This window comes from Medicago truncatula, chromosome 2 (assembly GCF_003473485.1).
Source record: "Medicago truncatula cultivar Jemalong A17 chromosome 2, MtrunA17r5.0-ANR, whole genome shotgun sequence".
NCBI classification, from domain to species: domain Eukaryota; kingdom Viridiplantae; phylum Streptophyta; class Magnoliopsida; order Fabales; family Fabaceae; genus Medicago; species Medicago truncatula.
Window position 1 is genome coordinate 6,161,960 of NC_053043.1, and position 60,948 is coordinate 6,222,907.

The 60,948-nt window shown below is 32.2% G+C and overlaps 3 protein-coding genes across 5 annotated transcripts; all 3 read right to left on the bottom strand.

Moving 5' to 3' along the window:
- Positions 1–9,801: 9,801 nt before the first annotated feature.
- On the bottom strand, positions 9,802–29,899 carry LOC11441852 (ABC transporter C family member 2). Of its 2 annotated transcripts, none has more exons than XM_003593842.4 (28): positions 29,685–29,899; positions 28,469–28,894; positions 28,101–28,279; positions 26,373–26,412; positions 25,220–25,376; positions 24,794–24,908; positions 24,624–24,704; positions 24,321–24,345; positions 23,635–23,691; positions 23,392–23,457; positions 22,993–23,067; positions 22,617–22,724; positions 21,920–22,054; positions 21,047–21,153; positions 20,793–20,886; positions 17,969–18,136; positions 17,573–17,713; positions 17,027–17,227; positions 16,486–16,584; positions 16,212–16,364; positions 15,659–16,038; positions 14,628–14,808; positions 14,174–14,497; positions 13,317–14,073; positions 12,811–12,932; positions 11,190–11,435; positions 10,342–10,759; positions 9,802–10,197 (listed from the first exon to the last, which is right to left on the bottom strand). In XM_003593842.4, exons 2-28 carry the CDS (start codon positions 28,799–28,801, stop codon positions 10,100–10,102), a joined length of 4,860 nt encoding a protein of 1,619 aa, XP_003593890.2. In that variant the 5' UTR covers positions 28,802–28,894; positions 29,685–29,899; the 3' UTR covers positions 9,802–10,099. The 2 variants fall into 2 exon arrangements, with proteins under 2 accessions (XP_003593890.2, XP_024631588.1); XM_024775820.2 differs by lacking the exon at positions 29,685–29,899 and adding an exon at positions 29,462–29,484.
- Positions 29,900–43,479: 13,580 nt separating this feature from the next.
- On the bottom strand, positions 43,480–45,307 carry LOC11438865 (putative F-box/LRR-repeat protein 23). Its single transcript, XM_024776870.2, has 2 exons — positions 45,146–45,307; positions 43,480–44,258 (listed from the first exon to the last, which is right to left on the bottom strand). The coding sequence occupies exons 1-2, from the start codon at positions 45,305–45,307 to the stop codon at positions 43,776–43,778; spliced, it is 645 nt and encodes a 214-aa protein (XP_024632638.1). The 3' UTR covers positions 43,480–43,775.
- Positions 45,308–54,842: 9,535 nt separating this feature from the next.
- LOC11439322 (F-box protein At5g46170) lies at positions 54,843–57,609 on the bottom strand. Of its 2 annotated transcripts, XR_003009374.2 has the most exons (3): positions 56,191–57,609; positions 55,781–55,913; positions 54,843–55,399 (listed from the first exon to the last, which is right to left on the bottom strand). XR_003009374.2 is itself a non-coding variant. In XM_003593846.4 (2 exons), exon 1 carries the CDS (start codon positions 57,379–57,381, stop codon positions 56,212–56,214), a length of 1,170 nt encoding a protein of 389 aa, XP_003593894.1. In that variant the 5' UTR covers positions 57,382–57,608; the 3' UTR covers positions 54,843–55,399; positions 56,191–56,211. The 2 variants fall into 2 exon arrangements, 1 of the variants encoding a protein (XP_003593894.1); XM_003593846.4 differs by lacking the exon at positions 55,781–55,913 and having other exon boundaries at positions 56,191–57,608.
- Between the last annotated feature and the right edge of the window lie 3,339 nt (positions 57,610–60,948).

Sequence of the window (60,948 nt, forward strand, 5' to 3'; positions counted from 1 at the left end):
GTTAACATCCTCATAGAATCATTTGTTTTATATATTTAGATATATGTGTATATTGTTTGATATAATCAGAGATTTATCAGATGCTGTTAGAAAAATAAGTTAAAAGTTTGTTAGTTTAGTTATTTGTTGAGCTTTACTGAGCTTCTCAATTGGTATTAGAGTTTATTTTAGTTAAAATTAGGTAACATTTATCTACACATATCAAATTCAATAACGCTGAGGGTGAAGAGTGTATTGGAAAAAACCTAAATTCAACGTAGGAAAAAGACTAATTTTTAATTAATACTTACCAACTTGCACATTTAACAAACTCTAACAAAATGAGTGTTAAAACACTCTCTTTATAACACTTTCTCTACATGAGTTTCATTAAATAAAAGAACGAGGGTTAAATAGAATGCATGTTTCTAATCTTTCTCGATCTAACTTTATCTAATAAATCTCTAATTATATATAACAAATATTAATTAAAATTGCTTTGATATTGGTTAATAGTTTACAAATTATTTATGATTAGTTAGAGTCTATTATATTAGTTATTCTTCAATCTATCAATTACAAGCTCAATATCTCTCTCATTTTAATTTTCTTTTTTTGGAGTCAAACATGCTTCCTATCTAACAATATCTACAAAGTAAATAAGTTTTGTAACTTTTATTTCCTATGTTCTTATTTTTCGTTGATTTTGATTTCAACTTGAATTATAAACTTTGATAAATCTTATCATGACATATTTAACTTGAAAGTAAAAGTTCCAAACTAAAATATTCAAAATACAATCATTTAATTAATCTCTTAATGACTTGAGCTATCTATCTTTCAGGTTTCCTCGTTTCACTAATATATAAAAAAGACCTCAAACATTTAAAATTGAGAGAATATTATGATTATAAAGCAAATGATTATGATTATATAGTGGACTTCACCCTTAAAAAATGATTATATAGTGGAAGAATCAAAGAACTATTTTGTAAGGAAACATCATTTATACGTGAGAGATCGAAAGCAGCCACCAATATTCCCGCTGTTTTGATGGCCCGACAATTGGACAAAATGTGTCACACAGATAGCAACTTATCATATCTGTAAAATTAGTAACAAATTCATATTAATTTATCCCACGACCCACGGCATATATATCATCAACTCATATTAATTCAAACCATTTAAATTGTTTTGTTGTTCAAGAATAAATCAAAGATAACGTCCTTTGTTCCTATAAACAGGGATACATTCTATGATTAGGCATCTCTCTTTCCTTTCTCTATTGTGAGCTATCACAAAAACCCTAATTTCTTCTCCTTCATCCATCAAAGAGGGGTGATTTAAGGTCAATTTTTGACCCAAAATCACCCCTCTAATTCGTTTTTCTATTTCCCTTTTATTGAAATAAGTGATTTTCACATCTATTTCGTTTTATTTTGTGATTTCGTCGTCTTCGTGCGATGTTGGTTGTTCATCTTCTTTGTGCGACGTTGTTTGTTTTTCTTGTTTCTCTCAGATATTTGATCGCTTCAGATTGTCAGATCAGCTTCGATCCAGTGCATATCCAATCAATGACTTTAGTGTCATCCACGTTGCAGATCCGGAAACATGGTTATTCCAGAGATTTAAATATAGTCATTGTGTATGCATTTGTACTTTGCCGTTTTATGCTATTAGCATGGATGTTGTGAATCTGTTCACAAATTCATCCTTTTTGTTTTGAGCGAATTTGCATTATATTGATGTACTCTTTCAATTTGAATGAATGAGTATCTTTTATTTTGTCAAAAAAAAAAAAGAATAAATCAAAGATATGAGTACCGTACCAAAATAGTTTTTCTTTTTTTATAAATACCGTACCAGAAAAGAAAAACTGATAATGATATGTATTCAATCAAAAGAATGAAAGATAGGTGTTGGCTACGGTAGGCAACCTTAATGGGTCTCCGAGACTACAATTTTTACTTTTTCTTTTTTTTTTTTAATTTCAAAATCGATGCCAGCCATTAGATTTAGAAAAAAGGTTTTGAATGGCATAGATTTGTTTGCAGCATGACCCACCCACTAGGATGGTATATTTAAAACATTAATCTTGAACTTTTAAAAAGCAATTGAATTTGTAATGAATTTTTTTGTCATGAAGGATTAAGAAGCTTATAAATCCTACAATGTTACCACCACCATCCTCGTGTGTTCCCTGCAAGCTGCATACATTCCCAGCAAGCATACACTTTCAACATGTATATTTTTGTGTTCCCTGCAAGATGCATACACTTTCAACATGATATTTTTTATTTAGAATCTGCACTTTTGATATGGAGAAGATGAATAATCTATACAAACAAGATATCATGTAGCAAGGAACATGTGTTGTTTAAAAGAGGGTTTTTAATCTCAATCATTTAATTCTTATCTAAGGGTCAATAAGCACCCATATTATTTTAAAATAAAAAAAATCATATTAGTTGTAAAAAAAAAAAAAAAAAAAGAGATCTCCTACTCTAGGAGATCTAAAAAGGTCTCCCACCCTAAACGGCACCATAAGTTAGCATAGCAAAATGATTCAAATAAAAGAAAGGGTGATAAATTTATATATTTGAAAATATTTACATGTAACGGTCACCATCTCATTTACTTTTCCTCTTAAAAAAAATCTCATTTACTTTTGTCATAGATTACTTTATAACCCTACGAAAAGTAACAGTATTTCACAACTTAGAGCATATCCAACAAAGATTTTATCATTGGGTTTCAAACACTATGCAAATGTTCTATGATTTTTGTTTCATTAGAGCACATCTACGTGGTAATCCAAGCTACATAAAAATTGTAGAGTACCTTATTTAAGATACCATTTCATAAGAATATATATATGATTGTTTATCCTTACACTCATTTATATGAGGAAAGTAAAGATGGAAAAATTAGGAATTTGTGATGTATTTCCATTAATTTATGATTTGGGTTAAATATGTTTTTAGCTCTCCAAAACTAAATGATTAATCTTATGTGCTTAATGAACTTCATAAAAGGACAAATCGTTTGAAAGAATCGAATTCGATTTATAGATAGAACAATTCTTAAATCTTGATCAGGCTATACTTATCTCACATACAAACTTCAAATTATTAGAATCTTTTTCCTCTATGAATCAGATGGTAACATAAAAAAAGCTCTTAAAAGTTGAAACATAGAATAAACATATTTGGTTGGATGGAAAGCTTTTAAGAAAATGGGAATAAGTGGAAAAATATTGTTTTCTGTTCATTACAAATAGGAAAGAAGACAGGTACAAAGCTTTATTTAGTAAAAATTCGATATATAAGTCTAATTTATACAATTTGATTCAGTCTAATTTATACAATTTGAATAGGCCTGAGAGCTTTTTCGATGAAAATTTTAGTGCCTTATCACATTTAGTCAATCTTTATATATCTAAATGTTAAAGAGTGTTTCGTTAAAAAAAAAAAAAAAAAAAGTTAAACAGTGTTGCAAGCAATTGATTAACCCTAATTCCACCCTTTTTTGAGGTTTTGAAAAATATTTATGAAAAAAAATTCTCTCCAAAGATTTGAACCCATGTCATGTTGGCTACTTCTAAGCATTTTAACAACCAAACCACTTGCTCTTTTTAAGATATCATTTGACTTCCCCCTACATGATATCCAATATTAAATCCCTTTTTCAAAAAACCAATTAATTCCTTTTTCTTTTCTTTTTCCAAACGGTTTCAAACCCTTTTTTTTATCTTTCTCTATCGCATCTAACCCAAAAGTCTGCGGTTTTCAACTGTAACGCCCTATTTTTATTAAAGCGATAAAACACGCGAATAATATAAATATTCAAGAAATAGACGCTACGTCATCAACAAAATCCAAACAACAAGCATATATAAAATTCTCAACAGTTGCAGCGGATATAGATCATACATCTCCAAAGTCTACATGTCGTAAGATCAAAATACAACATCATAAAAATTCTCCAAATCCCGACAAATGGGCAAATCTCCGCAACATAAATAAATCCAGAATAAACAATCTAGAATAATCATAAAGACAGACATCCTAGATCAGAGCCTACCCTAGACTCTAAGGAAACGATAACGGAGATAGCTCCCGCTATCCAAGCAACTCACCAAAAGCAAACTAATCATGCACTTCGTCTACCCATCCATATAGACAGATAGGCGGTCAAAACCAATGGGGTAAGCTTTACATCAATCATAATCAACATAAACAAACACAGGCATTCAAGGATTCATGCATAACACATATACATAACCATCCCTCCTATAATACTAGCATCACATGATTATTATCCCCCATCACATACATTTCAAGCTATCAAATTACTGACGTAGCATAGCAACATATTCAATCACTAATCAAATCATCGACATAAGCTCATCATCCATCAACAACAATCAAGAAAGGATTACTCACATTTATTCTTCATTTAGCATACTTAACTCAATAAATACAATTCATCATTTCTAGGTTATAAGTAAGCAATCATCATTATCAAAGGAATCACTGAATCATATATACATACATATACAAATCTCACCTCATCATTATTGTCAAAAATAATTATCATCAAATTGATTCACCAAGTGTATAAGCACAAGTAAGTAAGATATGCAATTAGAGCATAAATTATTTATTTACAACCACCAACAAAATCCACCAATCTACATATACACAATCCACATAGATCACAACATTCAAAAATTTCACCAATACACAAATTCACCAAGTCACATATCCAATTGTGACACAATTCATCAACCACTCAAATGCATGCAATATTCTGGACTCTTCTAAATGCATGCAGTACCATCACCAACAACGTCTAGGCCGTCACCCCAAGTTGCAAACAACACATCTTATGTAAGAGTACACCTCCTCTTACAATTCAACTGTGTAAAAGTACAAACCCTTTTACATTTCTCATATGACTCAATATGACTATGATGCATGGACATACAAGCACAGACTCAATAATGCAAAATCATGCACTCACCAACAACAATGTAAAAGTACACCTCCATTTACATTGATCAACTTCAACAACAATTGCATTATCAAGTATTTACACCCACACAATCAATCAAGTCATAATTCAATTAAGAGCATCACCACACCATCACCTAGCATATATGCATTCGTCGACAATATCACAATCAATCAGCATATATGTATTCACCAACAATATCCTCATCAATATGTATTCACCAACAATATCCTCATCAATTAACATATATGCAATATTCAACAATAACTATATCATATAGTTCAACAACTCCATATACTTTCTCACAATCCAAGTAAAGGAGAAAATACTTCGCATTATGATAAACATCATATTCAACACCTAACAATTACTCACATATCTTCATTTAATCATATAAAGCTATTCACGAAAGATTATAAGGTAATTGGCTTTAAAGAATCATTTTCGACAAAGTTCGTATCAACTGGCAAAACGACCAACATTGATAATTTTCAAAACAAGGTAACTTATTCAAGTTTGGAAACTCACAAATCAATCTTGATCAATCATGTAGTCATGAACTTAAGCCAGTTACGAACTATCAAACATTAGTTCAAAGATTAGCCTAAATTTGTAAGAGAAAACCCCAAGCTCACACATTCCGTAATCCCACCCGAAAATCAAGTTTGACATGATTAAGACCTTGTACCAACTTCACAAGCCTTACCTAAGTCCACTTGGACTGTAGACCAAGCTTGTAATCCTTTTTTGTTCATGAAATTTCATTTCCGACAAAATCCGAAATTATCAAAAGTTCTAGTTTCAATCCAATTAGAAAATCCCAAGTTTGAATAAGTAAATCATGTTCCAGTAGGTTTAGGAGTACAAATAGAGATTAAACAAGTTGAAAGAAGTGTTTTACAAAGCTCGGATTGGCCCCCTAAAACCCGGAACGAAAATCAAAAGTTGCTGAAACTGGGCTAGTTCGCTTAAGCGACCATCCGTTCGCTTAAGCGACCAAGTTCCAGAAGCTTACAATAGCTGTTCGCTTACCGTTCGCTTAAGCAAACAGTCATCAAAAACACATAAAACATGAAAACAAATGTCATTTAAACATAATTCACCAAATCAACCCATTTTCACAAAACCAACAACAACAACTTATTCCACATCACAAACTCATGATTTATGAATACCCAAGCTATGAATCATCAACAACAATATCTCTTAACAACAACAACATCAATTAAACATGATTCTCATCACAAATCAACAACAACATAACACAATTCAACAATTAGAGCACAATTCACAATATATCATTTTCACATACTATGAACATGCAATTTCATGTACTCAAACATATCATCATAACAAGAGCACGAATTTCAACAACTAAGAGCAAAATAATCACTTATTCAAATAAGCACTTAAGCATACAATTAGGGAAAAATTACAACTAAGTGATTATGATTGAAATCTAACCCCCTTACCTCAATAAGCAATAATCCTAGCAAAAATTTCAATTTAGCTCGTAGAATCTCTATCACCTCTTGGTTCCTCAAGCTTTCTCCCTTCTAACCCTTTTCCTCTTCTCTTAAACTTTCTCTCTTTACCTCTCTCAAAATTCTTATGAAATGAAAACCTATTTTCTCTAAAGACAAGAGTTTATACAAGCTCCTCTCAAATGGACTTAACCCTAATGCCTTAGTGGGCTTAACTCACTCAATCACTAATTCTAAAATGTTTTTACTCACTTAACGGTAAAATAATAACAACGATCACTTACCGGCTCACCACTAATTATCACACTAGTAACTTAGTAAAATAATGGTTCTCACTTGAAACACTACAAAATAATCCTCACCATGAATTACTAAATTACCCTCCCAACACGAAAACCATAAAAATGCACTCAATGACAATTAATCACGCACAAACACATATAAACACATATTAAAACAATTTAAAATAATTCTAGCGAAAATCGGGCTGTTACATCAACCATTTCTTCCCCTTTTTCCTACGACATAGTCTTGAAAAATGAAAATGTAGGTGACCTTATAGGCTTATATGGTTGAATCACTTGATATGTTTCTCATACTAACTTTATACAGTAACTTTTTTCCTTTGATGTGTATTTTGAACTATTTAATTAGCGCTCATTGTTTAAATTTTGTATGACGAGTTCCAACTTCGTTGCATTTTGCGGAATTGAACTAGGTATCTATAGCAACTCCTTAGAGTTTTTACAACTCAACCACTAACATTTTTATTGAAATATTGTTGCTTCAAAATTAGACATGCAATTCTAAAGGTCTTATTTTAAGCCACCAACACTCATTTTTATTGTGTTTATTTCCACGTTTGATTACTTTCACATAATTTAGTTTATGAGTTTGATTCCATATTTATTTTTGTTGATGCAAAGAGAATGTTTTTAACTTTCTTTTTTGAGATTTTGCATGTCAATACTCTCAATCATCACTTAGTTTGATTATTTCCATGACTTTGAATGTAACTCTAAAATTAATAATATAGTCATTTTCATACTTATATATGAAAATCTACGAAATCCGTACATCGTATGGGTTAGAGTCTAATTACATTACATAGTACTACTACTCTTTATATCCTATTATTTGCTGTGGTAGCAAAATAAAATGGAATAACAATTACTAGAATGCTATTGTGGTGGAAATGGAATCTATCTCTATTCCTTCCTACAACTTCAATCATGCCCATTTCAATCAACTAGTCAAACACAGGAATGACACTTCATTTTTTATACCATATTATTAACCACATATATCATTAATTGAATAAATCTAAAAAAATCAATTTTGCTTATATTTAAAAATGGATGGAGAATGTAATTTGGGTAAATTATCTACAATCAATTTTGTCGATTACTAATCTATAACGATGAATTTGATTAGTCATATTTAGTTAAAGCATTCTCTCCCAATCATACATTAAAGGATAAGAAAACTAATAGAGATGAGAAATGTAAGTTCAAACTTATACAATTTAGGTAGAGAAAGAAAAAGAAGAAAAATTCAGGTGATTTTTTTTCCTTCTTAAAGAAAAGTAAAGGCAACTAAAAAGGAAAGAAGACATAAGGATTAAAATAAATTTCATATGTTATGCATATAGGGATCGATTGAGCTAAGCTCGCGAAGACTTTCATATATATATATATATATAGCCTAAGAGCTTAATACACCCACTTTTCATATCCTTCTATTAATAAAGAATTAACCTATTAAGTCAAATTTAAAAAAAAAAATAAAATCAGAGAAACGGTTTTAATGAAATAAATTGCCAAGTCAACTTAAAATTCTTAAAAGGAGTTTCATAGTACAAGAAATTTGAAAATAAAAACGAGTAAATGATGTGTGACATAAGTGCTACTACCTTTCATATAAAATTATTGATTGTCTGAGTCTGCAATTCACCCTACAAGATTATAAATGAACGTCACTTAATGCATTCATGGGTCCAACCTTTTTTAACTACGCTTTGATCTTCACAACAAGGAAAGTGACTAGACGAGACAAAAAGCAAATGGTCTGTACCCAAAAAAAGAGCTTGAAAAGTGAGCCACTAATAATAAGTGCGACATGACGTTGTTGTTGAAGAAGAAAATAAATATAAAGTTAAGCACAAGATCCCACAATAACAGAACTACACCGTCACTCACTCACAACCGTTATAAAAGACATAGCGATCACCTTTAGGCTTAAGCAACGGAACCGAAGCTGGCAAAGACACCGTCCGGTCACAATGATCGGATTTGAATTCTCTACCTTTCAATGATTTTAGGTTAAAAAAGAAAAGAATATAAAAAATGAAGAAATATGACACTAAAAGACGATCAAGATAGATAGAAATGTAGATGATTTTCTTTTCTAAAAACAAAAAATCCTTCATATCCGTGTCTCTCATACATACTATGCAACCTAAAAAGAGAGAGACATGTTCACTCTAAAAAGGAGATACTTTAATTATCTGTTTGTTGCGCAAGATAAGAGAGGAGATAAGAAAAATGTATGATAGAGTAAAAAGAGTAATTTAATATTTATTTTTAAAACTTAAATATAATTTTCCTATAAGAGTAATTTTGTCATTCACTTTGTTTAGCTAAGGGGAAAAAAAGGAATTGAAGGCTTAGTATTTGAATCCTACTAAGGGAGAAAATACAAACATAATTGACATACTAATATTTACAATTAGTATATATGATAGATTTGTTTAGCTTATATATCATACCTTTGTTTTTGTAGTGTCCGTATTTTTTAAATTATATAAAATTAATGTTAATTTTTTTCTTTCAATATTTTGAAATAGAGGGAAAAGGGGAACAAAATCCCTCTCAATTTTAATTTACCTTAAATTTTGAGGAGTTTGAAGATGAGAAAAAAAATGTTTGATAAAATTTTCAATATACTCGCTAAAATATCATTATATAAAATAGAAGAAAAAATTGTAAACAAAAAAAAAAAATAGTAATCCCCCCTATTAAAATCTTTCTAAGCTACCACAACATGGAAAACAGAACGTTCGAATTTTAGTTGGAAAAGATACTCACATTTGGCGTCTCACATACATCAAATAGAATTACCTCTCTCTCATTGAGGGAACCTATGAAAAGAAACCAAAATAAAATCTCTCCACTCTCAAGAAAATGTTCTCTCTTCTCCCATCCTTTTAATCAAACAAAATATCTAATCAGATTCCTCTACTCCCCTACATTGGTTTGAATTAAATAGACACGATAAAAATGCAGTCATGCGAAAAATTAAATTCATAAACGGTTGATCGTTTGTCTAAGCGTTAGTGATTTAAAAAAAGGCTAAGAATAGCACAATAAAATATACAGAAGTAGCATAGTACAGTCAAGATTATCTAGAACCTATTGTTTGAGAAATTTATTTTGGCATCAAAATTTGAAATGCTAATAAAAAAAAATATGATTTTCTTCCAAGAAATACACAATAGGATTTATTGTATTTTCTAAGGTAATCATAGCTCAGTTGTAAGCTACATCGCCAAAATATAGTTAGCAAAGCCTTGAGTATGAGTCACAGGAAACCGTGTCATCTAAATCACGCAGCTTTCCTTACATATCAATTTGATCAAAGTTAATCGATGTGTCCTCAAAACCAAAATCTGATTGATGGAGCCTGTTCCTGGCCAATCTGCTCATCATAGCAAGACCTGATACAAGGGCAGAAGCGATACAGTTACATAATAAAATGTAAAACTAAAAATCATCCTTCTAATAGCTAGACTGTCATCAGCAGAATTTGTAAATTATCTCGGTGCATGTGAGGCTGTGTAAAAGATGGAACACAATTATACCTTCAATCATCTTGTAAAGGGATGACCACCATCCCTCCGAGGATATCTGGCGTTGGTTTAAAGATTCCTCAATTTCTTTATCATGCTTCCTTTCCAAAACACCTTGCAAAGTAATCAGAGCATCCTTTGTCTTCTTGAGAATACTATTCTCATCTTCTACTTCCAATCGTTGTAGGTCGTTCTGTGACGAAGTGAGACTGACAGCAAGAGCATACTGGGCCGCAGCAGCCCACCGAGAAGAAGCTAGCCATTTTCTCTGACCATCCAGATGTTGGTTCTCTTCTCTTTCTGTCTTGTCCCCACCATGTACTAAGCTGCGTAAGTATTGGGCATTTGCAGCACCTGTACTTTGCACCATCTTAGAGAACGCACTACCCTCATTTGACAGTAGCTCCTCGGGGGTATTATATTCAAGAACCTTTCAAATATAAAATAACACATCAGTGCAGAGCATCGAATCAAACGTCAGTTTATGGGTTTAGATTCAAATTTTGGGCCTTTCTGCATTTGTAACAATTACTTGTTCAAATTTTCAATTTTTCTTACTAAAACTTCCGATGATATTTTTATTGAAGAAGCCAAACTAGCCCACCGATATTGGCAGCGGGGAGAATCGAACCTGAGACCTTGAGAGGAGCACACTCCAAGGTCCCAAGCCAACCCAATGATATTGGTTTAAGACCAGAGACAGCATCATCAATTAATTTCTTATGCATCATTTTATCCTTCCAGCTATTGAATCATAAGAATCCATCATGCCAACCAAATATTGCCAAACTTTCAAAACAAAGAAAAGCAATGCATCAAAAAAGCTATTTAAAATCGTCAATTGACACTTGAGTGCATACCTTGCCTCCATCAAGCAAAAGAACCCGATCACAATCAATAATGGTGTTGAGGCGATGAGCAATAATGAGCATTGTACAGGATTTAAATTCCTCTCTGATTGTTTTCTGTATGAGTGCATCTGTTCTAACATCAACTGCTGCAGTTGCCTCGTCAAGTACTAAAATCTTTGATCTCCGCAACAAAGCCCTGGCAAGACTCAACAGTTGCCTCTGTCCAACACTGAAGTTCTCGCCTGCCTCGGATACCTTGACACAGCATACTTTCATTAATGAAAAGAAGACGGGCATGTAAATATCTCTGGCACAAAATCTCACAATATGCTCAATCAAATGCAACCACAAAGTAGGGGTGAAATCAGGTCAGGCTGCCTGACACAGCCTAGCCTGCATTAGAACCGCGTTAGGCCTACTTTTTTAAATAGACAAGGCCATGGTCATTTGGAAAAGTCTACTTAGCCAAAAAAAAAAAAAACAGTCAAGCTATAAAGCATCTAAACAGTTTCTTAGCCTAACAGGCTGGCCTATTCAAATAATATTAAAATATTTTTGTTGTTACCATCGGAATATAATTTATTTCAAATGTGTCAAAATCAAAGACTTTTTAAACTTTCTAAAGATTAAAGGATACTGGCTTACATGAAAGATTTGAGTCAATAAATATATTTAGTGATAAAATTATGACCTATTTAAAGGCCCTACAGAAAAATATGCTTTCAAAAGGCTTTCGTGTTACCAAACTTAAAAAGGATTAGGTTAGACATTAAACAAACATGTATCTCATAAACAAGACAGTTTCAATTCTAGAAAGCTCTACCTAATATAGTATACTTTGACCTATATCAAGTAGTAATGATTTATTTGAGTTATTCTATTTGCTACAAAAACTTTCACAAGAACTTTTTAAGAAAGAGGGCAAAACCAATCTTATAGAGGGAAGTGGTAAAATAGATAATCATTGATAGGATAAAAAGCTAATACTCCATCCAACCCACAATAAGTGACACATTTGCTCAGTTCAGGTAGAATAAGAAAAGACTATAAATTTTATCAAATAGAAAAGACTACAAATGAACGAAAGAGAATAGTAATATTACCAGATTAACTTTATCAATTATTGGTGTATTCACCATTACCATAAATGAAAAGTAGAAGATATTAACTTACAAGTGATACAAGCAGTATTAATTAGAGGGTGTATTCATGTGTACCCAAAAAGTACCAGAACTGGATACATAGGCAGTTACACCTACCATTTAGAAGTATCCATGAATTATAGTTTCATCCTAAATTGGACCACATATCGGGAGCATATAGCTTCCAAATTCAGCTTTAATCATCTAGTTTGTATGAATGTTTGATTACGCTACCAAACTATGAAAGCCGTTATTAAAGATATCACTAATCACTGTAATAATAATCACAGAACTGGAATGTAGACATGTGGAAAGCAAAAGGAGTGTGGATTTAACGATAATCAAATTCAATTACATACATGAAGCATCCGAGAAAGACTTACTTGCACATTAAAGCATGTCTTAAATGAAAAGTAAAGAATGCCAGCATTTCAGTGGATGTTCATGAACACAATCATGTATCTAACTAAGCAAGATTTAGCAATTACCTCAGCATCCAGCCCCAAAGAGTTCCTCCGTATCACATCCTTCAAATGTGCTCTCTCCAGAGCTTCCCAGAGGTCAGCATCATTGTGTTCAGTAAATGGATCAAGATTAAATCTCACAGTTCCTATAAAAATTAAGCCAACCTCGACGTTATAATAGTGACATTTGATTTTCATATTTTAATTTTATTTAGCTACAAGAAACCAACTCAGAAGTTAAAAGCCTCTCAATTTTCAACAATTCATAATTTAAGAACTATACAAAATTGACCAAATAAATCCCAATAGAAAACAAGGATGAGCCTAGCCTAACCACCTGAGCATTTATGAATATTTGGCATCGGTGTTTTCAACCATGAGGCCAAGTAGCTCACCAAAGAAGAATTGCAATTTCCAATTAAACAGAATTTTAACTTTTAATGAAAATGTGTTAATCCCTAGCCCTTGTCACTTTCTAATTAGACTGTCTTACTAAAAGGCGATAACAAGAGAGATGATATCTTAAATACCAGAAAAGAGAACAGGAGATTGTGGTATAATGCCAAGAACTTTCCGCAAATCAGCCAGCCCAAACTTTGCAATATCACGATCATCAATTAATATTCTTCCTTTTTCCAATTCCACAATTCGAAACAGGGCATTTAACATGCTGGATTTTCCCGCGCCAGTCCTCCCAACGATGCCAACCTTATCACTCGGAAAAATCGTGAAAGATAGACCATGAAGAACAGGAGGAAGTTCAGGCCTGTAGCGAAGAACAACTTCGTCAAATTTGATGGAGCCTGAGGAAGGCCACCCAGGAGGAGGGCGATTATCATCAATCACAGAAGGAGCCTCCGAAGGCAAATCGATGTAGGTTCCAACCCGCTCAACAGAATTTAAACTATTCTCAGCCAAACTTGCAAGTCTGAGCACACCGGTGAGCAAACTGGTAATATTCAAAGCGTAGCTGAGAAGTAATCCCATGGTGGATGCAAATTCTTGCTGGTTCTCTGCCCTACCATTCTGCATCACAGCAAAGGTTGCAGTGAACCATATCATGAGGCCTCCTAGGGTTTCCAATCGGATTGCAAGCCACCGGTTTGCGCTTATGTTCACCAGCGTGTACCGAATATTGTTGTCCATGGATCTCCCGTTTATATCCGCCATTCGGTCGTAGGCTTTGTAAGCACGAATCGTTGATAGACCATTTAGTGCTTCCCCAAATTGTGCATAAACAGGAGATCTGCTAATTGAATCCAATCGCTTTACTTCACGAGCAGTGCTCTAACAAACAAAATAAATCGATTTATAATCTACAATTATTATTTCAACGCAATTTTCAGGGATTCAACAAATAAACGCAGGAACAAGATGTTTATTATACCTGATAGTATAGATATGCTCCATAGAACAATACCAACAATGGCATTATTGCCCAAAGGGACATCGTGCTTACAATCCCTATCAGGATGAAGGTCGAAAGAAGTTGTGAAATTTGACCTAAAAACATGCTCACAAATGGAGCCACATTACGATCGATGTCACCTAGATCTTTTGCAAACCTGTTGATGACCCTCCCGAGTGGATTTGTGTGGAAAAAGACCATGGGAGCTCGTAAGATTGAGTGAAGCATGGCTTCGTGCAACCTTCTGGCAGCATAAAGACTTGATATGATTAACCAGTAAGAATTTATTAGAGACACGAAAACCTGGTAAGGAGAGGGACATTCAAATTAGTATCTACGATGTGCATGCATAAAACTCTGTTCATTATCTTGAGCAAAAGGACTGACTGCAACACAATGTGAATCTATTGCCATTTTATGAGAATTATTATACCTGACCAAATGATAGAGCTGCATATACGAGATTGTAGAAGGCGGGATTATAACCATCTACAGCACTCTGATCAGTCCAGTGGCTTAACCATGTGCTACTTGACACTCGTAACGCTTCAGTTGAGAAATAGCATGCAAATAGTACTAGAATAACCCAAGTGCCTCCTAATGCATTTTTGTACCTAAAAGGATTCAGATGACAATAAGAATAAAGACCACGTAAACATACAGAAAGGCCAAGAGAAACATGATAAAAAAAAATTGAAAAAGAGAAACAAGAATTAGCACCATATTCTCCTTTCTTATAGATGTTCATTATCATAACTATCTATAATCTATATAAAAATGGACACCGTTGATATTTAAATAAATAGTAAATAATTATATTTACGTTGTAAATATATTTTACCTTACTCTCTAAGTTACTTACTTAGCATACAATATTATTTAGAATATTCCTTCTGTAAATATATCCTAGCTTAGTCTCTAAGCTACTTAACTCCTATATAATAAATCTTCATTAGTGCTATTCATATATGTCTCTCTTTTCTCTCTTATACAACAGATACCAAGTTATTGTGAATATTTTTTCTTCTAATTTTACCTTTAATTTAAACTATTTAAGTTTTAATTCTATCCTTCATCCAACCAAATATATGATTTTTTTTAAGTATCTATACCTATATATAAAGTTGATACCAAGTTTTTGTATATCGTTTTTCCTTCCAAGTTTACTTCACATTTAAACTATTTTATTTACAATCATATCCTTCTTTATCCAATCAGATAACTGATTACTTTAAATAATATAAAACCTTGTATCTTGATTTATTTATTTTTTATAAAAAATAAAATAAAAAAAAGTGAACAGACAGGGCACTGCATTTTACTCATGAACATGAGTGCAGGTGCGTATAAGAGCACATCTGTGTGTTTCTATGAGGAACCATCATCTAGTATTTCACTACAGCAAATAGCTGTGAGCTTTCAATATTTTGATTGACATTATACTTATTCATTTAATCTTGTTACCTTATTAGAACATTCAAACTGACAACACCTGTTTCCCGTTCTTCCTGTTTAATAAGGATAGATTTTCCTCCTTTTGGTTTGCTTTCACTCTTTGCATTATCATTAACTGCTCCATTGACCACTGGTTTTGAAGAGGACTTCTGATCAGTAGCTTCGATATCTACCTTTTCTTCTTCGTACTCCTCCATTTTACCCGCATTTTCCATCAGCTTTTGGAACAAAAGCCCCTGGCTGGAGAGTTCCTCAAAAGTCCCTTCCTCCTTCACCATACCTTCATGGACCAAAATGATTCTATCAACCTGTGAAAGGAAATGCAGCTGATTTGTAACAAGAACTCGAGTCTTCCCTCTCAATTCTCCCTTGATACATTTATCAAAAACCTGAGATGATACCGAAGTGTACATTAGACAATGTTAAGACAGTATCTGATTTGCATGCATAAGATGATCAAAACAACACCATAAACAGCATAAATTTACTTCAGTTGAGTTTAGATCACTGAAGGAATAGAAATAACATTAAGTACTGTTGAATAACTTAGCATGAAGGTAACCTGTCTAGCCACATGTGCATCCAGAGCACTTAGAGGGTCATCAAAGACGAGTACATCCGAATTGGAGTAGACAGCTCTAGCCATGGATACTCTTTGCTTCTGACCACCGCTGATGTTTACCCCTCTTTCCCCAATTTCAGTAAGATCACCGCCCTATAGTTATTAAGCATGTAAGAGAAAGAAAGAGCAAGGACCACCAAGTTGTAAATAAGAGAATCAAATTAAACATCCATTGCATCCAATCAAATTCTATAACACTCATGTATATACTCACAGGTAGTAACTCAAGGTCATGTCGCAGTTCAGTCACATTTATTGCCCTTTCATATCTTATTGGGTCAAAGACAGAACCGAACAAAACGTTATCCCGTACCTGTAGAAATAATGTTATCAGTCACCTCCCTATTTGAAAGAAAACGATAATTATCGAATGGAATAGGATATACTCACATCTTTATGGTTAATAGCATCCGATTAATTTTATAATGCACATAACAAGATCCAATTCCCAACTTGGTGGACTTATAACAACCTATCAATTGATTATATGATGCACATAACACTGGTGGTGGAGACTGCTAGAGACCAACAATCATTTAAGGTAACAGCAAAAGGCTGATTTTATATCTCTAGTATTCACTCTCACATGCTTAATTGCAATGCATCCAAAGAAAAGGTTATTTAGGTTACTTGTTGGTTGGGAATTTAGTATAAATAAGAATATATATGTTATCATTTTGTAATCATCATTTTCAGAGTCTGTTTAGTGAATTCCTGTTTGCGAGCTTTCTAAATAGAGCATATCAATAACTTACAGTTGCATTAAAAATCCATGAAACTTGAGGTACATAAGCTACTGTTCCTCTTAAAACAACAGTAGAATCCGCAATTGGAGGAAGTTCTCCAAGCATTGCAGATACGAGCGATGTCTTCCCTTCTCCTGTGCTGCCAACAACAGCAACTAGGCTACCAACAGGAATATCCAAATTTATGTTCGACAATGTTGCCCTCTCTGCCTGAAGAAAGAAAATATACATAGATTCTTTTTTGAGAAAATTCAAAAGCAAGAACGTTCACAATTCCTAATGTTATCAAATGAAAATAATTCTTCCATACAGGGCTTATTGGAAGAGATCATTTTAACACAACACTGACATACAAACAAATTTCAATTCTGTCTCAGCAAGATGAAAAAAATAACAGAAAGCAAGTAGGTGAAACATGATGCAAAACACAAATATCTGTTTTTCAGCTTGAGGGAACTATTAAACAGATATCTTTAATGCGAATAATACGTCAATATAAGTATCTTTAAGTAATGATGAAATATGCAAGCATGTGATGATAAAAAGATTGTGGACCTTTGCATCCCAAGAAAAGTATCCGTTCCTGATTGAGATGGCTGGTAACCCTGGCTCAAGAGGTGGATTTGGTAGAAGTATTCTCTCTTCAGCTAAGAGCAACTCCTCTAGACGTTTCAACGATACATTTGCATTAACCACCTTTAAAACAAAATGAAGAATCAGGCCAGTGTGAATTCCACCAATCTATTTGGTATGGCATTCATTTATTCATATCTAAGCAAGCTTTATTTCTCCCTTTTTATGGAAATTTGCTAAACAGAATAACTCTGATTCTGTTATTTATGAATAACTGATGGAACAGATAAAGAAAAACAGAGAGGTAAAGAGAGAATAAAAGAACATAGGATAATGTGCCCTGCTGTAAAAACTCGGAAAAATGCAAAGGATAATAACCTGAGTTATAATATTAGGAAGCATGAAGAGAGGAAATCGAAGCACAGCAAACAGAGAAAGTGATGTGAAAGCTCTTGCAGGTGTCAAATCCCCTCCAAGCAAGGTGAAAACTCCAAACGAAATCACAGTTACAAAAACTGGAATGCTATTTAGTATAAATGAATTACACTGCCAAGAAGAATTCAATAAAGAGATGAAGTCAAGAAGCAATGCTGGAAAAAAATATATATACTTACAGGTTTTCATGATTAATACGCATTTTCTATGCTCAATGCTAAATACTAATATTTCAAGAAAATTAAACTCTTGTACACTATCAATCATTATAATAATTCAGCATTATAATCTTTATAGTCTATTATTTGATTTGGGGTATGTGTTTCATTGAGATTTTTATTTCATTTAAATAAGTTTCTTTTTTTATTACGATATTATCCATCATACATCAAGTATTTTAACTTTTATCATTCCTTTGTGTTGAGAATGATTGATCAGTGAGTATCATGACCTAACAGCTACTTAAGTTCAGCTTTGGAGGAGGAAAGACATAGATATAGGTTCACCTCTGTCACTCAGACTCCCTCTGTAACTGCTATGAACTGTTATAACTATGTCAATTCAATTCACTTATAATTTCTAATCACTTTCAATATTGTGATGGACCTACATTCAAGTAGTTGCCTACAAATTTTATCTTATCTATTTATCAGGCTTCATTCATCATCAATTGTTCTATTATTCGTCTCAATTATAAATTATATCTGGGCAGGTAACAGACGTTAAGGTTATTCCAGTGGCTCAAACAAAGGATTTTTCTATCTCAGCTTTGAGACAAAAAGATATTTAACGAAAAATAAAGATAGGGAGCAGATAATATAACTTAATGATGATTATATTCATGTATCAAATGTCTAGTTGTTTCTGCCAGGTATTTACATAGGTCTGTTAGAATATTAAAAAATATCTTATAATATATTCACATTATTTTGTTTTAGTATCTCATTTTGTCTCATAAGATCAATATGTAATTTTAGAGTATCATAGATTCCCTCATAGGATTAGTTTCTATATTATTTAGGTATTATTATGATTTGTTCCATGATTTCCCTATTTATTTAGGATCAGAAGTCTCGTATCCTTATAAATATGTGTTGGTGTTTAGTTAGTATCAAGTTAGAATATAGTTATTACTATCAATAACAGTCAAAGATTTTATTATTTTTGTTCTGCTTTTATCTTAAAAGCCATAACTTATGGTATCAAGAACCTAGACCGACCCTCTGTGGCTTGTCTCGTCGTTATTCCACATTTCAGTTCCTAAATATTTGGGAATATGGTAACCTTTATTCAGAATATATTTTATTGAGCCCAATTATTTTTCTTCTTGTTTCAAAAGGTTTTCACTTATCTAGCATGATATCCTCCATGTCTGGCCGTCATTGCAGACACCACCCACCATCCACAGTCACAGAAAACATTTCTGGCGAGTTTGGATCGCCTCTGGCTGATCTACATTATTCCTAAGTTTCAGCTCCAACGACCTTGACACCTACTCACATGCATTGTCTTCTTCCTCTTTGGAAGACTGTTATTTATTGGGTATCGAGGTAGCTCAATCTAAGGATGGTATAGTGATTTCAAAAGAAAATACGTTATGGATATTCTTAAGGAGGCTGAATCATTGAATGCCAAACCAGCTGACACTACTAATCAAGAGGAGTTGTCAGATTCAAGAAGATATAGCAAATTAGTTGGGAAATTGAATTATCTCAGCCTCCCGTCTAGACATTGCTTTTGCAGTCAGTGTAGCAAGCCAATTTTTAAATTGCCCTGGTAAGGACCATTGGAATGTTGTGATATGGATCCTGAAATACATAAGGTGCTCTAAGAAAATGTCTCATTTTTAAAGGACATACTCGAATATTTGGTTACTCTATTGCTGATTTGGCAGACTCTCATTGTTAGATGACCCACAAGGGGGGTATTCTGTGCTTACTAGATGTAACGCGATGTTTTGGAAAAGCAAGAAATAACTAGTTGCAAGATCCGCTGGAAAAGCCAAATACAGGGTCGTGACATTAGTGATTTGTAAACTTATTGGGTTGAAACAGTTACTCGGGAAGCTTTGGTTTGGATAGACTATGTATGTGACGCTAATATGTGATCATCAAACAAAATTGTATATTGCATCTAGTCCTGCTTTTCATGAGACGACTAAACATATAGAGATAGACTGTCATTTCCTCATGGAGAAGATCACGTCATTAGACAACACAACTAGCCAGATATCTTCACCAAATCCCTATGAGGTCCTAGGATCAGTTAACTTTGTAACAAGCTTGATGCATATATAATGTATATATGCTCCTGTTTGAGGTTGAAAATATATTATAATCTTTGTATTTGTTGTATAGGATTGTAATTGTAATATATTATTTTCTGTCTGTTTTCTCTAATTCAACACTATTATTTAGGTATTATTATGATTTACTTCCTGATTTCCCTACTCATTTATAATCAGGAGGAGTATTGGTTTTTTTGTATCCAGCAAACTATAATCAAGTTACTATCAATAATATTCAAAGTCTTCATTAGTTTTGTTCTCTTTTTATCTAAACCCTATAATTTGAAGAAGGTCCACGGGAGCCCAACCCGAGAACAGTTGAATTCTAATGGAAGCACATCCAACATCCATGCAGTGCAATACAGAAATTGGTTTCTTTAAGGTAACCAAAACTTATCTATGCAAGGAAGCAAAGATAAATAAGCTGCAAAACAAATAATGATAGGAACATAAATGTCTTGAATTAGTATCATTCCATACCGCTCCAAGTAATGATGCTTTTCGAAACCATGATAATTCATCATTTCGTACGTTCACTACTCTAGACTGGAAACTACTCTCCCACGCGTAGCATCTATAAGCATGTTCACATAATCAACAAAAAAGCAGTTAGAACTGAACACTTTATATAAAAAAATATTATCTTTAAACTTCTTAACATGTGCAAATTTGCACATGATAGAAAAACCCTATTATGTAAACAAACAGCTAATCATTTGTGGTAAAAGACATACTTTACAGTGTCCATAGCAGCCAAAATTTCATTCATGAGACCGATTCTCTTGTCTGTGCGTTGTAATCCTTCCTTAGACAGCTTCTGCATTCTGCTGATGATTACTGTCTGCATCCACAAATCATGTCATTATTCATGTTTTCACTAAGCTATCATGATGATTGAAAATAGTCAGACCAGGGATAACATGCCCCAAGCCCAGAACACAATTACTAATCTAAATCTATATTGTTAGCTAATGAAAAAAATACATATTTGGTGCTTCAAAAAGCAAATTTATATCAGAATTCAGAACCTCATTACCTTGATGAAAAAAAGCAAATTACTAATCTAAATCTATATTGTTAGCTAATGAAAAAAATACATATTTGGTGCTTCAAAAAGCAAATTTATATCAGAATTCAGAACCTCATTACCTTGATGGATGACAATGAAGAACGGGTTATCAAAGGTAGGGAGAGAGGAAAGGGAATATGTTATAATTTCTCCTGAGAGTGTATTTATACTAAAAAAATGGTGCAGTGTAAATATATGGTACTCCCTCCGTCCTAAATTATAAGCAAAAAAAAATAAAAAAATCACACTTATTAAGAAAACTAAAACATAAGAATTTGGAGTATAGCTTTTTGTGTTTTCTTCGGAAAAAGTTTTATAGGAAGATGTAAAAACAATTTTCATTGGCTATTGGTTATGGAAAAAATGAAAGAGAGAGAGAAAATTGAATGTAATTTGCATTTAATTTTATGAGAATAAACAAAAAAAATCTTGGAAAAGATAAAAGTTTGTCTTTTTTGCTTATATTTTGGGACAAAGAAAATGTGTTTTTTTTGCTTATATTATGGGACGGAGGGAGTATAAATGTGAACGTATGTACCTGTAATGGAAACATAAGAACTAGCAACAAAGCACCAAGAAGGGAAGCAACGCCTAATTCTTGGTAAAGAAGAACCATTGCAATAGTAATTCGAAAGGGAGCTGACCACAAAGTGTGAAGTGATTGGCATATTTGCTGTTCAAGGGAATAAAATAATAAAGAAGTTAATTGCATGGAGGCAGTATAGCAACGGCAAACATATTACTGAGAAAAATTACCATACAAAAATTTCATTAAGTTGTTTACAACAGAAATTATATTAATATCTCAAAGATTTTGGGCTCCACGACCATTTCCGTACAATAGTAAAATTTCCCACGGTATATATCCATTTCTATTTTCAAAACAAGTTGAATAAACTGGGCTGTTTTCTCTTAGTGGTGAAGTTTCGGTTTGTCCTTCCACTCTAGAGAATTTATTTGACAACTTCAATAATTGGTTAAGTAAATAATCTGTATATTGACAATGCCACCATTGGACATGTAATTTAAAATTTCAGTTTTAACTTTCAAGTACGGGTTAGTTTGATATAATTGGTTACTATGTTTCCAACTAATACCACTTACTAAAGATGCATGTTACAGTCAAATCCAGTATCGTCCTATTTAACAGCTTCAAATCAGGTGGATCTTTCATACATGTCAGCCGCAACAATTAGAATAGACATCAGATGATAGGGAGGAAAGGAAAACCATACCTGAAGTGACTCAGCATCAGTAGTCATCAAGTTGGTTATTTTTCCAGATGCAAATTGTTTTCGCGCTTCGTGAGTAAGCCTTAGAGACTTGCGAAATACTGCTGCTACCTACAAGGAAGGAAAATGGAACACCAAACTCACCAATGTTAAGTGCAACCGAGTGAATATCAATATCAATTGAAACATGCAGAGCTACTCCTGGCTTAAAATCATGTGTATCACTGCCAAAAAATATTGACATGGCTAGATTTTCAGCCAAAGCATGGAACTAGAGCTCCACAACCTATGCTTCGAAGATGCTACTCTTAGACCCTTGTTCAAGAAGTGAAGCTTTAGGCAGCTCTTGCCTCATTGTTTGGACAGAAGAAAGAATTACCAGCGTTGATCTCAGACGATAACCAACACGCATGACATTCTGAAAATATTGAGCTTCACTTAACACCCCAAAGACCTACCAAACAAAATTTCAGACAGATCTTAGTCAAATCTCCCAAAAGTTATATAGTATTTGCTTGATCAACACAACCCATCATGTAGTTTTGCACAGTTTAGTTAAAACCAAAAACATCACTGTTTATCATCATTTGTAAGCATGCAAAGGAAAATACGAAACAGTACGAGAACTGCAATTGAACTTTTAGAATCCGAAACAAGCAAATAAATAAATAAGCATCAAAACTGTTGGCTTCGCAATGCATTCAATACAAATATCAGCAAACAGTATTTAATCGGATTTTTTCATTCCTCTAAAAAAAAGGTCAGATTTGTTTCATACCACTCCGACAAATATTGCGAAGGCATAAATGTAGCCCATTCCGGCTGGATCACCATTTTGCATAGACTGCAGACAATTCATGATACAAGTCAATTAACATCAAGAAAATTGTTAAACATTACTAATAGTAAGGTATTTAGAGAATAATACTGCCAATGCATGTAATACATTATGGGCTGATCTTCTATTAATCTTGTTCTAGTACTACTTGACAAGTGACAATTCATTAAAAGAGTAACTAACCTGTAGAAGCTGGTTCAATATAAGTGGGCCCGTAAATTGGGAAAGATCATTGCCAATCTACATATTGCAAACAGGAGAGCAAATAAATTAGATGTAAAGTTCTCAACTTAACAGTTCAGTCAGGCTAAAGTATCACTCCAAATCATCAAAAACACATCTACCCACGGATTTCACATTGGAAGCATAACATCGGTAGCTGGTAAAAGTCTGAACAATCATATAGCATTGCAACGGGCAGATCACTAGATGCCAGTGACATCTAATACCAACTTCTTAAGTTGATAGTTGATGTGACAGCACCAACTTATTTGATGCATATGTATTTTAAGAATCATTTCGTGGGGCAGTAGATACATAAGAACACTAATCACCGATTTAAAATGAAAGTGTTCTATATATAACCTTGCAGGAACATCAGGACACCATATATAGTTTAACATGCAGCAAACTCCAAAGGATCCATAATCCATATATGTGGCAAACTTTTGACTAAGATGTGAACGTTAATCTACTCCTAACATATTCAATAGTTTAAAACAAACAAAACTTTCCTTTATTTTGAATTCATATCAAATGCTTTATACCAAAATCCTCACAAAGAGAACAGTTTATTAAGTTAAATCATGTTAGAAATGATGTTCATCTATGACATCTAATTAACAGGAAGAAAAAAAAAAGTACATTACCTTGAAAATGCCTCCAAACCAAAACCTACAGAATCAAAACGAAATAAAATCAAATGAAGTGCAGATAAAAAAAATAATTAACCAACATAAAATCATAAGTTATATCTCTAGTATCTACCGCTAATTAAGGAGCGAGCTTGGGGAATATTACGTACAATATGCTTCAACCTACAGTTTCTCTATATAATCTTTATCTACCTACAATTTTGCCAAACTCTTGCTTCTCTCTTCACTTTTCAAACAGGATATATATGGTATCAAAACAAAAAGGAAATTGATCTGCAAATCCTTGTTTATCCATACCTTCCTCCAAGGCTTGCATTTAATGCTCTCAAAAGCCAAGGTTTTGATTTCTGAGACTCCTCGGCCCAACATTTCTGGAATCTACAGATCCGAGAGAGATATTATAAACCAAACTTTAAACAATAATTACAGTAGAAAGAAGAAAAAATTGTAGGAGAAACTAAACATACTTATTCTGCAATGCCTCTGTCCGCTCCCATGTATCTAATTTCCATATATCTTTCTCTGTAAGTGGTCTTTCATATCCTAGTTTCATAATGGGATTCATCCAAGAAAAAACCATCTCTGCCAAAGGAACAATTCAAAACCAGTTAACCATGCATACACTATGAACAGAGTTTTCACAATGCTACCTTCAAAATTGATGACCACATAAAAAATAAAAAACAGAATTATTCTAAACAAAATGCAGCGTATCTCATCATTTTCACTTAAGTGGCAACATACAAAAACAGAAAAAATAATAGCTTAATCAGCAGCAGAGTGACTGTTCAGATCCTTCTTCACATAAACCTTTAATGCATTTTCCAATAGCTCAATATAAATAGTATTACCAACTGTTGGAATTAACATTTCATTAATATCTGTATACGTACTTGACCATAAGCCAGCTCGCCTTTCTGGACAAATGAGCTCTCCTTCAGGGAGTTCATCATATGCAGCATCATTAACAATTTCACTAGCAATGGGGGTATAGCCTGGATAAGGATCCAAAGTAGGGACATACACAAGCAAAAGTATTCCAAACAAAACCTGGACCCAAGAGAAGATAAATATTACTTTCCTTTACATAAAGAGTTGAAATTGAGAGAAAATACAAGTAGGAGGAGGATAAGATGCCCTCCAAAATAGAGAACGGGGGAAAAAAGAAACCTATGAGGAGGAAGAGCTCAATAATGCATCTAAACTGCCCAATCAAACTGTCTATGTGTAATAGCAACTCCCTCAAACAAACTTAAGTAGAAATAACAGTTAAGACAACCTTATCCCCTCACATATTTTAGTCATAAAGAAATACTCTTTATAAGGTGAGTGTTGTACTCTGGAAAATGTATATAAAGAATTGAAGGGATTAGCAAGGCAAATGTCCAAGCAATGTACATGACATTTGTAACAAGCTGGGCATAGTTATTGTGTAGCTTGAAGAGAGCCTTAAAGAGTAATGTCAGGATAACGTGTAAAGTAAGTTTTGGGACAGGCTTGAACAAGTCTTACCATACATGCTTTGATAGTGTTAAGAGTCTCGCATTGGATGAGAGATTAAGTGGGGGGCAATCCTCACTTTACAAGCCGGTTTTGTAAGGACGAGTTAGGCCCAATGTATAATTTGAGATGGTATCAGAGTCTCCTGCAAGATCTGTTGGGCCATCTGCTATCAGGTTTCCGCCATCGGGCTCATCATTTATATCCACACACTAAGCCCAGAAGTGCTGGGCGTGAGGGGGGTGTTAAGATTCCCACATTGGATGAGAGATGGCCAGAAGATATCAAGTTACCATGTCCCAGTAGCCAGCAATTCACTATTTCAACAAAGGTCCACTCTGAACCAGTTAAGAAAGCCACAGCCAACTTTAAACACAAAGAAGCACTACTTTTGAAAGCTTTGCAAGGGCCACAAGAGTCATCAGGAGCCTAATGCTAGCTTCAAAAGTGTGTTTCGGATTTGCAAACGGAACATGAAGTATCAATCAACCAGTAACAATAAAAACATAACCAATGATCATACTAAATCTGATGTGTAGAAAATACCTGGCAGACCACCTCACTGATGTACAAATACAACACTGATCTGTAGAGGAAACAAAAATGTTGGATTTAGAAAAACAATGACGGAAAAACATATTGCCTTGAGCATGAAGCAGATGAAAAATATTGATTGCTTAATTCCCATTGCGTGATATGCCTAGTTATATAGTAATATAAATCTACAAACACACAAAATATGTATGTGAGTATCGGTCTTTTTTAAAAAAATATTTACTTAAAAATGGAATGAAAGAAATAGGAGGTGATGCGTAGGAATCACAACACATATATTTCCAGGTCAACGCCTCACTTTTGGGTGAGTAGGGGAGGGGAATATAATGTCATGAAATGATGATGATGATGATGATGATGATGATGTAATGTGATACACAAAACAATTACATGGTATATAGTATATGACCATGCATGTGTATAGTCACCCCAGATTAGATCTGCACACCACTACGACAAAAACAAGATTTTAAAACATTAGCTAAAAGGGAGACTAAAATAAATTCCAACGGTAACTTTTTTATTCATAATACAGGTTTGTTTCAGCGTAGGTTTGATGCTTCAATTTTTGGAGGAATGGGGGGATGAAAACAAGTATTTGAACTACAAATTTAGCAGAGGACAAACAAATTCTATTAAGGTGAAAAAAGGATCACATACATTACCACAGGTCTTACACTTTCAGTGCCTTGGAACTATCATATAAAGTAATGAGGAAATAAATGGAGAAGTCAACTATATAACTCAGGTAGTGCTGATGAAATATAGGAATGTTTTGGCTGGATTAACAATAGAAAATTACATCTCAAACGAAGGAAAAATTTGTTCCAGTTATATGACTCGCAATTTTGTATGGTGCTGAATGTTAAGTGACATAGAACCAACAAGAAAATAAACTTAGTGTTGCAGATATGAGACTGTTACGAGGGATGAGTAGCTACACAAGACAATATAGGAGTAAAAACACAATCATCATTATAGAGAAAATTGGGCAGTTCCCATGGTAGAGAAAATGATAGAACTACATCTTATGTGGTTTGAGCATGTATAAAGAAAACGTATAGAAGCATTGATAAACATAGCATACTAGACGAAGTACAATCTAATAGTTATAGGTAAAGAGAGGTCATAGAAAGTTATAGTTCAAAACATTAAGAGAGATTTAGAGGTAAATAGTCTATCATGGGACCTAATGTATGACAGGACTTTACGACGTCAACTGATCCATGTAACCAACTCCGCCTAGAGGGAAAAAGGTTGGATTGATATTGCAGTCATCGTTGTAGGGGAGGAAAAGGGCATGAGGGTATTTTTATTTTAGAAAACAAAATCCTATACAAGGGTACATAATAAGCAGATCGAGAACACCCCAAGGCTACAGAGTACTTCGGAGTTCGGAGTATATTATTTAGGGGTTGATGGTATGTCACAGATGCATATTATTTTCTTATATGTGTTGTCATATAGGATCCTTTTTATAGCATCCCTGGTGTTCGGCCTTTTGACCCATAAAAGGAGTCTCACTAACAGATATGCAAATTGATCAGCTTGTTTGTTATCTTCTTTCAGCTTTTCTAAAGATGATATTGTGTGTTACATTTTTGTACTCCCCAGATTCATCTCTCTAATAACTGATTTTATGATATTTCAATAGATGATGTGCATTGCACTGTTATTGCCAACAAGCCACATAACATAACAAATGTGATATGGCCAAACCTGCTATAAAGTTCCTGGACAGAAATGATGAAATTGAACAAAACAGCACCCCCTACAGCAGCATAAATCAAACCAAATCGGACAAACCATCGGAATTCATAGATGTAGACTTTAGTTTCAATCCCAAGCAAAATCAGCATAGAGCACCAAGCAAGAGCCTCAATAATCAGCGATGTTATCTGCCAATAGATGATACTGCAGCTTTAATGTCCAACCAGAGGAAATAAAAGGTATGGTGTGCAAAAATGATAAGCTAGCAGCAGCTTAACCAAATAAGCACTTTTAAATTTCAATTATATGAAACATTAATAAGATAAAAGAAACCAAATCAAAGAAATATATGTGCAGTGATCAGAATCATGACGCACCTCAAACGGAGCAAGTTGAGACTGCCCGTCTAAATTTAGAACCGATACTCCCATAATCAATCTGTATAAAGGCTCTGCCACACAATATGCAGCCAAAACCCCAAGAACATAATTGTAGACATTTGACCTTAAACGAAACCTCTTGACGCTAAAATCCTTCTGAATCAACCATATACGATAGATGCACAAGCCTAGAATCACCAAATGAGAAATACCAATCACCAAAGAGTCGACCGCACAAGGAGTGTAAGCACCAAAAGCATTCTGAACTGTTCTTGTCCACACTCCATTTTCAACCGGCTGACAATACCAAACCAACGGATCGAAAGCCATTTTTCTCAAACTGCTTTGGTGAAGAAACAATTCAAGTTCAAATACCACACATCAGCACAAAATTCTCCCCTCTCTCCTCTTCAAATGATGATCCTAACAACAATAACATTAAAAATAAGCATCCATAATTTCTTCTCTCTTCATCATATATTATCCTCATATGAAAAGAAAAATAATAAAATGAAGCATTTGCATTTCACTACTCGAAGAAAATCAAGCATCTAGAAGAACATATTTGTCTACCTCAATTAACCCTATTGCCTATTACAACTAACAAAAAATCATTTCTAATAGCATTGGCACCTCTGATAAAAGGCGTGTCCAGTATCCGATGTAATTACCTCCAATTAATTCATTTTATCAAAATATTATCGGTGTCAACGTGTCAGGTGTCTCTGCATCGCTACTTCATACTTTCTACTAATTTTTTAACCTAAATTTTTATTATAGATTAAAAATTAAAAACTACATCTGTTTCATCACATAACTAACTTAAGAACAAATTAACAAACTACTATCAATATAAAGATATATAAAAAAAAAAAAAAAAAAAATGATTAACACAGTTGCAAACACAAACACATTCTACTTATGCAATTCTAATTCGCTAGATTAGATTTTATGAATCTAAAATCAAATTCACTAGCAGGTTTCACTTACTTGAACTGAAAATCATTAGTTCACAGTTTAGCGGAGATTTTTTGAGCTAAGTATAAGATTAAGATTAACAAAATCAACAGAAAGCAACAAAGTGAAAATTAAAGTAGAATTGAAAAAGCTAAATTCATAGATGCGAATTAATTTTTGCAGAAGAAAGAAAAAATTGAACGGAAGGCGAGGATCCCGAGGAGAACTGACGAATAAGAAGTAAGAAGAGAGATACCTGATGAGAGAAATGAAGCGAAAAAGGTTCTGAAACGAGAAAAAGTAGAGAAAAGTTTGGGGAGAAAGACGACAAAAGAGAATTGAAGGATAATATCTTATTTATAATAATATGTTGAAGTGAAGTGTGGTAGAGAAAAGAACGAGTGGAAAATTTGGAATGAGATTAGATTCAGTCACATACACGTGATTATGTGAATGTGTTTTTGTGATGTACTCCGTATAGTACCTAATGAGTTTGTGATGAGTGGAATTCAAAGGTGTGAATGAAAGATTAAGATACCAAAACCTTAATTGCTAGGACGGAGTCCATTCTATCATGTCTCTTTCAAAGCACTATAAACTTAGCTTTATTAATACTATCATGCGTCACACCTTACGACTCCTATTAATGACAAGTACATATTTTGTTTAATTTATCATGGGTTTCTTCCTACTATAGTCAATCATGTACAAACACTTGCCCTTTCCCTTTGTCAATCATGTACAAACACTTTTACCTTTTCCCGTTTAGTAGTTGAGATTCAAAATTTTAATTTACCCTATTCAGTATTTGTTGGTTAAAATAATCACATATCTTCTTATCTTCTTATCTTCTTATATATTAAAGTTAACAAGTAAGCCCTAATTTTAACCTAAATCCTATTGCATAATTTTACTGTTTTAACCCTAATGTTCACACCTAATCTCTTATTTTCATGAACAATCTTCTTATATATTAAAGTTAACATGTAAGCCCTAATTTTAACTTAAACTCTATTGCATAATTTTACTGTTTTAACCCTAATGTTCACACCTAATCTCCTATTTTCATGAACAATCCTAATGCTCTCTCCTAATCTTCTTATATATTAAAGTTAACAGGTAAGCCCTAATTTTAACCTAAACCCTATTGCATAATTTTACTGTTTTAACCCTAATGTTCACACCTAATCTCATATTTTCATGAACAATCTTCTTATATATTAAAGTTAACATGTAAGCCCTAATTTTAACCTAAACCCTATTGCATAATTTTACTGTTTTAACCCTAATGTTCACACCTAATCTCCTATTTTCATGAACAATCCTAATGCTCTCTCCTAATCTTCTTATCTTCTTATATATTAAAGTTAACAAGTAAGCCCTAATTTTAACCTAAATCCTATTGCATAATTTTACTGTTTTAACCCTAATGTTCACACCTAATCTCATATTTTCATGAACAATCTTCTTATATATTAAAGTTAACATGTAAGCCCTAATTTTAACCTAAACCCTATTGCATAATTTTACTGTTTTAACCCTAATGTTCACACCTAATCTCCTATTTTCATGAACAATCCTAATGCTCTCTCCTAATCTTCTTATATATTAAAGTTAACAAGTAAGCCCTAATTTTAACCTAAACCCTATTGCATAATTTTACTGTTTTAACCCTAATGTTCACACCTAATCTCCTATTTTCATGAACAATCCTATTGCTCTCACCTAATCTTCTTATATATTAAAGGTAACCCGTAAGCCCTAATTTTTACCTAAATCCTATTGCATAATTTTACCGTTTTAACCCTAATGCTCACACCTAATCTTATATTTTCATGAACAACCCTAATGCTCACACCTAATCTCATATTTTCATGAGCCCTAATTTTAACCTAAACCCTGTTGCATAATTTTACCGTTTTAACCCTAATGCTCACACCTAATCTTATATTTTCATGAACAACCCTAATGCTCACACCTAATCTCATATTTTCATGAGCCCTAATTTTAACCTAAACCCTGTTGCATAATTTTACCGTTTTAACCCTAATGCTCACACCTAATCTTCTATTTTCATGAACAACGCTAATGCTCACACCTAATCTCCTATTTTCATGAACAAAGCAAATCGGCATCGCTTTATTTCCCCTATTTCTTCAAAACAAATCGCCCTATTTCTTCAACAAAACAAATCGCCCTATTGGAATAAAAGGGTTTTGAAAGATTATAGCAACATTTTTTTTGTTAATATTACACTTTTCATCCAAATTAGAACTGAACTCTCTTTGTTAAATATTTACCACAAAATGCACCTGAATTTTGCAATCTATATAAACAGGTGGAAGAAACATTTCAACAAACAGTTAAAGGGTATCATTTACGGTAAAGGCCAAATATTCGATAAAAGGAAAATTATTTAAATAAAACATTTTACATGTTGAGGTTAAGAATGAACTATTTTTAGGTACATAATATAACATTAACATATAATTTTTACAAAAGAATGAAGTAACATTTTTTCAAAAAAAAAATAGAAAAATATGAAGTAACATACCAATAATATAATATTGACATATAGTTTTAACAAAAGAATGAAGTAACACACGATTGATAAAAATTAATATTTTTTTGGTGAATAAGCGTGGTGTCTGAGGTTCGAATTCCAACATCTGCATATATTTGGGACCACATATTTCATTCTCTTTGATATGCATTGAGATTTGTTTTTGTCTACTATATCTACAATGTATATGACCCGTGCGGCAGCACGGGTGGAAAGTCTAGTTCCTAAGAAAGCTTTGTTGCCTTAATTTTAACCTAATATTTTTACCCTAATATTTTAGCAACTTTTCCCTCCTTTAAAACCTAACCATATTTTCTAATTCTCCTCCTCCAAACCTTAACCATCTAACTTCACTCCTCCTAAACCATATTTCCTAATTCCCCTCCTCCAAACCCTAACCAATATATTTTAATCCTTTCTCCTAAACCGAAATCTCTTTTCAACATGGCTTCAAGAAACATTCAGACTTTGCTGTCATACCACTGCCTCACTGGTAACCATATCTTCATTCCACTCTGGTTTAAACTAAATATATAGATTTTTGCTCTTATTCCTCGCTGTTTTAAAGTATAAATCATTCTTTCGATCCCTTTCAATCTTTTGTAGGTCCGTTGGTGAAAAACTCTTTTTCCGATCTTGACAAAACAATCAACAAGCTCAGACTGAAATACAGATCATATATCGTTGAATATGACATTGATGTTGTATGTGTTTTTTGTGAAATATACCAATTCTTAATTATTTGCATTCTATTTTTATCAATGTTTGTGATGTTTTTGTTTGTTATTTTTTTAGGGTGCAGTATGCTTGCGTAACATGTTTGGCGGTGATTTCGAAGATCAAATTGGGCGCTATGCAATATTAACTGATCCTAAGTCCAACAAGGTGTGAAGATCATAGGGGGTGCTCCGATGGTTGGGTCACATGATACCATCTACCTTGATGTTATTTACAATTAGTCCATGTTTAGATAAATTGTGCAAGACCTTTCCAATTTGAATTTTAAGTTTTAGTTTCTTAGAGTTTTGGAAGCATCTATTTTTTTTTTGTCTTTGAATTTAGCAAATGTCCCTTGAATTTCATAAATAATTCAGCCTTGCTTGCTTTGCTTTTTGATTTATATATTTGTGTTTGTTTTTGCGTTGCTGAATCAATTTAGTAGCATGGCTGTGTTACTGAAGCATTTTAGTAACATGGCTTTTAGTAACATTATTTGTAACAATTACTAGAATCAATTTAGTAGCATAGCTGTGTAACGTCTCCTCTTAACATTATTACTAACAATTACTAATCATAATCTCTAAAATATGTTTTGGGTGGAAACAAACTAAAATCCTAATCCTAATTTCTCTCAATCAAGTAACTAAGAGATTTCATCCACATCTCTAAACTAACTTTTTGGTGGAAAGAAACTAAAATCCTTATTTCTCTCATTCAAATAATCAGGGGATTTCATCCACATCTCTAAAATATGTTTTGGGTAGAAACAAACCAAAAATCCTAATTCCTCTCATTCAAATAACTACTAAAGATTTCATCCACATCTCTAAAATATATTTTGGGTGGAAACAAACTAAAATCATAATCCTAATTTCTTTCATTCAAGTAACTAAGAGATTTCATCAACATATCTAAACTAAGTTTTTGGTGGAAACAAACTAAAATCCTTATTTCTCTCATTCAAGTAATTAGGGGATTTCATCCACATCTTTAAAATATGTTTTGGGTGGAAACAAACTAAAAATGCTAATTCCTCTCATTCAAGTAACTACTAAAGATTTCATCCACATCTCTAAAATATGTTTTGGGTGGAAACAAACTTAAATCCTAATCCTAATTTCTCTCATTCAAGTAACTAAGAGATTTCATCCACATCTCTAATCTAACTTTTTGATGGAAACAAACTAAAATCCTTATTTCTCTCATTCAAATAAGTAGGGGATTTCATCTACATCTCTAAAATATGTTTTCGGTGGAAACAAACTAAAAATCCTAATTCTTCTCATTCAAGTAACTAAGAGATTTCATCCACATCTCTAAAATAACTTTTTGGTGGAAACAAACTAAAATCCTTATTTCTCTCATTCAAATAAGTAGGGGATTTCATCCACATCTCTAAAATATGTTTTGGGTGGAAACAAACTAAAAATCTTAATTCCTCTCATTCAAGTAACTACTACACATTTCATCCACATCTCTAAAATATGTTTTGGCGAATCAACTATGGTAATTCTTAAGTAAAAAAAAAATGTCAATTCTTAAGTAAAACAAAGTGCCCCATCAACAATATTAATTTCATTTTATTCATATTAATCTTTATCCTAAAATGTTGGTCACTTCCTAATTTTGGTGATATAAGGGAAACTGAAAAGGACGGAAGGAAAAGCAGGGTTATTGATCCCACTTTAGAAGATCTTGAGTAAGATTTGTCTCTTTCTTTGTACCTGGTTGTAATATAATTTTAATATACCTTATGTTTCTGAATTGATATTTTGGTAATATTTTATTACAGAAACAACCGCTTGCATTGCTCTCTTTGGGGTGAACATGCTGACAAAATTGTGACCTTTTTTGGCAACCATGACAACGACACACCTACTATATTGATATTGCAGTTTTGCAAGACACGCATGTATGTAGGTATGTCGTGTTTTAAGTTTGTGCTTTCTGCTGATATCAACAATGAAATGTGAAATTATGTTCACTTGCTGTTGATTTTTTAAAAAATTAGGTGCTATGGGAGTTGCTAATGCCTTTAATGGGACTAAGCTGATACTTAATGGCGATTTGCCTGATGTCGCTGTGTACATGACACGGTAACCATTTACATTTTTATATGCTTTAGAATAATGACAAGTTTTTTTGGTCATAATTAAGTTATCTGGAGGTCTCACCACTCTTCTATTAACATTGGTGCCATTTTATTAGAATGAAAAATGCATCAATACAGTTCACCCGAAGTGTCAGCCAAATTTCAACGAACAGCTCTGCGTCTTTATCAGATGACTTGCTCAACACTAACCGAATCAATTGAAAGCATGATTGAGTCAACTGAGGTAGCTATCTGTTTATTGAAATTTTTAGATGTCGTTTTGGATTCATCTTTGTTATTTTTCACATGGACAGTTGTACGTTGCAATATCACGGGTTACTTCGAGGGGTGGTTTAAAAATATTGATTAATGACGACGACGGCGATGATACCGATGTTGCATCAAGTGTGATCTACAGAGAAGTTTTCCGTAATGTGTAAGGACTTTTTTGTGTACTATTCATTTTCTTATTTATTGAAACTATTTGCATGTCAACGAACTTCAGTTTCCCTTTTAAAATTATATGTTATGTTAAAGTAACAGGAACTACGTACTAGAATTATGGAACAATAACAAAGTCTATGGTAATTGTCATTTTGCTTTGATTCACGACAATTTTTACATTCAAGCGAACTACAATGTTTTATTTTTTCAGTGAGTATTAATTTTTTAAATGACACGTGCGTTAGCACGGGTCAATGGTCTAGTTATATTATAAGCACAAATCATTTATTTGAGTTTATTACTCTTGTTGAACTTCAAAGTTAGGTGAGGTATCGATTAATAACTACTCTCTCCCTGTGAAGCCCCGATACTTTAAAATGGATGACGTATTGTATCCCCTGTGTATCCTGCACCGATACATGTCCGATACTTCCTGATACGTATCCGGAGAGTATCCAAATATTAAATTTTATTTTTTAAAAAAATAATTATCCGATACTTTGCGATACATCCCGATACGCACGGATACTTGTGTTTTTTTTTTTATATTATTTTGATTTCTGTTTTTTTTTTATTTTAAAAAATAAGAATAAAAACATTATATTACTATAATATATATATATTTCCTTTATCTATCTTTGGTGCCAGTACGACCCACACCACACCACACAACCAATTGCATCTTTCCCTTTCTAAGAAATTAGGGTTTCAACTTTTTCTTCCAAAGTGGTCGCTGTCCACTTTGGCCACCGTCAAACTATCCAAAAGCTTGCTTTAAAGCTTCTTGTGTAACCTTGTTCTTCCTCCTGTTGTGAGAGAAATTTGAGTACTTTCTCTTTTATCCATTCTTTGAAAAGAAACAAAATGGATCCAAAAAGGGTAGAAAATTTGGTTATGTGCATACTAATCTTCGACTATTGTCAAGGAAAGAAGATGGATATAAGAAAGGACAATCAAGAATGTGTGAACCACTTGATGATGTTGGAATTGAGTTAGCAGAGTTGTCTTTGGATGAACCGGATTTGGAAGTTGATTTGTATCTTGATGATGGGAATGGAGGAGAGGAGATGTAAACGTTAGTTACTTGTTTGTGTTAACTCTTAGTAGTGATGTGTTCTTTTTTTTTTTTGGATATAGTGATTCTTTTTTGGATCGATATAGTATAACACTAACAAGTTCTTTTTATATATAGTGTAGCATTGATGTATAGCACCGATGGTGCTCTTTTTGGTATATATTGCGTATGTAATTGACTAATGACCACTCTTTTAATCGTCAATATTATTTATATTTATGTTAATGTGCTACGAGTCTGGTTTCTTGTGTTTGTTAATATACTTGCATATTAAAAAAATGGTTATAATTATATTGTAAATTTAATTATATAATTTTTTTTTAACGTATCCCAGCCGTATCGTATCTTGATTTTTGAAATTTTTCCGTATCGGTGCAGTATCGTATCCGTATCGTATCTCGTATCCAGGCTTCACAGCTCTCTCCGTTAAAAATACATGTCGTAGTTTTATAATGTATATTATTCGTATAGTTTATTTTGATTATATATTTTTACCTAATATATAATATAAATGTTACCATATAAGATGTTGTTCAATTTGTTTCAATAAATATTTTTAAATATCAAAATTTTATAAAATTTTATCATTGATAATTAAGGATATTAATGTTCAAAGTTGTGTATTGACATATATGAAATGGTTGACTGCAATGTGTATTTTGAAACAGGTGGAATATGAGTTATGATTCTCTTTCTTTAATGTTACATTGAGTTTTGGGTTCCTTAACTACTCCAACGAGTGACAAGTGAGAAGATTTTGGGGTGTTGAATTACTAAACTATGCATATAACAGAAGATAGAAGCAGAAAGGTAAAGAGATAAAAATCTAAAAAAAAAATAGTTTGTTTGATTCATTGATTATGTGTGTTAGAAAAATTTACAAGGTTGGTATTTATAGGCAAACACTAGTTCTACTAGCCACGACGTGCCTTGCAGAAATTAGTCTTCTTCGACTAATTACATGGGTAATGTGTGAATCATCGTGTTGTAAGGGATAGTGCTCCATGATTGAGTGTATTTCTTTGTTTGCACAACACTTTTCGTTGATATTATCCACATGTGTGTAGCTTCCTTGTAATGCGGCATCATGGTCTTAGTTTTTTTGGGTTAAATATGTTTTTGATCCTATAAATATGTCAACTTTCCATTTTAGTTCCCCTAAAAAAATTCTTCAACTTTTAGTCCTTCAAAAAAAAATTATTTCGCTTTTGATCCCTCATTTAAAGTAAACTCATATGTAGAAAACATATTTTTGAAGAAAAATTTATAATATTATAAGAATTTATCCCAAAATAAAATAGAATTTTTAACAAAATATGAATTATTATATTTTGTGTGGTTAAAAATTCATATTTAATTTATGTTTTGTTAAAAAATTATATTTGTTTGGGAGAGATTTTTACAATATTCTACATATTTATGCACAATTTCATTAAAAAAATACAGAAAGTTGACTTAAAAATAGAGACCAAAAGTAGTGATTGAAAATTTTATAGGAACTAAAAGTTGAAAAAAAAAATTAAAGAAACTAAAACAAAAAATTAGTATATTTATATGAATAAAAAACATACTTAACCCTAATTCTTTTTTCTGATAGTGTTTCTATAATCATGGAGCACAAGTAAATTGCTTGTCTCTTTTCGGTTATGGATTAGACTATTCTCATTCTCTTTGATCATACCAAGAAACCAAATTTTCTTATGGCAATCATTCCCCCAAGGTTTATCATTCATCTTCTTCCTAAAAGGTTGAGCGTCGATCCACCCCTCCCCCTCCATTTTTATCTTCCATATTTCCATATTCCTTTTATTACCATCGTTTTATTATTTGTTCCTAGAATTATACATATTTCTTTTTCATTGTCAATTCTATTCTAGCAAATTCATAACTCTAGTTCTAATCATCATTTCAAATTATGTGTTATAATTGTCAATGATATGCACATAGAATGACAAATCAATCAATTGGGTAGTCATCAATCAAGTGATAATTAGAGCAAGGTTCTTATTTAGACCTTATTGTATCAAATTTGTGATCATCTATTTTTCTATTGTTTGTTTACAATTATTTTATTTTAATTCAGTTGAATCCAAATATAAAAAAAAAAGTTGGAAAAAAATAAAAAAAGTGAAGAAAAAAAAAAGAGAAATAAAAAAGAAACCAAATATTTATTAGAGCTAAGATTCATCTTTTCTTTTTAATTGTTGTGACACTATTGTTTCCTAGTATCAATTTTTTTTTTTTTGACAAAATTGTTTCCTAGTATCATTGTGAGTTATTTACTTTCTTTCTTATATTTCCTTTTTTTTTTATTTTTTATTTGTTTCCTTTTTCATATTATTATTTTTTTAGTAAGATTGTTTCCTTTCTCATAATTTTCCTTTTTTTTTTACGCTACTCTCTCTCTTCTTTTTTTTTTCTTTTTTTTAGTAAGATTGTTTCCTTAAATCTTGTTTTTGTGATTGGGGATTGGTTTCTTTAAAGGAATTGAAAAGAGAATTTGAATGGAAAAAGGCAAGAGTGTGACATATTATATATATAATTGAGTGTAAACACGTAAGGACCAATTTCTTCCCAATTTTTGTGATTAACCATGTCAAAGTTCAGGTGGTGAAGTTGTTGGAGACTCTTACAACTCAAATGGTAAAGATGTTGAGGGAAGAAAATACATGAGAAACTTGGTCGATTAGAAAACCAACAAAATTATAGCGATGAGGAGTAATGGATGAGAAGGAGAGAAGAAAGACCTAGGGGGAACAAATTGAGTGGTTTAAAAATAAAAGTACCACCTTTTGACGGAAGAAATAATTCAGAGACTTATTTAGAATGGGAAACAAAAATGGAACGAATTTTTGTTGTAACACCTGTATTAACGTTAAAAAGATGCAGGTTGAAGCCCTTGAATTTACATAATATGTTTTAGTGTAGTGTGATCAATCTATCAAGAAAGGATGAGATTGGAAAGAATCAAGAAGATTCATCAAGTAATGGATCAAATTAAGACAAGTCAAACAAACCATTGAAAAACAATTTATCTGAACGCATTGCCTTAATTCATGGAATAAAATCAAATAATGCCCATCCCATAAAGGAAAATAATGCTATTTCCTTTATCTATGTATTACTGTTGGTTAGTCAAAACCAAGGAATGCTCGTTAAGAGACCTATGGCCAGTTTGTTTTGGATTTTTTTTGGAAAAAAATCACTTTTTTTTTCATTTTGAACGGTTTGTTTAGGATTTTTAGAGAAATCATTTTATCAAAAAAGTCTATTTTGATTTTAAAATGAAAAGCTATTAGGACTAGCTTTTCTCAAAATTTTTTTTTTTTTTACAACAAAGAGGTAACACATGTACATGTTAAAACTCATTTTCTTTAAAAAATGGATTTTTATGGGTGGTAGACAAACAAAAGCAACTTTTTTAAAAAAAAATCTCTATAAAAATTAATCTTTAGATTCTTTTAACACAAAATTTATTTTTTTAAAAGATAAAACAAACGCACCCTTAATGTCATTCTCATATTTGCATATAGGTCCGTTAGGCATTATGTTATAAAGAATTAGCATTATTTTTCTTTATGGGTAATATTTGATTTTATTCAATAAATTAAGGTAATGCATTCAGATAAATTGTTTTCCAATGGTTTGTTTGACTTGTCTTGATTTGATCCATTACTTGATGAATCTTCTTGATTCTTTACATAGACATGCAAAACAGGTCTTTGATATTTGGGATGAGATGAAAAGATCCACGCCTTCATATTACCATAGGAAATTGCACAACAAATTACAAAGACACACCCAAGATACCAAGAGTGTTGATGAATATTGCAAGGAGATGGAAGTTGCTAAGATAAGAGCCAATGTGGAGGATGATAATGAAGTTCCCAAGCTAGATTTCTTCATGCTTGATTAGTATTTTTATTTTATTTTAACCATATTATAACAACATAGATTAAATTTGAAAAATTCATATAACCCTCCAAAATTTTCTTCCAATACAATTTTTGAGTTCCCTCAATTGAAAAGATTTTTGTATTGTGAAAAAAGTTGAACACCCCAAAGCCCTCCCTTTATGATGTTTTCTATTTTTCAAATTTGCTTATTCTTTTTTTCCAAAACTCGTAAACGAAGTCCAAAGAAACTATATTTATGGTAGAATACAAAGTAAATAAGGAAGATGGTGAGAGGTATGATGCAGAGTTTGAAGAGGAAGAAGAAATACCTAGTAGAGAGTTTCTAAGAGAACTATGTTGAGTGTTTCAAATGTTCAAGGCAAAGGGCATAATGCATGAATCTAAATGAAGTGTGATATATGTACAATCAAAAAATGATAATTAATGAATAACTTATACTATTTTTTGTGGGTCATGTATACTCTTTGTCTCTAAAGTCCGCATCCCGAGATACATGAAAAGTTGAAAAAATGGAATCTAACGTATATACATACAGTGTTGTGACAACTTTGGTTGTCAATATAACATATCTGTAACAACGGATTGGGATTTTCTGATGTAGCAAAATACCCAAATTTCACACAGTTATGCCAAACGACGTCGTTTCAACTTTTTAAAATAATCTTTTTAAAAAGTATTATAAAGTTTCTCCAGCTAAGACAACATGTTGTCTTCTAGTACAAAACAAAGGAAATGTTTGAATCATAAGAAGCTATAATGAATGAAAAAAACTAGTGTTAATTGACCTAGCTTGTGAATCCAAAGCTCATTCACAATATCTCCAGAAGGTTTGAATCCCAAGCTCATTCAAAAAATTTGAGCAGGAACATATTGCATCTGTTTAATTTGATTGTAAACAATTCTTCTTCTTCATCACAAATTTCTTGTTTAATTTGATTTCTCCAAACAATATAAAAACGATTTGATTCACTTTAGTCGTAAAGGGATTCAGATGATGGGAGGAGTGAAGAAGTCATGTGCGCCTCCCCAACCACATTTGACGACGACCGCCATCTCTCCGACCATGCTTGACGATGACCGCCATACAATCTCTTGCCCGTCGTGCCGCCGTTGACCCATTGTTCTTCTCGTCGTTATATTTTCCGACCCCATGAAGTGTTGTGCAATCTGATTTAGAGTGACGTGGTTTAGACAATTATAAACCATAGGAGAAGTAATTTGGTGCGTTGGATCATTTGGATGGCTTTAATGGTCTAGATTTGCTCAACTGTGTGTAACTGTGGGATTCTTTTACAGCAGCTAATCCAAATCCTTGTAATAACATATACTAGAAGTTATCCCAAATAAGAAATAACCTAATAGGAGTGGCATAATAAACATACCCATATTCTTATGCTCTGCCTCGCCATGAAACAACAAAAAAATAAAGGTGGGTTGAAATTAAGAAAGAGGGTCGTATATCTCACCACATCTCATCAGGATTGGTGGGTTGGTAAAAATAATAATATAAAAGACATACAATTATTTAAATAAATAATAAAAGCGAGTGTGGCATGCTAACCTTCCTTTCCTCTTAAACCTTGTTATGCATGGCGATTCAAGGTGTGCCAAGATAGATAACCAAATGGAATACACACTTAAATAAAAGAGACAACAACAAAAAGAAAAATTACAAAATCATCAACAATGTAATGGATTAGACAATTAATGATTTAAGTCATACTCAAAATCATTAGATTTTATCTTTATCCACTACCAAGTAAGCATTTTTCATTCTATCAATGATATTCGCTAAAGAGACTTCATTTTGATGAAAAATGCATCTATTACACTCTTTTCGAATAGATAAAGTGCATGTCGTTGGAAGAAAATCTTTAGTTATTTTACATTCAGAGGTAAACCACGAAATTTGTGAAGGTTAATTTGAGGAGTAATTGATAAATCACTTTGAATACGCAACCACTAAAGAATAAATCACCATACTCGACCAAACATGGGAAACTAAAAAAGAAGGTGATTTAAGCTTTCATTTGTATGCCATCCACCAACGAAAACAAGAAGCTTGGAAACAAAACCACCATACTTTAACATACTGTCTTTCGTTAGAGGTCGATTTTGCAACAACTTCCAAGCAAAGACAAAAACTTTAAATGGCACCAATTTGTTCCACAAAATGTCTTTGTTACTAATAAGATCAATCTCTGCAGCTTGAAAAAATCTTTAGATAATAACTAGTACATTCATTTGATTGGCCAATGTCCAAATTTCAAGCAAATAATCTTCTCCTCTAACTCTAACCCCCTCATCCAATCTAAACTTCTATGTAACAATAATATTTTTAACATTAGAAACACCATATATACAACAATGCAAACCTCTCGCTAAGTTATCCTTTAATTGAGTAAAGTCCATATTTGCTCAGACTTCCATATCCATTTTCCAGCTAAATTATCCTGCAAAATCACATTAACAAGCAATGCATACATTCCAAAAGACTTTCTTCTTCACAAACAAATAATCTTCTCCTCCAATTATAACCCACTCCCGTAATCTAAATTTATTCGCAACAATGACATCTTAAACATTAGAAACACTATAAAACCGTGAAAAACCTTCGCCAAGAGAACGACCCTCCAACAAAAATGTCTCCGAAATAGAGTATTTTCACCATTTCCCACTACACACACCAAATTATCCTTCCCAAAGCATTCCCCATACATAACAGACATATGATCATACCTCCATCACAATAATATATATTTTTATATCTAAAACCATATAGAACAACCCTTCTCAATCCCCCATTAACCTTCAACACCATTTACCAAGTAACACTAAATTAATTTTCTTTAAATGCCTAACAATAAGTCCTCCTTTAATTCTATCTAGACAAATGACTGTTTGAGTGTTTGTTTTTAGCATATCTCTAGTATACAAGGGTGATAGAGAAATTTGAGTTGTGTGATCATTTTATTCTTCCAATTATTTCCTTCAATGTTTACAATTATCAATAAACTAAAACAAACTATAACAATATATAAAGAGATCAACACAAATCTAATTTCTATGTAGTTGTATACCGTGATCATAAATGCCCACTGAGGCAGTTGCCCTTGATGGTAGTATTTTTGTACTAGCACTTTAGCACCAACATTTCACCATGAATTATATCAAAATGCTAATCTTTTTTATTTTTAAGACAGGGTAAAAAAATCAACTGCGCTTTACAAAACTTAGAAATTCACAGTCAAACTATAAATTCTCATATTTTCAAACATCTCTAAATAAACTGCTTCTTACATTTATTTATCAGATAAACACAAGTTGCAAACAATGAATGTGCTTCACAAAGATACTAGATGATATTATCAACTGCAATATGTCAATGAAAAAGACTGTCGTACCAAATAAATTCATTCAAACATGCATTGATGGGTCGTTCCATACTTTCTTTGTATCCCAATGTTACAAAGAAAAAACGAGGAGTTGTTACTAAGAGTCTAAGACATTCACAACACGTTTCTCCTATGCAGAATTCATAATACCTCATAATACTCATAATCATCGTCAGACAAAAAATCTTGGTACACAAACCAATCTGGGTCTTCAGCGAGTGAAGCATAATCAAATGCCGCTTGAAATGGATAATCATCAGTGGCATCATATGGAAGCCGTAAATACTTGACTTGTTCTATAAATCTCTTCCCCACACTTGCTACCAAATTAAAATTAATGTTGAAACATTGGCGTATGTCGAGAGATTCAAGGTGAAGACAGCCATCAAGAATAGCAAGCAAACCATCATTAGTCATCTTGTTTCCAAAAAGCTGGAGATGGCGTAATCCAGGCATGGTTTGCGCAATAGCAAATGCATCATCATCATCTTCAACGCGTGGATATTTGTATGCTTGAATGTTAAATTTAAAGGTTTTCAATCGAGGGCAACTTCGGCCAATGGCTTCAAAAGAATGATGAGTTAGGTTGCTGAGTGATATATCAAGTTCCTCTAATTGAGGAAGCTATTCAACAGCTTCACAAAATTCTTGATCCGTTACGTTATAGCAACAAGCAAGACGAAGGCGTTGTAAATGTCTTGCACTGTAAAATGTCAAGATAGCAAGATGAGATACTGTTACATAGATATGCCACCAAAATCCACCATACATTGATATACTAACTAGTGTTACTAAAGTATGTGTGGTAAGTTTAGTTATCTATCTAAAAATTTCAAATTTCGTATTTATAAATCACATATTGACATTTTATAATATAAACAGAAGCACTACAAACTAGTATGTATTACAAACACGTGCAAGTTTTCACTTTTGGCGATAACTATATCACAAACATAAAAATCTGAAATAAATAAAAAGACAATTGTCACTTATCCTTTAAAACAAAGTCTCACTAGTATTGTTATCACTAATAATAGAAGATATTGTGTATCACTAATAGTAGAAGGGGAACACATATTTTGTCCTTTCTTTTCAACACAAACACACAATTGATGGCGTTCAGTCTCACAATTTTGGCAATTTTGCCAGGGACTTGTAGACAAAAGTATGTATCACTAATTTAGACCCTAAAATATCACTAACCCTTTAATTAAGGATGTTTTTGGTATGCTATAAAATAAAAAAAGGAATTGGACATAACAACGAATGTGAATTAAAAATAAATAAGAAAGAGAAAATGAAACATACTACGAATTAGTGATATGGTGGAGAAGAGCATCGGTAGCAAAATTCTCGATGTTGATATGAATTATGTGGCCGAAGCTGTAATCAACTGCGCGGTAGCATAGATTCAGTAACTCCCATTTAGTGTTAGGGTCGGCTGAATTGGGCATGTTGATAGTGCGATAGAGGGAATGGTCCTTTGAGATTTCGCGCCATATGGTGCAAACATTGTAAGGGCGAATGAGAATATCGATTGAGTCAAGCTTCCGGAAAATGGATAACACTGAATCTCGTGGAAGATCTACCCAGTTTCGTTCTCCAGAATCGGTTACTTGTTTTGAATTCGGCGAGGAGGTTACGGAAGAAGAAGAAGATGATAAGGATTCCATTGAATTGAATTGAATTAGGGCATGACAATTGTAAGATGGAGTATACTATTAAATAGTTTTCAGTTTTAATCCAAGCCATTGAACTTATAATTGCCGCGTGTCACGTATCTATGAGAAGAATCGCATAACTGGACAGATTTACGCAGATCTGGACTCAAGATTTTATGAGGCCCATTTTGTCACAAATTCTTCCAACAATTGGGCAAGCTCGTTATAGAGGCGAAGCTAGCCATTTTTATACCAGAGGCCAATTATTCAAAAATAAGATAAAAAATATATATTGAGTGTTTTCTTCACAATTTTTGTTGTTAATAAAGTTCTCTTTAATTTTTGTAGCTATAAAGCTCTCTTTGTTGTTTCTTAGATGATAAAAATGTAAAAATAAAATAAAATACATCTATAAAACAAGTGGATATCATTAACATTTTTATTTCTTTGTCAAAAAAAAAATTAACATTTTTATTTCTATTAGTTTTTCACAAATCAACTCATTTGTATGGTAGCTAAATATATACTATTGGGGTAGCTAATTACTAAATATACTAACCTTTTTAAATAAAAATAAAAATAAATCTTGGGTGGCCAAAGCCACCCCATTGGAATTCATAACTACGCCCCTGTCTGTTAGTATAAAATGAACGTTTTTTTGTTTCATACACTAACCTTCTCGTACATCTTAATTGGATTATAAAATCCGAAGAAAAAAAATGGAGGGTTTTCAAATTTTTTGGAGAATGTTTTAGAGTTTTCAGATTATATAATCTGAAATTTATAAGAGTGTGAGAAATTTGTAAGATAGAAAAAGAAACACTCTAGTCTGCTGGTAATAAACAAAAAAATTGAAAGAAAAAAAAAAAGGTCAAAATAGAAAAAGAAACACTCTTGTGATTCATTCCCTGCCATTGATGTTCAATTGTAACATAAAAGTGATTCATTCTAAAATGTTAGACTTGCTTAGATGTTATCCTTTTTTTATGACAAGTGCAACCTTCACACCCTATATAAACACATTACAATCAGGAGAATCAATATCATGTTGTTCATAAAATAAAGTCAAATTTTTCAATAGATCATTCCAACCGCCATCTTTTAACTTATAAATTAATATTTTTGTAGTGCTAACTAAATTCCACATTAAACGTATCTTGAGATTTTTGTTATAAAGTTTGGCAAAGACGATATGTAATTTTTATAATCTCTTTCATCATGTGCAAAATCAATAAGAGTTCATTATTGTATTATATGAAACGCTCTCTAACACTAAATTTCGAAATTCATCATCGTAAGAAACTAAGAATTTGATCATTTCAAGAAAGTTACCTCTAGTTTTCGTTAACTTAGTGATTCACTATAGCATGCTAAAACACAATATAGAAATTTTAGCTAACAAATTGAATCAATAGATCAGATCTCTTGACACAGCTCTTGTCAACATTGATATTTCTTCATTTTTTTTTTTTTAAAAGTTAAACTAACACATATGAATTGAATATTTCTCCATGCTTTAAATTATATTCTAGAGACGATGTCAACTCTAAGGTGTCCACTTGATTTTTGTTTACTGAATAAGTAACTAAGAAAATAATAAGTAGCATCATTAATGTGATAGTGCTCTAGCCATGAAGGGAACATTTTGTACCAATATGCTTGAAATTTTCTGGGATGTTTATCTCCATTGAAGGACTACTTTTCAATTCGACATTGATAGGGACCACAATTAATATCAACTCTTCGAGCTGCATCTCATTGATTCATTGGATATTCCTAAATATGGAGACATTTTTCGAGGCCACATTTTAAAATTTGACATAAAATTTATCCATGGTGACTTTTTTGAATCTTGCAAGATTGCTCATCTAGTTGAATCGTTTGATCACCTCAAGGTTCCTTTTCTAGTGTCGGTGTTGATGTTATATACAATTTTTATCTTGTTCGATAAATTTTCTCTTGAAAAATGCAATCAAATGTCTTATATTTAACCATTGTATCACTCATAAAAAAAAAATGCACAAATCAGTTACTATTAATATTAAGCAGCAAAAAAATTAATTAAAAATGTACAAAATAATTATTAATTCTATAATTTCCCTTTTTAATGTCAACAACAAAAACTTAAATTAAAACTTCACAATAAGTTATAAACCTATTGAAAATAAAATTAAAATAAGAAATGGATAAAAGGGCAATTTTGTGTTAAAAAACAAAGGTAATTAATATTCTATTGAAGTAGTTAAGGAACACACAACTGATGGACAAAGTCCATTCTTCAACATCAGTTGCTTGAAGAAATAGAATCACAATTAAGAATATCATTTGATGCCTCGATTAAATTCTAGCTTCATCAACGTCTTCATTTCTTGTTCTAGTGCAATTTCATCGATTTATAAGATTCTAATCAACAACAACATTCTTTATGTTGGTCACCCTTTTGTGTGTGGAAAAAGAGAATGGGGCATTTTTTTGTCCTCTATCCTCAAGTTTTCAGAAGAAAAAGAGAATTCGATAAAAAAAAAATGAAGTCTAATCTACATTGTATCGAACATATATTTTTTATTGATTCAATTATAAAATCTTCATGTTTTTTTTTTTTTAAAAAAAAAGTAGTCAATAGAAATCTCAATCAAATACACCTCCCTAAAATTTAGTTTCCATTTGAGCATATATATGTAGTTGGTAAGGACATCAAATGATCAAAATGTACAATTCTTAGAAGGACACACAGAAAACGAATAACACATTCATTAACTTTTGCTGGAATCACGGAAGAACATTTAGCTTGTTGCAATCCAATAGTATATAATCAATACAATTTTCACTTTAAAACGACATATCAAAGCAACTTTAGCTTAGTAAATGGAATAAAAGGAAAAGTCCATAGATATGATTAGAGCAGTTTTTCTTTACAAAATTCAGTGTCATTTTCAAAAAAGTTTAGGCAGATATTATAATTAACAAATCTTAAAGCACACGCTAGTAATGTCAACTCCAAGATCTTCTACCTCATACATGCTAAGAAAATGAAGAACCAAAAGTCTTTGTTTAAAGCAACAATTAGCCCTCTTGTTATTGACTTGCCAACGAAATCAACAATAATTTAAGCCTTTAAAGTGTAAATAAATAAATACAATAGGAATATAAATACATCCAATTGCTTCAATTTGTTTTTATAAACCAACCTAATAATTTAAATTTATACTTAATTTAATTGATTGCTTCATACACTATAAACTACAATATATAGTAGAAGTGTGCTATCTTGATTGGTATAGTTTTTATTTTTCTTAGCTTGGTTGTTATGGGTTAGCCAAATTGGTGTGATCCAAATTTGTTGTCTCAAGTTGTATGAGTAATTCTATATAGGTGGTATATTTGCGACTTTTTGATGTACCCTTTTATCTAGCTCAAGCTCCTAACTAAGTGGTCTCTTGAACCCTAGTGTTGATGCATGCTAGATACTTTGAATAAAATTTCTATTTATGGGAAGAAGAAAAAAGAAGAGCAAACTACACCAATTGCTTCAATTTGTTTCTACTTTGTAGGAAGGAGGCAACCTTGATATTAGATGTGTATGACATACTTAAATGTTCTCGAGTATAATTAATTTTACGTTTACGGTTAATTTTTGTGTGTAATTTATCGTTCAATCTATTTATATGTAAATATATATAGACATAATCAAATTTTCAAAATCAATTAATTTTTTATCACCTCATAATCAAAGGCATACCTAATTAACCAAAAAAGGTGACAAGTTCCAACTTCAGTCATTTTAGAAAGGTTTGAAAATTGTAAGTGCCACTTGAAAAAGCTCGACAATCACAATGTATAATATGATAATACAAAGTACAATTATTAGATAATCAAAATGACCCATGTACACATAACATAATTTTTTTCCTTTTCATTATATCCTTTATTATTTTTTTGTTGAGTGGTTTAATTCCCTTTTTGTCACAAACTCTGCCGGCATAAAGATTAGCATGTGGGGGCTTGTTAACCATTTGATAAGTTCTATATTATTCTCCAACTTGGAATCATCTACTCACGTAGGGAAGTTTTGTTTAAATAAATATAGGGTAGAATTAAATAGAAGGTGACACCTTCAATTATAATAATATAAGATATGGTTACTAATTGATTGTATATAAATAAAATCAGCAATGTGTGTGTGATAAGAAAACAAATAATAAAGAGTGAGTGGAGCATTATAGGAAAATAAAGGGTAAGGTGTAACATAGCTTGTGTTTGATGATTTAAGTCACAAAGTTTAGAAATCATTTCACGTGGATTGTAAGTGTACAAAGCTAAGGTACCTTTGATCATGTGACATACAGATAGAGTTAGAAGCAGAAACAACTAATCACCTAATAAATTAATATGTGAATTATTGTTAGAGAATGAGAAGCAGAAGGAAATAGATCAGGTCGGTTCTTGGAAACACCCTTGCCTTGTCATCACAACTGTAATGCCTGCAATTTTTGTTATCCTTCAAAATAATCAATCAAATAATTATTTTTAAGGAATAAAAGGACAAATCAATGAAATAAAAATGATGCAAGTTATAAGGTTCACTATGAAGTAGATCCATACTTGAAAATTGTCTAAAAGTTTATCGACTTCCTTATTGTAATGTTTGAGACAATGACTTGCTCGATGTTAATTTGCCAAAAACAGAAAAAGCAAACATGTGTGACTCCGCTCTATTTTTTTGTTTGTTATGTAAGTAAAGTAACTTTTCTTGCAAGTCAAGGAAGGACATTTTTATCTTTATTTTAGGTGATAATTTTTAAAATTAAAATTAGAATTCTGATTTTTATTTTTGTGGTTGTTATTGAATTCTTACGGCAAGGTGACTCCTAAGAAATACCAAGAGTTAAAATTTCTATTGAAAGTAATTTATAAAGAAAAAAAGAAAATGTGGATATGTATCTCACTCAACTTTTAAGATTTGTTTTTGTCTCAGATAGTGACATATTCGATGTTAAGTCCGATAAAAATAAGAGAAGCAAACATGTGTGTGACTCCGCTCAATTTTTAGTTTGTTACGTAAGTAAAGTTACTTTTTCTTACAAGTCAATGAGGGACATTTTTATTTGTATTTTAGAAGATATTTTTTGAAATTGAAATTAGAGTTCTGACTTTTTATTTTGGTGGTTGTTATTGAATTCTTATAGCTAGGTGGCTCCTAAAAAATACCAAGAGTTAATAAAAAAAAAATTGAAGAGGCTACCAAGAGTTAAAATCAGTACTGAACTTTCAAGAACTGTCTTCATCTCTCTAGAACCTGGATGTAAATGCAAACAACTAGATAAATGATTGAAAGAAAGAAAAGGCATTGACTAGTGAAATATTATACACGGTTGGAATTAATACATACACTACCTAATTGATCAAACATAACCTTTTCATGCTCCATTATGTAATTATGTAATGTATAATGGACTGGAAACTTGTATGTGTAGACAATGACTAAATTCAATTTTCCTAACAAGATTCAACTTGTGAAGTAATATAGGCCTCAAAATATAGCTCACCCTCTTTGAAATTCACTTACTTTTTCAATTTATTTGTTCCACCAGCTGCCTTATCTGATATTGAGTGCGACATATGCTTGCTACTTGCCTCTTATCTTCAAATGTTTTCTTTTGTTAAGTATGTTGTAGGTATCCGAAATATATCCACTAACTTCTTTGACGATCTGTGTCGAAAAATTTGATTGGCTACTTTTAACGACAACGAAATTTAAGATTGAAAATGAGTTGAGTTGAATCAAGTTAAATCCGTCTAAACTCGACAGAGTTTATAAGAACATTTTTTAGTCCAAGTTTCCTCCATTTAAATTTTACGAACAACTTAGTTCAATTCGTTTGCTTGAATCACAAAATTTAAAAATAGGTTTTTCTTTTTGTCAAAATAAGTATAAAATTTTAGATCTTAGACCTTTTAATTTTTTTAAAGACAAATATTGAAATAAAATATAAGTTATCTCAATCATAAAGTGTTAAAGAAAAGACACAAATTTAAAGTTCAGATTATCATAAATATGCATATAAATATTAGAAAACTCAAATTTTAAAATACAAAACCATACCAAAGGTAACAAAGACAGAATCAATCAAAATTTCACATTTGGATTGAGAAAACGCTCAAAATATTCTTTCACTTTCAAACCTTAATATACAACTCATAAATCGAACTAATCTAATTATATATAATTTAAGTTCGGATCATTTAGTTAATAAACTTAGTTTTTAACTCAAATTCAAATCATTTGGTCTATAAACTAAATTTAACGAGTTAATTATCAAATCAGATATTAAATTATGTTCGAATTAATTCGTAGTGCAATCTCCTCGCTCAATATACAATACTTAGAGTAAAGATTTTGCTTTCAAATAATTATAGTCCAATTCATGTTGGTGCTTCAAAATGCCCTTTTAATATTTCCTACTAATTTTATTAATACCTTCAAACATAAATTAGTGATATACACATACACACTTATTATGGTGAGACCCATTTGTAGATTAAGACAGACATGGTATGTGCACTGCACACTGACTCCAGCGATTTAGCCATTACTAAAAAGGAAGAAGAAAAAACAGAAATAATGATAGTCAAACATTTTGGTTACAACTTATAAGCAGTCGACATGAGCATGAGTAGTGAGTGCAATATATTATAAAAATAAACAAACATTATTAATAATATACTTTTAATATATCTCATCAATTATAAAATAGGGTGTGGTGTGGTCTGTGATTTGTTTGAAACATAAAGGGAGAAAACCACACAAAATCAATATATTACTTATAATTTTATCAAAATCTAGGGTGTATTTGTAGACCCAAATTAAAATGCATGTAGGTCCACAATTGGTTACAAGCAAAAAAGAACAATTTTATAGACAAAGGAAAGTTTGATTGTTGTTCCTTTACACAAATCATGTCGATTTCAATTATGAACGTCATGTTTTGAAAACAAGAAATAAAGCAATCAGACTACTGTTGTGGTAAATTTAAGAGATGGGGTTTATCTTGGGGGAGGCTGTTGTGTATTGTGATTAGAAACGGAGTTGTTACTAATAAATCCACTTTTATTTTTTATTTTTAAGTTTTACTAATAGTCCATTGACATAAGAATCAAATGGGAATATATTACGAGGAGTATGTTTCTTCTCAAAGTTTCATGTTCAATTCTTTTTTTGTGTCAATTCTTAGATTTGATTCTCTCTCGATGTCAATTTAAGTGGCTTTTCTAGCTTCTAAAAAAAAAAAACTTCCATCATTGTTAATAAAACATGGACAACATAGATAATGATAAGATAAATTCTTTTGATCTATGTGAGTTTATCTCAGTTGGTAAGGACAATGCATAATATATGCAAGGTCTAGGGTTCGCAAACCTCAGACACCACAAAAAAAAAATAGGTTCTTTTGAATTTGCTAAAAGATGGCATTGCCTAAATTTATCTTCATTAGAAAAGAAATACAAAGGTCTCGGGCAGGGGCAGATCCAGACTTTAGGTACATGTGGAGCTAAAATTTCAAATAAATAATAATGCAAACCAAATCTATTTTTTTAATCGACAAATATTATTCTCGTCGAGATTGTGTAAGAAACACAAAAACTCGCAAATCAAATAGTCGAACATACACTAGTGTGCCAACATACCTCATTGTTTGCACTTATTTGTTTCCACAAGTTTTGCACAAAGATCTGAAAGCCCTTTCAACTTAGCAAATTTTGTGTCAGATAGAACATTTGTAACATAATTCTTAAGTTGAGTGCGTAACGCCACTTCCGATACATCTATAAAATCATTTGGATAAAACTCAGTCATCCTCAATAATTTGTTCACATCAAAAACTCCAAATACCTTTGTGGAACTAAGAGGGAGGGAGAAAAGGAGAGTTATTTACTGAGTCACTTCTTTTCTGTTTTTATCAATTATAACCAAAAAAAAAAAGGAAAGAAACATGTGGAGCTTTACCTCCACATAGCACCTAAATGGATCCGCCCCTAGGTCTCGGTAGTTGATAGAAACATTACATTACATATATAATAATTGAGGTTCTAACTCTGAATTTACTATTTATTCATCTTATGAATTTGTAACCACTATATTAGAGATATAGTTTGAAAAGAAAAAAAAAAAGATAAGGAGAAAAAGAAAGTCACAATTTTGTGTAGTAATATGTTGTTTCTTTTGGTTAGAATCGTTGTGGGTTGGTAGTAATACAACAGTCCCAATCATGTTACCAAACAATTTGATTTTATTTGTCTGACACTTTCGTTAAATAATTCTTTCAAAAATTAATGAACTATTATTAACAAACAAGTACTAGTATGTGATATTTTACTTCATGTTAAAAAAAAAAAGTTACTAGTACGAGTTAAGAAAATAACAATATTGATGAGAATCAAATAACAACCTACTCTATTGAAATTGTTTAATACTAGCACACACTGTATATAAATCTAGTAGTCTATACTTGGGTATAGTACTCCTACAAATTTGCAAATGTAAATGTTGGGAGTTAATGGTACACAGCATAAGTAGATTCACTATACAAATCTGACTGGCTAATTATGTTGTATTAAATTCGGCTACCTATCACAGGGGACCGTCCTCCATAAAATTAAAGGCAGCCAGTTAGTGGTTTTGACACGGTGTAACAAAGAAAATCAAATCCTTGTAGTACGAAGACACCATGTGAGCTTTAAAGGAAGCCAATTTTATCTATACTGCATGCATGTAATATAAGTTACTATCAACTAGCAATATAGCTGGCTAACTTTTGCATTCACAGGACTTAATATGTATGTTGCGTAATAGCAACTGATTTCAATTATACATCTTAATTTGATGTACAATCTTTCGATGCTTTTTAAATATCTTATGACAGCTAAGCTAGATCAAACTTTAGCTTAAATTTGATTGGCTTTTCAATAATTAGGTTTATTTTCTTCAATACTCTCGTGCCAATAATTAACATGTCAATGTCATGTAATGAAACATACAAAAATAAATTAAAAAATTTATGATTTCAAGGAGGAGTTTTACTAGGACTATACTAAAATTTGTCTTATCAATAAATAATACTACAAGAGATTCCAAATCTAAAAACTGTGCGTGGGTTAAAAATTTATACCGACAATTACATCTTCATATATCAATAAATAATACTAGCATATAAATATATTATGTATTATTTATTGTCAACAAAATTGTTACGATTTTTCTTTCATTAAATAATTAACCTAATATCCTTTTTTTTATACAAGTGTACGTGCGTGTGTGAGCGATCAAAATCAGCTTATGAGTAAAAAATATGAAAAGTTTAATCTCAACTCATTTAACGAAAAGAGGGTGTTTTAGATTCATTCTCAGCCTTACCTTGTAGATCAATTTTTCGAACTAACCTAAAAGCTCAATTCAGCATTTAATCAGTTCATGAGCTGAATACTATTGAACAGTTTAATCTCGGTGCATTTAATTCACTGGGCATCAAGATTTTTAGCACAAGTTGAATTCAACTCCTTGGCATGAATCACATGATTTATTGAACTGTTTACAACAAATACACTCATAAGTAGTTGTTACTAAATATGACAGTTAAGTGCAGGAACAATTGCACCGTATGATTGACTCATCCAGAAGTTATTTAAAATTACAGAAGCAAAAGTACATTGCTCATTTAACTTGAGAACAATATATATCACAAATGCAAACCAAACGGATAAATAACCTAGAATATTCACAGATGGTGACCTGAAAAGGGCATATAACTACAACAAACTCAAAGATCTTACAACAAGATCATCCTAGTTGCAGGTCTTATAAAAGCATTGCCATAAATTTTAAAAACCAGCAGATGCATTCAGTATCTCAGTTCAAGCAAGATAGGTAAATGATTTGCAGCTCTTTTCATAATAATAATTACTACTCATAGGGGGGCTGCACTTGATCAGAAGCTGGAAAGAGCAAGATTCAGGTTGGCCGGGCTGCTTCCAAACAAACTGTGTTTTCTGATTCCTTTCTATATCAGGAACTTCATGTTCCCCTGTTCTTAAATGATTCTACATTCCCTGAAAATTCATCCAAACAAATAAATAAGAGTATTCTTAAACATACATTGAAGGAATAATAAGGTAATGTAATGCTAGATCAAAAGAATCAAATCACTAAACTAGAGGAAACAAGATCGCAAAAATAGGCACTAGAAAGTGATAAAAATTGTAAGCAAAAGGCATTATGTGCATACTTTTTCCAAATAGAGATATCAAGACCAGAACCCAAGTTGTATATTGTCATTCTACCACTTCTAATACAATTAGAAGACAGGTATAGCATATAGAATTAGGTTATCACTAAAAGTATTTAGCATTAAAGTGAAAGAACGAAGAGCTCTCGAGTTGAAAACTAGCATCACATAGACAAGAAATTAGATCCAACAAACCAAACCTAACCTGAGAGAATTCTTTGAAACAAGCATAATTAAAAGGAGACACAGGCAGATTCAGATTGTAGGCAAACACAAGGTTAAAAAAGTCCATGATTGCAATCTGAGCTGCGACATTAAGTTTTTTGATGTATCCACAACTGCAATTGAGGCCACATTAGCCAAATTTGACCGCAATTATCCACAATATAAAGGATCACACTTATGACCAAAAATAAAATGATTGAACACAAACACACACGCACACACACTAAGATCGAGTAGCAATCCATTAACCTTGCACAAAATCATTCTTAACAAATTGTTTAGCAAAAAACAAGAATACAACTTCATATTTATATTGACCTAAAGTATGAATTAAATGATAAATAAAAAAAACAAAAAAATAAAGAGCAAAACAATTGCAAAATAATGCACCTTATAAGGGAGCAAAAAGCATCAAAAGGAATTCATCTCAAGGCAATAAGTCCTCCTCTTAATAAGCATCGCAGCTGCGGACCTATAAGGCTCTTCAAACGCGGTCGAAACCCAAGACAAATCAGATCCTTCCTTCTTACCAGCGGTAGGTGACAATTCACTAGGCCTAATGGCAACAAGAGTAGCTCCTTTCAAAACAACCCCATCAGGCAACTCCAAATGAGGCGCATACCAGAGCCTCATATTAAGAGCAGGAACAAGTGTCCTCTTCGAAGCCGAGGAAGCCGAAAGCGGCTTCACCCTCAACTCCTCAAGCTGATCTCTGTTCATATACAACACACCTTGACCATCTGCATCAGTTAACACCAAATTATCCAATGTCTTATGCTCCGAAATTATTGGTTGCAATAAGTAATGCCTTGCAGATGCAGCAATCAATGAACTAATTGTCCAAACTACCCTCAATTTCAATCCACCGTTCGTATAAAACGAATCCGGTATGCTTCCATTATCATCACCACCATTGTTATTTGCACCACCACCATCAACAGCAACAACCCCATCTTGAGATTTTGGTTGAAAAACCGAAGAAGCACCTAAAATGACACAATTATCAAGAGTTGAACCAAAATCAGCTCTCCATTTCAACAAAACCCCATCTTCAATCCCTAATTCACCACTAGGAAGCTCAATCCTTAACAAACGAATCTCGTTAAAATTCTTCAAAACCTGAGTAGGTGAATGATGTGTAACACCACCATCACCATCCTCCTCACTTCCAACAGCAAGAGGCGAAGATCCAGAACCAGAATTCACCGACGAATTCGATCCCCTTTTCGGACCCAAAAATTGACCTAAAGTTTGAATCGGCTTAGCAATTCCACCAAATACCAACCTCAACAAATTCCAAAACGGACCACGAGATTTATCACTCGAATTCACAGATGAATTCGAATCATCATCGGAAATTACACAATCAACACGAACAACAACGTTTTCAACTTGCGGGACTAAAGAGTGAAAACGACGCGAAACAACACAGCATCGACCAAGAGCTTTAACATCACCGATCTTGTTGAAGACAAGAAGGAGAAGAGAATCGGGGATTCGATCGAAGTGATCGATTTGAGGGAAATAGGAGGGTTCAGGGTAGATCCGATTTGGTTGTTGATCTGCGCGAATTGAACACATGGTGGTGTAGATCGAGAAAAGGGGGTGTGATTTGGGGGTAGATCTGAAGAAGAATTGAGAAATGAGATTTAGATGAAAATGGGAAATGAGGTTGATGAGACAAATCTACGGTTATGGTTTTGTCTTTACATATAGACAATACTACAATAGAATAGAATGGAGAGAAAAGATAAAGGGAGAGAGATATTATGATTTATGGGCTGTGATTGTGTTTGGTGTCAAGCTATGCCTGCTGCTGCTTCTATATTTATTTTTATTTTGTCAAGAACAAAAATATATATTTTTTAATAAAAAAGTTGGATATGTTTGATTATTATTATTTTTAGTTTACATCTAAAAATAAATAGTATGTTAGCCGATATTGCCAAATAGACAATTGAGCTTTAGGTGGTGAGAGGAGAGCTCTCAACAACGTGCAAGTTAGGCAATGGCGAGAGTCGTCGAGCGAGGATAGTTGTTCTCGAGATCATTGATGCGAACCATGGATTGTGAATACCTCAAATTGAGTCAAAACGTAGTGGAATTGGATAATATGCATGAAACTCACGTTTCATGTTCATACTCCATCAATGTTTCATGTATCACAGAGGTATTATTCTTTGACACTCAATGAAAGACTGTTGTATAGTAGCATGATGGTTCTTCAAGTATTTAATATTGTCGCACTTTCTTCCTCGTAGGTATACACTCGAGGCTCACTTGCACATGCATCATTGCCTTTCCAACACAACCTTAAAATCTCCAAGTCATGATCGACTTTATGGATTAAGGCTTCTTTAGAAACAATGGCATGCAGTCTGCATAAACCAATCCTTGAGGATTTCAGGAAAGGACCACTTGATTTGTCAAAAAAATCCTCTGAATAATTCAAATCATCGTCAAAAATAATTCAAATCATCGTCTAAAGATTGAAAACAATGCGAAACAACACAATATCGAACTAGAGATTTCACATTGTATACATTGCTGAAAACAAGAAGGAGAAGAGAATAAAGGATTCCGTCGAAATTATCAATTTGGGAAAAATAGGATTTGGGGTAGATCTGATTTGCTTGATCGGGGCAAATTGAACACACATCTAGTGATATCAAGATTGGAGTTTGACTGAAAGATAAGTTAAGTTTGACAAACAATTGTTTTATCCAGGAATCAAACTCAAATTCTTAAAAACCATTCATCATAATATGCATATATATATATATATATATATATATATATATATATATATATATATATATATTAATTTAATGGAACTAAAAATTATTATTATTTATTCAAAAAAAAAAATTATTATTGTCGCACTGTGCTTCTATTTCTTAGTAGGTTTCCTATTAGTTACAGACACCTGCTTTTATTTATTGTATAGTCCTTATTTAATTTTCGTTTAATTTAGGTTGAGGTAACATCATTTTTAAAGTGACACTTAAACTTTTATAAGCATTAAGGTATAGTCCTTGTAAATAGGCCGGCCTATCAGACTTTTTTAAAAGCTTAAGCCTGGCCTATTTTATCAAATAGATTTTTTAAAAAGTCTTAACCTAACTTTTTTTAATAAATAGGTCAGACCAGACTTAAACATGCCAGGTCGTAGGCCCCTGTAGACCGACCTAGTATATTCCCAACCCTAATTTTAACTTTCCTTAATAATCATTCGTGCGAGAAATGCTGCAAAAAACAAGAGAAAAAAAATTAAAGGATTAGATTCACGAGATAATTAATTAATAGTAACATGGTGTGTATTGGAGCCACGTTCTTAAGACTAATTCATTTTTATATCTTTTGCATGAACAGCTTTCATACAATAATATGGACCCAAGTTTATTTTAGGAAATCACTATTTTAGAAGATTGAAATTGTTAGTAATAGCGATTAAAACTATCAGATCTCTTCTTTGTGTAATACTCCTTTGACGTCTCTACTCATACTATTGAGATATTCAATGACTTCCCAATATATTTCTATGAGATTCAATCTTTTGGGTTAGCTATATATATAGTGAATCTCTGCTTAAGTACTTACGTCGTAACTTAAATAAATCAAGTAAATTACTTAGTCTTTTAAATTTAGTAAAAAAAATAAAAAATCCTTAGATACCACCTGTTACTTTTTTATGTTTTTGTCGAATGTGATTTTTTTTTTTAATTAGAAATGTATGTGTATTATTATGTTTTGACAAAAAGAAAAAATAAACGTGATAAACTTCTGTTGTTAAATTGAGAGTAAAATGTGTGATGAACTTTTTGTTTTTAAATTTAGGTGATTACAAAAATATTTTAATACAAAAACCGATTTATTTTAAAACAATATTCATGGATATTTATAAATAGTTACAAATGCATCAAAATTTGTGATTACCTACTAAATGGATACATACATGCACATATAAACAGAAGTTTCATATTTATCCAATAAGATGAGTACAATTATCTTATTCTGTACCAATAGATATAGATACTCATTTACATCCTTAATTTCGGTAACCCCTTAAACCTTTTATTGGAGTATTTTTACTTAAAAAGTTTAATTCAATCAAAATTATGACTTTAATTTGGATCATATTCACAAGTATTTATTTGCAACAAATGCTAGTTTAGTCAAATAAAAAAATCAATGAAATGTCATAAATGATAAATGACTGCCTTAGTACATTGTCACCGTTGAGAATGTGTGGTTTTTGATGAAAGAATATCTGTCAATGAATGTTGGTCCAGTTGGAAGGGTGTCTTATCCGCATGATCAAGAGCTTAACTTCCGCTATCCAGCATGAAGATCTCTTTGATGGATAACATGTAAGTATCTCTCTTAATATTCGTTGAGTCTTGAGGTTTGCCTTAATCCTAATGAGCCCCAAAACCTCACTCACTCAAAATTTCGTTAAAATAAAATTAAAAATTAAGTGATGCGTGAAAGAAGATTTTTAATTTTGACGTTGCATGTGCTAAATTTCCGGTAGTTTCTGTTGAAATTGGGGCTTAACTCATTATCACAAAATCAGCTTGTGAAGTGAGGATTGTCTCCTATATCTATCCAACATGGGACTTAGATTTTTTCCAATAGTTTCTACTTTCTAACTTGCTTTTGTATAAAACTAAAAATTGGTTCATGCGTTAACTAGCCAAACGTGTAAAAAGTTCATCAGCCCTAGCTATTCTATATATAAAGAGTAAAACATTCCATTAACTAAGTGATTAAGAACGTGATCAAAGTTTTCAACTGTTTCGGCTCTTTTTTTTCAAAACTGTTTCGGCTCATTGTTAGTCGTATTCATGAATTATTTTGAAATATTGGTAATTTAAGAGACTATACTGATATAATCTTACATTTTCTTCTTACCTAAGCCTAAAATAGTACATATCAATTAAGTGCAGAATATAGAGTGCAACTACATCACTTAAAAACAATTAATGAACTTATGTGAACATGACAATGCTTGTATGAAATCACAAAGAAACCATCAACCACACGCCATATAGGTGCACAAATATTTGACTCTGTACAAATGTTTAATTAGATTTAAAACCTCTCAGTCCAACTTTGAAAGACTTTCCTTTGAAGAAGAAACTAAGG

What these genes read in the sequence shown, in the direction of transcription:
- LOC11441852 (XM_003593842.4), bottom strand. Translation starts at nt 28,801, where the DNA reads ATGGCTTTCGATCCGTTGGTTTGGTATTGTCAGCCGGTTGAAAATGGA. An exon ending in GCTGCTATGGACACTGTAAA is followed by an intron (nt 20,887 to 21,046) that starts GTATGTCTTTTA and finishes ACATGCTTATAG; the next exon opens with ATGCTACGCGTGGGAGAGTA. An exon ending in GAGCATATCTATACTATCAG is followed by an intron (nt 14,074 to 14,173) that starts GTATAATAAACA and finishes TTTGTTTGTTAG; the next exon opens with AGCACTGCTCGTGAAGTAAA.
- LOC11438865 (XM_024776870.2), bottom strand. Translation starts at nt 45,307, where the DNA reads ATGGAATCCTTATCATCTTCTTCTTCTTCCGTAACCTCCTCGCCGAAT. An exon ending in TTCTCATTCGCCCTTACAAT is followed by an intron (nt 44,259 to 45,145) that starts GTTTGCACCATA and finishes GCTGTTGAATAG; the next exon opens with CTTCCTCAATTAGAGGAACT.
- LOC11439322 (XM_003593846.4), bottom strand. Translation starts at nt 57,381, where the DNA reads ATGTGTTCAATTCGCGCAGATCAACAACCAAATCGGATCTACCCTGAA.